A 72,089-nucleotide genomic window follows, 5' to 3' on the forward strand; every position below is an offset into this window, starting at 1 on the left:
CGGGATAAAGGCCTGATGTGTCACAAGCTTTATGTTTTCCCTTTCTTTCCATAGTCCCTTTGTTATTAGAATATGCTAAAAAGAAAAAACAGAAAAGGAGAATCCCAACAAAATTATCTGTATATAAAGGGAAAAGCCTCTTCATGTAGGAAACTGTTCTTGCAACAGTTAATTAAAGGCAATACAGATCAGTAGAACATAAGAAAACCCTATTACTGGTTGGTATACGAACCAGTGAATGGAGGTATGCCCCATGTTTCTTAGTATTAGGGTAAAGTAAATTATTAAATGGAGACTGATCCTGTTTCAGACTCCCTGTTCTGGTAGAAAATTGATCACGGCAAGCACCCTCGCCTCTCAAAGCTGTCCCTCGATAACCATGTGACAACATAGCTGCCTCCCAGCCAATTGCTACTCCAGGACAGGAGGAAGTGATCTTCTCTCACCTGAGCCCCTTCCTTCCTCCCATGTCTTCCAAAGTTCTCACGCCACATTTAGGATGCAGCTACCCACCGCACATTGCTTCCCACACTGGCACTTGTCAGCTCACATTTTTTTAATTGGGTGCAACAAGTAATACAGAATGGTTCAACCCCAGAAGCAGAGTTTTGGTTGCTACAACTCAGCAATGGCCTTTCCATAGCACCCACTAATCCCCCGGGCACACACCACCAACCTCACCCCATGAAATTAATCCCAGAAAAACCTAGATCTAGATACCTCCCCTACCCTATATACACTTGGGGAGATTCACCATCCCCCATCCAAAACGATATCACTTAATGGGGCTGTTTATTTATTGTGCTTCGGAAAATGTTGTTGCTTTATAAATATGTTATTAATAATAATAATACCCAAGGGTCTCCCATCACACCTACCTCAAGGAAACACTATACTGGCAGTAAATAATTCTAATCTTTAAAAATGATTTCCTTTTTCTCTGTATTAATAAAAAAGTAGCTTGTACTTGATGGTAACTGAGCTGCATGAATCCATATTGGTGGCAAAACAATCTTATTGGGTTTATTTCATGTTTAAATGCTTTTTAGCAGACTAAAGGTATGGTGATCCAAATTAAAGAAAGATCCCTGATCCAGAAATCTCCATCCTGAGCATTCTGAATACTAGATCCTATACCTGTATATATATTAGGGTCAAAGTCTGTCTACATGACATTTATAATAATTTTGATTAAACAGATTATTCTCCATGCATCGTGCATCTTCTTATGGCACATAAGTTATATCCTGCTGACATGTGAAGGGGACGTCATCTATTGTATTTTAGCAGGGGGTGAAAATGCCCGGAACTGTAAAACTAAGCAGGAACCAGGAATGTGAAAGTTTTGAAGATAAAATGGAATAATTCTTTGGGGAGTTTATTGTTAAATATGTTTATTTTAAAGTTGGCAGTGAAAGGAAGAAAGAGATGGTGTGTCTCCCTGAGCAATAGGAAGGAAAGGCAGCGTACAGTAAATATTGAAACACTGTCTGAGCAGGAGTACAATATAATGTTGTAGAAGTGCAATTGTGCACACACGCATTCCCCTCTATCCTTTCTATTGCCAGTGTGAGAACTAGAAACATTCATTTAACTAATAAAATACACTGGCACACATATCAGTATAAAATGCTACACAGTCTCCATAAAAATACTATCCATCCATGTTTTATTTCTTTCCCATGGATGCATATTTGGCCCACTTGTTGCTCTCATAGCTCCCACTTCCCATAAATAAGTGACCAAATGAAATAGACATATAGTGTAAATCTAAAGGGTGTCCTGAGTTCAATCCCAGCCACGGCACTAGCTGCAAAGAGTCTGTATGAACATTCTGTATGGCCAATTGTTAATGAGTTCAGTGTCATGCCACAGGAGTGTTTTTAAAAAGAAGTGGTACACAAGAACCAGAGGCAATCCCTTCTAACTGAACAGGTGGGACATGCGGGTATAATGTTAGGCTGATCACTTTGGTTGCAACTGTATCAGGTGACAAATAGTAGTGGTCAAAATACCCCAGTCTCAGGCTTGAAGGTTTCCCATGGATATTTATGGGACGTAGTACCAAACCAATAGGGGCATTTTGATCACGGCTGTGTTGCACCTGATGGCAGTAGTTAAAACACCCCTATGCTGTTTTCTTTAATTTGGCTAAACTCTGTGTGTATCTATGTGTAGGGACCCATAGGGTTAAGTTCCCTATGGTGTTATCCCCTACCTTTATGTTATCTGTGTTGTAATAGGGCAGAGCCCTCTACACTCAGATTACAGTATTAGGCTGCCCCCTATAGGTTTAGCCCAGGTTGACCACTCCCCTTGGCAGACTATATAGTGTCTGGCACAAGGAAGTGGCTTCCTCTTTGGCTGCTGTTGTCCTAAGGCTTTATGTCACTGAGCCTGAGGCATTCGGCCCCAGTAAAGAGAACTGCTGATTTGTAAGTCGGGGACAGGGCCCCGTGAATGAGAACAAGCCAGCACAGTCAGTATATGTAATAGCGCCCTCTAGGAGTGGTGAGCATAGATAGCTTATTTAGTAAGGGCAGCACTCGCCCCACCAAAGGAGACTGTAAGGGTTTAGTCTAACCCAGGCTCTGTATGCCTTGCTGTAGGGACCACAGTTAAGACGCAGGATTCGGGCAGTTCCTTACCCTGAACCATAGTTGGCTGGAGGGGATCCGTTCCAGTAAAGGGCATCCATTCCTGGCATACAGCTAATACTCTGCATAACCTCCAAGTGGGCTATACTGTTACCTTGAGTGTCACTTCTGCTGTGTTCTCTGTGACCAAGTTCTATACTGCTGTGACTGTGAGTATATACCCTGATGCACTATTCTATATGTGCCTTGTCCGAATAAAGTATCATTCAGTTAACTGCAAGAGCTCCTGGCGTCCAATCACTTATTATATTGCACAACATCAGTGTGAGTTGTAGTTCAACTACCTCATCTAGCCCTGACATAGCTCCCATATAGCGGAGGCCCATTCCTGGGAAAGGGGGTTGAATGTAACCCATGCTCTAAGTGCCCAACTAGCCTGGTAATATACCCCTATTAAGCCAAACAAGTGTTACATATGTAATGTGAATATCTTTTGTTTGTCAATCATGCCAGTTTAAAAAATGTTATCACCAGCGCTGTCTAACATGGTGCATCAGCAGATACTGTATTTATATATATAGGCATCCATGGGCACGTGCCTAGGGCAGCCGCTTCAGGGGGGCAGCTCTTTTAGATATTAAGAAAATGAAAGTGTAGCCCCTGGACACTTAGAGCTGAATCTGCAGGCAGATGTCAGAATACAAACTGTACTGCACATGAGCCAATTGCCAAAGGTTCAGGCAGGTTACCAGAGGTTCAGTATTTAGGATGGCACCAAAGCTCCGTCTTAAGCTGGCCATACACGCACCGATACTATCGTACGAAACCTCGTTTCGTACGATATTCGGTGCGTGTATGGCATGTCGGTGAGTCGAAGCTGCAGGAAGCTGCTGATATCGGACGACTCGCCGATCGGCCAGGTTAGAAAATTTTGATCGGGCGCCATAGAAGGCGCCTGACCAAAATCTGCCGTCAGGGCTGAATCGGCAGAAGGAGGTAGAAATCCTATTGTTTCTTTTTTTTTTAAAAGGTTTTTATTTTGCATTTTTAAACAAACAAAAATAAACAAAGGAAAAACAGATAAAGTAAAATAAAATACTTGGCACTTACATCATCTTTGTCACTAATATATCATTTACATTATATACTTGGTGACAGTTAGAACTCCATGTGGTATCAACTTGTCAAGGTACACCAGGGGTTATGTGCGTATTAATCATCCGGTAGCGATATACTGGGGTTGGCATCTAGCCAGGGTTCCCATATTTTCTCAAATTTCTCAGGTACACCCCGGGCATTGTATGTCAGTCTGATCAGTGGAAGTGTCCCATTTATTAGTTCTATCCATTGTTGAATTGTGGGAGGAATGGGGCTCATCCACTTCATTATTACTACCTTCTTTGCGTAGAACACAAGGGAGCGTAGTAGTGTTCTTGATTTTTGAAGAGGTATTAATTCGTCAATTATTCCTAACAAGCATACTTCGGGGGAGAAATCCTATTGTTTCTACCTCCTTATCTGCTGTTTCTGCCCTGACGGTGTGTGGCGGATCTGACGATGTTTCCTGCGACCGATGGTCGCACGAAACATCATCAGATCGCCACGTGTATGGCCAGCTTTAGTCATATAAGATATATGTTGGTGTAAGGTGAGGGCCGAATAGAATGGTTGGGTTGCTTTGGTAATAATGAGCCTGATCGCCTTATTCTGCTGACACATTCCTAGGTTGCCCTTATGTCTGGAAAATACTGCCTTTATTATGCTTTTCTGCAACACTTTCCCCAGCTTAAATGACCTTTGGAATTTTATTCAGTGGGCTAAAAAAATACATGCGAATGCTTAACATACCAAGAAAAATATGTATCGGCCATACAGCTCTGCACAATGAACTCTACAAAATATTCTTTCATATAGAAAGAGCTTGTATTTTACCTGCATATTCCCTGCAGACAGTGGGGCCCCATCTCAGCGACATTCCATCACCATCTCTTCTTACTAACAGACTTCAGCACTTCCATGAGTTCTAACCAAACTTAGGAACTCGCTGACAGGGTGGCTGGCTTTCCTAGGGTGCAACTATATAATATATATATGTGTGTGAATAGATATATATATATATGTATAACTTTATTTATAAAGCGCCACAAGGGTACGCAGCACTAAACAGTCTTACAGAATACAAAATTACACACATTACACACACACACACATATATATATATATATAGCAACAACAAGTCCAGAATACAGTCTGGGATTCCTATACATCTCAGCACTTTAAGCAACATACATATTCAACAGACTCTTAGCTTAAGCATAATCAAATTCCTTCATGCCATGTGACTTTAAAGGTTAATGCAAAAACTATGCCTGCCTGGTGCCCCCAACCTCTGCTGCCTACCCATATTTCCGGCCCTGCCGGCACTAGTGATGAGAAACATTTTTTATGCGACATGGATTTGCAGGGAAATTACACTTTTCCAGTTGCCAATTTTTTTTTAGCAAAACTGATGGAAAATTTTGACATATAAAAATGCAGACTGACTCCAATGCATTTCTGGAGCAAGAAAAGAACACCCATTGACCCATGCATTTCACAGATTTTTGGGACAGATTCACTCATTACTGTTCTCTGCACTCTGTACTCTGACGCCTGGAACAGTGTAGCAAAAGCCAGCTGATTAACAGGCATGGAAGGGAACAGACTTCTGCTAGATTGTTCCAAAAGTCAGAACCAGGGGCTGAGTCCAGAGAACAGAAAACATACATATAAATGTATTATGAATGTATATTGGAAAGATGCTTAGAACTGTATTTGGTTTCATTGTAAAGTTTATGCCAACATGTTATTTACATTCCGTGGTTCTATACAGAGATATACATCAGTCCCTTTAGCCCCTGCCCCAGTGGAGCTTACAGTCTAAGGTCTCTATCACATTCACACACACTAGAGCCAGTTTTATCAGGAGCCCATTAACCTGCCTGTATGTGTGTGGGAAATGCATGCAAGCACAGAAAGAACATACTCACTCACTCACAGAAGGTGCCACTGGGCTGCAGAATAGTTGGGCAGAAATCATTGAAACTGCTGATTTGTTTTCTTTTTTTTATGTTGGGATAGGGATGTACTGGCTAAATAATAAAAAGAAAAGAAGAAAGCCTGTGAATATATTGCAGTGCAGCTCCCATTGGACAGCACTAACACCAGCTTGTACAGTCTTTGGAAGAAGAGATGCACAGCCCACCCACTGAGTCATTGGTTATTGAACTTCATACAAAGGCAATTTGGCATATTTTTTACTCTATATAATACTGTTTTTGTGGTTTAGTAAAAGGAGCCCTGCCCTGTATGTTTGCTTTCTCCATTCATTATTTCAGGTGCAATAGGGAACAAAATCCAGCAGTGAAAGATAAGGATATATTTACAAAGGGGAGTGGAAATTTCTCATAATCGAGCCCTAGTAGTAAATCATGATGAGTCCATTTGTATCTGACTACTCCAGCAGTTTTGTATCTGATTGGTGGAGGATGGGTCCACATTGCATGGCTGTATGTATGTCCTGTATGTACTGTATGACGACTCTGCCAGGCCAAGTAGTATTACCTTGGGGGCCAATATTACTTAGCCCGGCTCTGCTATTCATTAAAGGTACTTGTGGCCAAACATGCCCCTTGCACTTTTTATTAATTAAAAGAACCCTGGAACTGCCACCACCTTGGATGTAATTGCATTATATGAGTTCAATGGGCACTAATGCCACTTTTAACCTATGTGCTGGAAGTGACGCAATCCCTATTCTGAAAATGCTAGCCGCAACTTGCGCCCGATTTACAGAAATGTGCGTGGGCAATCGCTACTCTGTCTGCAGCCACAACAATGCTGGGATTCTGAAGAAAAGGCATTGCATTGTGGGAAAATAAACAAGGAGATTTGCAATCAAAAAATGCTCTCCTCCATCTCCATCCTGTGTAAGGATGTAACTATAGAGGAGGCAGATCTCTTGGTTGTGTGGGGCCCCCAGGGTCTCCTTCCTCTATAGCATAGAAATCCCCCCTCCCCAGCTGCTCTTCTACCTGAGAGCGGGCAGGGAGCTGGGGATGCGAGTGGGCAGATGAGTGATGGGGGCAGGGAAGTAGTCCGGGCGGGGGGGGGGGTGCCATGCGGTTACACCACTGTATACATATATATATCTCTGGGGAGTTCAGACACTGCGCCCCATACCATTCACCTGGGTTTACAGAATTGGAAGAGTCTGTAGCAGGCAGCCAGACTCAACCCCTAGAGTTGGGGGGCCCCAATAATGAAACCCTACATGGGAGAAGGGGGCACTTCAAAGTGTCTGTGCATAGGTCCTCTTAGACCTTGGGGGAAATGTCCCCCAGTGAGAAATCGGCGCTTATTAAAGAAAGTGACAGCATGATTTAGCAGTCTCTAGCCAGCTAGTTTATTACACAAGCCATTGATGTTCCCAAGTGGATCAGATATTGATTTATATCCATGATGGCTTATGAAAAATTTGGGCAAATAAATTTGTGTTTCAATAGCTTGCACACACAGCCCAAAGGATCAATAAACTGAGCGGCTATGGCCGGGCACAAGGAGCCATTGTTCTCAGAGGTAAATTAAAAGCTAAAGTTGCACATTTAATGGGATTCCTGTCAGGGGGATTAGGTTCCCACTCCAAGTAGGAGAAATGAACAGAGCAGCGGATACAGGAGGGAATTTTTTCAGCTGTTTGTAAAGACCCAGGGAGTGGCAGCCATCCAAGTGCTGGGTGTGAATTCTGTCTGCAACACCGTCCTGTCACTTCCCCAGCAATGCCACCTTTCTAAGGCACTGCCTGTATCTGCCAGCTGCTATACCAACAGTCTGCTATAGCCGGGCACTGGCCAGCCGACCAGCAGCTGAGCGGCAACACAGGGGACGGGAGCAAACAGCGCACATGGTCATCTATGGATTTACTGTATAAATTCAGTGATTCTAATCTCCACTGCTGCTCCTCTGCTTTAGGGTATTGTATTATTCTAACAGATTATATAAAAGTGTGTGTGTGTAAAAATCATACATAAAGCTATATCCTGTATACTCTACCCACATATGTAATAAAAGGCACAAAGTTTGCCCAGGAGCAGTAAGCCATAGCATCCAATAAGAGTTTTGCTATTAAACAGGTAAATGCTACCTGCTGATTGGTTGCTATGAGTTACTGCTCCTGAGCAAACTCAGTGCCATTTATTACGTAACCCCATACATACTTTTCCCAAGTAACAGACATAAAATGAACTAAATATGGCAGATTTTCACAGATTTTGCAGATTTTCATAGGTTTTAACATTAGATTTTTGTCAAAATGTTGCATTGTGGGCAACATAATACTAGCTGCATTCTAGAAGTGAGAAAGCAGGACCTTTAGTATGTACTAAGCAAACTCCTCTTGATGAGAATGGAGAAGGCAAATAGCCTATAGGAGGCAAATACGCTTCCCTGGAGGAGGGGTAAGTGCCTTCTTGGCCCAAATATGGGAAATTCTGTAATTTCAGTGACAGCTTGCTTTATTTAAAGCATGATTTCCCAAACTGTGGGGTTCCCCCCGCCAAAGGGGCCCTGAAGCACTAGTTAAGGGGTTCAGCTGAAAAGCAAATTAGGGTGAAAGCTTGTTGCAGTTCAGGATATTCCTGGGACATTAGTAAGAAATGCAGTGTTCCCATATAGCTGTATGGCAATGGGGTCGAAGGAGCCGTAACCAAATGTTGAACCTGAAAGATGAGCTAGAAACCCCAAAAGTGTAAGAGAACTTCAATTATTAAAGGAATACTACAATGTGAATTATATATTGTTCAAATTACTCTAGATTTAAAAATAAAATGGATTGAATTTAGCAGTGAAAAGTGATATTTTTGTGCTTGTGTAGGTACGGTATTACGGGGATATGTAATAAAAGGCACTAGGTGCAGTAACCCATAGCAACCAATCAGCAGGTAGAATTTTCTGGTCACATGATTAAAAGCAAACATCTTACTGGTTGCTATGGGTTACTGTTACAGGGCAAACTTAGTACCTTATATTACAAATGGGGATATTTTACTTTGTACTCTTGGACCCTGTAAGGGACAACTAACCCCCATTTCTTGAAATCACACTCCCTGCGACCCTTCGTCAACAGCTACTCCTAAAAGGTGCCCTCGTCCCCATGTACTTGTGCGCCAAGTGCAATAGGCTTAGTGGCTGCCATGTTTGGCTGCAATACTGTCTGCGCTCCACAGCGGCAACCCCTCCCCTGAAGCCTGCGCACTTACAGCCACGACTACTAGAAGTTATAAGCGGCTCTTAGATGGAAACCTCTGTAAAATTTAACAGGTGAGAATAAATGCAAATGGGCAAATGGAAAAAGACAACATTTTTCAGTTTTCTGTCCTTCCTATTAAACATTCTCTAAATTGTATTATTCATCATATTATGATGAGGACAATGATGATAATATTAAATAAAATGCCTGTGTGTAAGAGCCCAAAGGGGGTACAGTTCTGATTGGCTGAGTAAAATTCAGCCGGATCTGTGAATCTGAGCTAAAGCCTTGCAGAATTCTTTCTTTTCAGAACAAACGCATGGAAAGTCTCTTCCCTGTGACATGAGAGGGCGGGACAAGCAGGGGTACAAGGCGGAATGCAGTCCGACGTCTTTGCTTGTTGTTTAGACAAGGAAGCAAAATATATTTTCAGTGTAAACTGTATTTTACCCATAATGTTGGTGAAATCCCTTTTCAGTGTGCATGTTATTGGCTTGGTGTTCCCTTACATGTTTGTATGCGGCTCTCACGGAATCTCACCGGGCACACAGGTATCATGTGAAAGACTAATGCAAAGCCAATATTCTGTCTCTATTCAGAGTGCCAGGCTGCGTGAGTTGGACCTTACGGGCAGCGCCCAGGGCCAGGCATTCGGCTCCTCAAACTATATGTATATTGCTTAACCCAATTCTGTCTTGTGTCACTCGCATTCTCCCAAGGATGTGGAATAAAACACTAAGTCACACTGGGCCTCCAGGCCCCACTCTCACAACATTTATATGGACACAATGCTAAATATTATAGAGATTATAAATAGGAAGATATAACTATGCACAACAATCCAAGATTTGTCCCGACTTTATGTGGGATTCAGGGTTGGCCAAACTCTTGAACTGAAATCGAATAATTCACCGTCAGCTTTACTTTTACCCCGATATGTTATAAAAGGTTCTAAGTTTGCCCAGGAGCAGTAACCCATAGCAACCAATAAAATGTTTGCTTTTAAACAGATGATCAGTAACTGCTACTTGCTGATTTGTTGCTATAGGTTACTGCATTTGGCAAACTTACTGCCTTCTTCTACTGACTCTTTCCAAATTTCAAATGAGGGTCACTGATCCCATCAGCCAAATCCTATTGCTTTGTGAGGCTACAATTGTATTGTTATTGTTACTTTGTATTACTTATCTTTCTATTTAGGCCCTCCTCTATTCATATTTATGTCTCTCTTTCAAGCTGCTGCCAGGTTGCTAGGTTAAATTGGACCCTAGAAACCAGATAGCTGCTGAAATTCCAAACTGGAGAGTTGCTGAACATAAAGCTAAATCGTTAAAAATCCACACCTGATAAAAAATGAAGACCAATTGCATATCTCAGAACAGCACTTTCTACATTATGCTAAAAGATCATTTAAAGGTAAACTACCCCTTTAGCTGTACCCCCATAACACCCCCCATATTCAGAGCTGTATAGCGGTATTGGCAGCCATTAGGCAATTACTTCTCAGCTTCTGTTAAGAAGAATTTGGAAATAAATATCTGCAAAAAAAGACAATATTAAGGGTTTACAGAGCTTCCTTTGTTATGGCTATGCTGCATCCTAGTTTAGCAAGGCCGGGCTTGTTACTGCCCTGTGATTACACAGACTGGGCACAATAACTTGCACTTGCTTTTCCTTTAATGCAGGCCTACTAAACAATCATTTGCACCTTGACATAGGTTATCTATTTAAAGCCTTGAGAAAAAGAGCATCAGAGTAAATACTAATGACTAATGCAGTTTATGTCGCTGCAGAGCATGGATATTCCAGCAGCTACAACTAACTGTCGGTTTATGGCTGAGTAAAGTTAAAGAGGGAGAGAGAAGGCAATGTGTGAGCCAGGGAGGCATGCTAAACCTATGCTATATGGCCAAAAGCATCTGGAAACCCCCCTCTAATAACTTGAATTGGCTGTTAACCCAGACCTATAATTGCTGACACCCTCACTACATCATACAATGAGACTTTGCAGCAAAAGTGAGGTCCGTCAGATTTCAGAGATGAAAATAAAAGTAATGGCCTACACAGAACTCTGACCTTAAAGGAACAGTAACACCAAAAAATTAAAAGGTTTTAAAGTAATTAAAAAATAAAGTACTGTTGCCCTGCGCTGGTAAAAGTTGTGTGTTTGGAATCTACACAACTTATGTTATCTGCTATGTAACCTGTGCCTTTTCTCCTTTTTTCCAATTGAAATGCCTGCCTCCGTGGCTACACAGCCACTATATTTATATAAACCAAGGATCCCCAACCACTTATATTTGTGAGCCACACAAGCATGAAAGGAGCTCTTTGGAGATTTCAAATAAGGACTGTGATTGGCTAGTTGGTAGCCCCATGTGACTGCTGGCCCACAGGAATCTCTGCTTGGAGCAATACCGTGTCTCTGTGCTTCCAAAACTTGGGGATCCCTGATACTACTATAGATTATGTTTCTGAAGCAAACACCCAGCTTATACCAATGCAGGGCTTTCATACATATTATTTTGATACACTTTCATTTTTTGGTGTTGCTGTTCTTTTAACCCAACTGTGGAATGAATTGGAAAGCTGAGATGAAACAGGGCTAATCCCCAACATTAGTGCCCAGTCTGTTCCAGCATCTAGAGAAAAGCCTTCCCAGAAGAATAGAGGATGAAGGCTGTTTTAGCAGCAGAAAGGGGGCTGACTTCATATTAATACCCTTGGATTAAGAATGCACTGTTGGATAGACAGGTGTCTGTATACTTCTGGTCACTTAGCAATAGTTCCCAAATTGTAGGGCTGCCTATTCAAGGGGAGGGGGCATACTGAGGGCTACTTTAGGGGAGGTAAGGTGAGAATTCTTATTTGTTCTTATAGATATTCATAGAACTATGACTGCCTGATACACCACCAATGATTTTTCCTATATGCGTAACATTGATATAAAGGGGAGGCTGAACAGGAAGATGTCTGGCAACCACTGCCCTATATGTCTGTGCAGTTATAGGATCAAAAACCAGTTGAGGGAAACCCTATATTAGATGTCACTAAGGGGCATATGTAGCCAAATGTAGGTAACAGAGCCTACATTCTTGCATGAAACCCCCACAATAATCCACATTAGGCAACTAATCTACAGATGCCATACACACTACAACCTGGCACAGAGCCCACTTCCCAGCATGGAGCAGAAGCGCAAAGGGACAGGATTCCTGTGATGCCACTGCATTGATTCTTGCTGGGAGGTGGGACAGTGCCTGATGCTTAAGACACAGGGCTATATTGGCACACAGGAATAAAATAGTGAGGGAGAGGTTATTGCATTTTTTTTTTTTTAAAGAGTATGTTAAATCCCCTCATAAAATAATTGTATATACATGAAACAGCGATTGCATTTTTATGCAGCTTTATCATGGAAGGTCCAGTGAGGGCTCATCAGAGTCTGAATGAAGTGACTACTAACTCCGCTGCCTGGCATGCACATACAGGGACAAGTGGCTGAATATTTCACATATGAGAAATGGAAAATATGCACATACCAGAGGGGACATCACCCCCTAAAGCTTACGCATTACCTTCCATACTGAGAACATTCTGCTATCCACAAACTCTTAAAGAAGAAATGTAACACCTTGGAGGGCATCAAAAAGAATGCTTTGTATGCAGAGACTGGACATTTTTCTGCTTGTGGATGAGTGGTCTGGAAGGACATGAAAGCAACTTAAATAAAGCTTTAGAGATTACTATCTGAAGTACCGATTCTCAGTAGTTTCATCCCATCGAGGATTTCTTATGATATGGAAGTGATGTAGGGGAACGTGACTGTAAGCGCCACTGTACTAGAGACTGGCAAGAATGATCAACATTCTCTGTCCAGCTCTGTGCATTATGGGTCACTGTATAACAAGGATAATGCAAAGTACTAAAGTTGGACTTCTGCTACAATTGCAAATGGCGGAACTCCATGTATGAGGCATCATTTCAGATCCCAGCTCAGCTGGCTAACACTAAGCTTGGTTACTAAGGCTAATGTCTGCAGTGCTTTCTCTGCCAGTATAAATGCAGCACTGGGAAAAGACAAACATTATCTTCATAGGTAAAGGCTAAAGCTGGCAATATACACTCAGATTTTATAGTCTTCTTCCGGATATCGATCATACGTTTAAATCCAACAATCTAAAACGAACATTCAGAATGAAATTGTTGGATAAAGCAATTATACATCAGTGTTTGTACAGCTTGTTTTCAGTTCAAGCTCCCCAGTTGGTCAGGTTACCCCTTAGCCCATAACAATGGTAAGGCTGATGCCACACGCGGCGTAGGGCTGATTTTTTCAGCAAGCGGAAAACCGCTTGCCGAAAAATCAGCCCTACGCCTGCTACTTGTGCCTGCACCCGAATGAATGAGATATGCTCGGGTGTAGGCACATGTAGCCGATATACGCATGAAAATGCGAGAGAATGCAAAGTCTCGCGTTTTCATGCGTATATCGGCTACATGTGCCTGCACCCGAGCGTATCCCATTCATTCGGGTGCAGGCACAAGTAGGAGGCGTAGGGCTGAATTTTCGGCAAGCGTTTATCCGCTTGCCGAAAATTTCAGCCCTACGCCTCGTGTGGCATTAGCCTAAGATCTAGAAACTCTACACTACTGTGAGTCATTGAGCCATAATTCGAAGAACTTCACTTCCTGTTGACCTTTCAGCCTGGCTTTCAGGTGTATCTAGGAAAGCAAATCTGTATTTCCTCAAATCTCATTCTGACTGGCCTTAATGCTGAGCCCACCACCCACACTGCTCCAAAGCACTGCTTTAAATACAATGTGAAAACTAAATTGAAATGTAGTGTATAGGGCCACACAATCTACTCTAACCCTACTAGCTGCTGCATGTTCTTGTGGAGAGCAGGGGGAAGCCAGGCCCAGTAATGGGGCCCATATATATTATTACTATTGTTATGAATGTCTGTGTCAAACCAACTCAACCATCTCAGGGCAATGGGGAAGGGGATTCCTCCAGGTTCTAAAAAACACAGCACAGTTCCAAAGTAGCTTCATTCTCACACAGCCCGATAGTGCCCACTACATATTTTCAGGCTCAAACCGACACAAGAGCTTTTCAGACCCTCATGGGGGTTTCTTCAGTAGTGTTTTTGGGCTACTAACAATCTACTACACTTAAAAGTGCCCAAAGTTGCCACCCATGCCATTGTCGGTCTCTCACTGCTGCCTCCACTGGTCCACAAATAACAAGAGCTCAGTAACCTACTAGAGACTTGTAGTTTGTTGGAGCCCTAGGGGAGCCCACCCTGCCCTCCTCACATGTCGGACATTTTTTACCCATAACCACAACCCTACCTGCTGTATTTTACCTGCACCTGGATTTAAAATCTGCTCTGCATCAGTAAATATGGGGGTAACATCAGAAGCAGAGGGAAAGTGGGGTGCTGGAGTTACAATTCCCACAATACCCTGCACATATCTGTGATTGCCTTGTGTATTTTGTATTGTGGGAATGGCAGAAGATTCCAGAGAGCCGACACTGGTTACATTATTTCAAAAGGTACATGGAGTCAGAACCAGCAGTTAGAATAGCAAGGGACACATACAACTTTCAATTTTTATATCAGTGTTTACTGCCCCTTTAACCCTTATTGTGCTAGAGATTGTAGATTTTATGGTACTGACAATTCAAAACCGGTGCCATAGAATCCGTTTCTTTGTTCTTTGGGGATCCACCAGGAGACGGGCAGTATAAAGATCTGAATGGGGCTTATTTAACAATCCTGAAACATGCCTTCGCTTTATAACTGTATAATCACCAGAATAAACTACATTTCAGTGAACATTTTATTTATTAAACATTTTACATGATCAAGACATTGTGCCTCTGGGAGGGATGTAATGGTCAAATAAAAACAATAATTTAAAAACTTTGTTCGTATCTACTCACCCCACCCCGAAATATAAACATTACCAATGAAAAAGGAGATTTATGAGACCTGAAAAAGTTGACAGCTCAAAAAAATATTTTTTTTTTTTTGAGCTTAAGTACTGCATTTGGTTCAAACCTCAGCGCCAGAATAGTTAAGGCACCGCAAGACATTGACAAAAGAACAGCATTAAGAAAGAAAAAAAAAATGTATGATACAAGTAAAATACAGAACTTCTATTCAGTGTTTGCAAGTAGCATCTCAAATACATTCCCCATAGAGAAGCTCAGATGGCCAGCATGATATTGGATGATTCCAGAGCGCTGTAGAGAATGACGTCTGTCTACAAATGAAATAAGGCACATTGTAAAATAGTTTTTCTCTGTTTAAATGGCTATATCTGACAAAGGCAGGGTTGTTGGTAATTGCAGGAATGTTGGAAGTATTTGGTCTTATAATAAGGTATTTTACTGAAATCCCATCAGAGTGGTAGAATTCCAGCAGACATGATGAGAACAGGATTGGGCAGCAAGCAGGACTCCTGAAAGAGAAGTCAAGCAGCAGAAACATGTCTCCTAATGAAAAGAGGAAAGCTTAGGAAGTAGCCCTTCAGACAGTGGCGGGGCATAGCAATGTGTATATGTTATCACTAGAAGCTGCTACACAAAGGAAGACCTTGGCTGCTAATTCAGCCATTAATGGCAGATTGTCAGCTCACGTGGGACCAAAACAATTGCATTTTGATAGTAAAGTTCTACAAATCACTTAGATAACAGTAGGTCTGTGCCTGACTGCACTACACAGGCAGACTCCCCCCCACACCAGGTTTTCCAGTTGTTGGCCCAGTGGTTGCACACTTACATGAGCAGACTTTGGCCAATGAACATTTAGAAACTTGCTCATTTAGCTTCCTGGCCAAATAAGCAAATCTTTACATGCATGGGCAGCTTCAGGATGCAGGTCTCCACTTGGCTGACAATGGCGAACTAACAAGGGACACTCTTCATATTATATTATAGCCAAGTCAGTTTCCCTGCCCCTGTGATTGTTTGGTTGAACAGTGCAAGAAGAGAATCATTAACAACCTTGCATTAACTTAATGCCAGGGGGTGGCAATACATATCTGTATATAAGTATGTGGCTACTATATGAAGGACTCCTACCTAGGCAAATCCTTCTGTAAACAATCGAAACATTGTATATTCCTAAATCGAGAGGCTACTCTTCAATTTGCTTACTTTACAGGCAGATCCTGCAATGTACCACAGCTTGATCACAATTATACAAACACAATAATAAAATAAAGCCTTGGAAATTCCTTGTACATAATGGTTATGCACAAGAAATGCTTAAATAACCAAAAAAACCATGACTTATATAAATTACAATACTAATAACCATATCTGATAAGGAAAACATGAATAAAGCACACTCAGACAAAAGTTGGCTAAAGGGCCAGTGCTTGCTCACTTTTTGTCAAATATAAAATCTACGCCAGTTGAATGCAGGTTACCCTGGGACATGACCAGCAATATCTGTTAATGGGAAACATTCTGTTACTGGCATACTAATAGTAATGAAAAACATGGAAGGGTAGAATCCTGTTATTTGACTTCATGTGCTGACACAAGGGATTTCAGAGTGTCTAAGGCTGTGTAAAAATAAAAACTACGACAGTATTTAGGGGGAGGCGGGGTCTATATTTATAAAAGTAAGGTTTACTAGTTTGAGGGCTGAAATGTAGCAAATATATATATGTTCCTGTAGGTACAATGCAAGGCCTCGACAAAGGTGTATAAGAGACTGGCCTGACCATGATGGCAAATAAATGCAGCAATGAAAACATGGAATGCAATTTAAAAAAGATAAACATAAAAGATTTGTTCATGAGACTTCAAGTTGTCATATTGCAACGGCTGAAAGGCAAATACTGATCACGTTTTTTTTTTTGTTTTTTTTTTCTTTAGAAAGGCATGATTTCTATCAAACACTACAGTCTTGACTATTAAAATAATTTTGAAAAAATAAATTAGATTATGAAACAGTTCAAAGGTCCCCCAGCAGTGCTGGATTATTAGGCTGTCCTCACAGATTCATTTGTGTGAGTGGTTCTGCCAAACATTGGGTCATTCTTCTCAAGCCATAACTCAGCCAGGCGCTGAGTTGACCCATATGTAGAGGCTTTGGAACCCAAACACATTTTGTACTGTTTAGGATCGAGATTTGGGTCACAGAACACCGGATGGTGGATGTGAACGACTCCAACCTCCTGACTCCTAAAGGTCTTTAAACCTACTTGTACCACTTTGTTGAAAAGGTCAACATCCTCTAGTCCCCATCCTTGAATGGAAACATCAAAGCCACCAGCACGTAAAAGATCTCCCTTATAAACACAGGTGATGCCAAAGCCATAGTTTCTCCAAAATCCAGTCTTCTGAGTAAAAGCATAATGGTTATCACTGGGGACTTTTCCAGCATAAACAATCTTGGGGTCATATTGGCTAAATATAATTGGAAAGTATATTTGCTGCCCTAAAATGGTGTTTGCCCTGCATCGTTGTATAAACTCAGTGGAGAAAACTAAATCCACATCACAAAAGAAGAGCAGAGAGTCATTTCGAAACTGCGAGGATCCAACTTCTAAAGCCAAAGCCCTGGAGAACTCTCCAGACACTGGTAAGATCTGCATATCTGCTTTGGGATATTTAACACGGTAATCTCTCATGAGTTCAACTTGCCTGGTTTTGTCAGGATTGGAGTCAGAATTGAAAAGTAGAATGACTAACTTCACATTTTGATTTGGGATGAGGCAGGTTTTCTCAAAGTTGGCCATAAACCTGGCAAACATATCAAATCGGCCAGAGAGGGGAACCAGGATGTTCACCTTGGTTTCTTTGGGCTCTTTATGTTCAGTCTTCGATGCAGTGAGATGAAAGGGAACAAACATCTTAAGAGAATTTGACAAAAAGTAGAAGGAACCAGATTCCTGATTTATTTTATTCGCCAGCGCTTTAGCATCAATCTCCTCATGTTCCATGAACTGAATTTTGCTGAATGTCTGTTGGAGGTAGGCATGTCTCCTGACAGGAACAGTCATTTTCTTACCCTTGTGCTTTTTGTAGAGAAGAAGCAGATCCAAGACATATTCTGCACCATACATTGGATTAACTCTACGGTATCCGTACTGGATTTCTTTAAAGTCAATAATACGACCTCGAACCTTGGCATTGGCATTTATCATCTCCATAACTTGCATTACAATGTCATCAAGAGCCTCCTTTTGGGAAGAATCCATTCCTCGTCTAGGAGGTTGTCCATCAGCAGTTGAATACAGATACTTGCCAGTGAGAAATTCCCACTCCAGAATCTCCTCTCTTTGGCGTGGTTGGAACCGCATGAAAGATGGAGCAATCCCCAGTTGCATATCATCTTTATGGATTTCTGCATTACTGTACTTGCTCATAAGAACAATCTCCCGGTGCAGCTGGATCGTACGATACCGGAGCTCTGCTATTTTGCGACTCAGCATGTAGCTGTGCAAGCGGTACTGGTAGGGAGGGTTTTTATTGGGATGTAAAGTGATGGCTCTGTGAATTTTGCTGTTATGAAGATCTCGGATGTAGCCCTTCTTGTTCTGTTCATAATTCTCATAGAACAACTGCTGCATCTGTAGAAGCAGAATGAGAAATTATGTTAATATTGGTTAAAAATAAACAAATCATATTATATTAAGAAGTCAGCATCTGAAAACCCCTAGCCCTGATTTTACTCAAGGTGTGAGTAAGGAAAAGTAGTAATAAGATACCTTGTAGCTTTATGTTATAGTATATAGCTTAAAAAAAAAAATGAAGACTTGCTCTGGTCATTGAAGGGTGTACTAAATTATGGTTCAGTAATGGCTGGAGTGGCACTCACTGCAGGCCCCAATTGAGGCTAATGTAGACGGTTTAACAAAACTACTGAAGAAACACTGAGTTGAATTCATTTTTTAAAGGAGGCCATACCCTGATATATAGTGATCTCACCAAACAAGTGGATCTTTTCCTGATAAGCCCACCTTTGTGTTGGGTATTATTGATTTAATCCACAAGTTTGGGCAGAGGGCAAAACAATCTAATCACAGTGATGGAATGTAGGATGTCAGGGTGAGGATGGCATCAATGAGCCGATGTACTTCTCGCCTCAATGCATTTTTAAATCTGCCGATTCTCAGCCAGATATAGGCTCTAAATCAGGTAGTCCTATGGCAGCTTTTATCGGCCCGTTTATGGCCACCTTTACAGTCTGATAGCAGGCTATTTGTGCAGCATGCAATAGATCAAGAAGTCTACATGAAGCACCGAGAAGGAAAATGTCATGCTTCTGAAAAATTTCTGCTGTCCCTGCAGGGAATTCTGTGCAAATACAAATGAAGTCTGGTTTGTTTTTTTGCCGTATATATTTATCCAAGAACAGAGCATGCCTTAAAGGCTTGACACGTTGTCCAGCCGTTAGAGGGTTAAGGTTTGTGGTACAGCTGTTATGGGTCACACTGGCTGCTTTCCAGAAGCCCAACTGAAAGAGTGTGTGTTGTGTTTTTGAGTTTTAATGAAGACAAACTCCTGCCAGAGAGAGTAGTGTGCACTGGACAAAACGGACTTAAAAATAAGGCCTGGTTTATAGAGAAGTTGGCTCGATGCCTGCAGAGCGTCCCAGGGGGATTCATCACAGTCTGAAATTGTGCTGCACAGTTACAGACTTCAGCTCAACATATTTTCTGAACAAGGCTTCATGGTTAGCCCTCGATCAATGAATAAGTGCAAGCAACGTGAGCAGTTTTATTAAAAAAAAAATGATCAGTTTATACTCATCCCTGCCTGAAACTCGTTTCACATTTAACTTTTTAAACTTGATTTCATTCCACCTTTAATAAGGGCTTACAGATACATTATTTAATTGCCTAGAAATCAAATGCCATAAGAAGGCCTATATTTCAGTTTTTTTTTATTACAGGTCGTACAGAAAACTCAAGGGCATGTACAGAAATAAATCTATATAACTCAGCAGCTTAATATTCACAGTCCTTATTAAATAAATCTATACACAAATGAATAATCTTGTTTTGTTGGGTTTTTTTTAGCGCAACAATGAAGGAGCTAGCATCTCTGAATAATTCCACAAGTGGCAACATTGCCAGTGATAGCGGAGACTGTCTTCCTTGGGTGCTAGATCATTCACCTTCAAGATAGGCGGGCTATAGGAAATCTTGTGAACACACTACCAGGAAACAATAGAGCGTTAAACAATCTTGAAGCTGCAAGATGAGTTGAACCCCTGTATAACATACTAAAGAAAACAAAGGATAAAGGAAAGAACCACTAAAATTGATTGGTGGACTGCAGATAGCAACCCACGACCCACAAAGAGTATCCAGGAAGCAACTGGTAGGCAAATGGAAGGTGTAAGTGATAAGAACTAAACCTTAAACAATAAATTCATAAAATAAATTCTCATCACTAGTTACCCCCTTTAGTACCTGGGAAAGTGAACACAGAATAAACCCCATCGAGCTGTAGAAGCACATCTGGGCCAACCCTATGGCGTGGCACAATTCTACGCAATAACTTGCACTATAAAGGCATTATACCACTTAATCTTGGCAAGATATAGGGCAAGATTTTTCTTTCTAAACCCAGCAATGAGAGAATATCTTATTTTGATTAAGGAGGGAGACTTAAAAAGGCTCCTGAAAAAAAGGTGGGCATTTTAATGCAGCAGGCCGACCACAAGGCTTTGCCTACAAGTTGAAAGTAGAACATACTTGTGGCTAGGCTGGCCCAGGACAGATAAATGACAGTGTGTTGATGTTATTTCTGGAAGTCTACGTGGCAAAAAAACAAGAGAAGTTTCAAATAGCACAAAAAAGTTCTTATTACAGATGTCAAGCCCTGGACTCTTCAGCTGTTGTAAGATCTACCCAGAATCATCTACTAGCAGTATAAGGGGGGGGGGGGGGTAGTAGTTTCACACAACATAACTCAAGTCTTTTGCAAAAGAGAAAGTATAACATTAGGCCTGATTAATATAAAGAGGTAAGTCTTACGGGCACCATTGTATAGCAGTAATTGCATATTACCTCTACACAAGCCCATTCAAATCTGTGCCCAGGAAGGACACGAAAAATGAACTGGAAAAACAGAGAGTGCCACTGTTATAAACTGAAGCGGAGGGTACACAAGGTGCCACTGGGTTGCAAGTTTAGCGCTTGCTCAAAGTAATATAACAGCATGTCATTAGCCTGGGCCAGCACTGTGCGCCTATTTGCCTGTTGCATTAGTCTGATCTACCGCGTGCAGCTAATTACAGACAGATGACGGGCAGAGCCTTTAAAAACACCTCCGATGGTCTATTTGTATTTTAACAAGCAATAACACATGTATGTATTTCAGCGTGATTTATATGCCAAAACATATCTGCTCGGGGCAGTCAGCAGCTGCTGATCAATAAATCAGCCCAAAGAAAGTGTCATTTGGAACCGAATTACCCAACAGAAAGCCCATGAGTGTGATGTGGCCCTCAAGGGCCATGCAGATATGTGGCATGAGTAGGATTTGCCCACTACATATAAAAAGTTGCATATCACTGATTTCACATATTGGGCCAGAATCAATTCAGTGAGAAAAAGGTTTATCACGTGAAAACTTATGGAAGAGATTTAATTTGAGAAGCACTTAAGGAAATATGCCCCATGCTATTAGTCGGCGAGCTTCCCAACATTTTTAATGTAAATGCCAGCAATAGCAGAAATACTTCAAAAAGGCCATTCCTCTCACAACCCGGATGATACTGGAAAGAATGTATTTCTTCATTCGGCCAACATGGGAGGCCCTTTTGTATTCATTAGGAGGCTGTACCCTACAGCTGGATATATAAAAAAGGAAAAGTAACACCACAGTAGCCTGTCGAGCCCCTGGCCATTAGTAACTATAAGACTTCCCAGTGGCAGAGCTGCTTCTGCTATAACAAAAAAGATGGGTGAAAAAAAACCCAATATGACAAATGTTAAAGTCGTTTCCAAGGACTGACAAAGCACGGGTCCTTTTCCTAGGAGCTATGCACAAGGGTCAAGAGGAGAACATCTGTGCTTTGGTCCTTCACATCAAGTGTTAAGTGCTCAAGAGCTGGCCAGGCTCATTATACAGCATATATTGCAACATCCTTCCCTATACATCACTTTATCAGCCAGAGGGAGCCTTTGTGTATTCCCTGGAAGACTGGCTGCAGTTCTGACACAGACTAAAAAGCAAAGAGGGCATAACAATCCAAAAAGTAAGTTATTTATATCCATGACTGAAGTGAGGTTAAAGAGCTGAACAGAGATTCCCATGGGAATATACAAACGGAAGATTTTACAAATAGATCCTTCATTTTTCCATGGTTATCAGTCAGTTGGCCAGACACAGTTTTCTGGATGGCTCCTGCTGTTGTACAATGAGCCGTTTATTCCATAACTAAAGCTAATGGTGGAGAATCACCCGATACCCCAAGTGCCTTGTCAACTTCAGCTTAATGGCTGGACTGGTCCCCTTGTCAATTATCATCCCTATTCGTTACACTATTTATTGTCAACTAAGATTATCATGCAGATCATATGGAGACACCATGTAGACCAAATCTGGTTGCTAAGCAATACAATCACTAGCAACAGTCAGTGGTTTAGAAACCAGAAAGAGAGAGAAGAGAAGGGCTTAGAGGCTTGCACAAAAACACAGAACTGCAACCTCACAAATAATCTGCCTCCCTAATGATATTATATATACATACACATACGCGGTATAGCAGAAAGACAGGTATGATCATTGGTCCTTATCTAGATTACTACCGACTTTGTAGCCTGCAAAACAAGGCAAAGGGGGAAAAAGAAAAACTCACTTTTCTTATTTTTCCGAATTTTTTTTTTTTATATATTGTATTTATTTTAAGTTTTGCTAGACTCATTGCTGCATCCCTTAGTTATGCCAAACCATCTGCTTCTGGCAAATCAAGGTTCAGCTGCCGACTAGCCAAGCAAAAAAGAAGGGAAAAAAAAAAAAAAAAAAGTTAAAACAGAGTCGTGAGCAGATGATTTGAGGTTTCCTGGACTGAAAACCATACAAGATTCTGCCAGTCTGCTTCTGTCTGTATTGTGGCAGGACAATCACCAGACCAGCAATTTAACTGTTCCTCCATGGTCCTAGAATTAACATTCCATTCTGCTGGGCATTTACCACCCAAAACTAAGGAGAGAGAGTGTGAGTGAGTGAGTGAGTGAGTGAGTGTGTGTATGTGTGTCTCATCCATTATTCAGGAAAAGGTGATGTACCGTGTTAGCCAGTCAAAAATGTTTACAGGGTAACCCTTTTGAAATAAAAAATAACAAAAGTGGTATAAAGGTGATACCTTTATTGGCTAACTAAGATAATCATAGCAAGCTTTCAGAACATTTTAGTTCCATTTTCAAGCTGATTAGGAACTAAAATGTTCTGAAAGCTTGCTATGATTATCTTAGTTAGCCAATAAAGGTATCACCTTTATACCACTTTTGTTATTTTTTATTTCAAAAGGGTTACCCTGTAAACATCCATTATTCAGAAACCCATTACCAGAAAGTTCCGAAACATGGGATGGCAGTCTCCACTATAAGCAAAAATGATTTTCTTTTCTCTGTTATAATAAAACAGCAACTTGTACCTGATCCCAGCTAAGATATAATTAATCCTTATTGGGGGCAAAACAATCCTACTGGGTTTAATTAAATGTTTACACTTAAATTATGGAGATCCAAATTACAGGAAACCCCTCAGGTCCCATACCAGTAGAATATGTATTATATTCTAGATATGTGTATATTATATTAAATATAAATATATTTAAAATATGTAAAAATGAGCAGCAACCAAGGTACAAAATACATACATTAGAAAAAGGTCCCAAAGAGGGTCTTAAACATGGATTGTACACATATTTTCACTTAATACAAATTTTTATTTAAATAAGTCCCTTGGTTCCTGGTAATTCTATATCTATATATTATACACACACACACACATTATTATGCACATATCTAGAATTACACACACACACATTATATATATATATATATATATATATATATATATATATATATATATATATATATATATATATATATATATAGTGTGTGTGTGTGTGTGTGTGTGTGTGTGTGTGTGTGTGTGTGTGTGTGTGTGTGTGTGTGTGTGTGTGTGTGTGTGTGTGTGTGTGTGTGTGTGTGTGTGTGTGTGTGTGTGTGTGTGTGTGTGTGTGTGTGTGTGTGTGTGTGTACACAACTCAGCATTCACAGGAATAATAAAAAAAAAAATTATTTGTGCGAAATCAACGTTTTGAAACGATCCTATATTGTGTTTCCCATTCAAATACCCGGCACCCAGGCGGAGGATGACTGCGTGTGTCCTCCTTCTACTATGGTATATATTATATGAATTGGCTTGCCCCGACATGGGGAGAGAGAGTAAAAAAAAAAGTGAAAATTGCAATTATAATAACCAAGCCACACCTAAAGTGTCTTCTGCTGTCGAGAAATATATATGAGGTGATTTCATGAGACCTGTAAGTTTTTCCTGGCTGTGGCCATTTGGTTTAATGTATGTCCTATGCCAGAGAGGAAATAAATGGGTAGATGAGACAAACAGTCTGTGGGCAGAAAAGGCAACAGATCAGGTCCAAAAAATATGAAGAGTCACATAACACCGGCCCTCTCTGCTACAGCTACAGCGGTAATGGCCCATTTTAAGTGTCGGTACTGGCAGAATAGTTCTTAATATCAGTTAAACAGCTGCTGAATAGAACCATGTCCTTTTAAAAGTACTTTGTATGAACTCCAACTAAAGTTCTATACTTGCACTCATTTAATATGAAATAGTGCAGTTTATAGTGTTCCCGACAAAGGAAACGTAACACCAAAAAATAATGAAAGTTTCAAAGTAATTCAAGTATAATGTACTGTAGCCCTGCACTGGTAAATATGGCTTTTGCTTCAGAAAGGCTACTATAGTTTATATAAACAAAGCTCCTGTAACCTATGTAACCTGTGCCTTTTCCACTAGGAGAATGTGGGCATATGGGTGCTGCACAGAGGGGCTTCACTCATTTGCTTTTTGTGCCTGAGGGCAGCGCCTCCTGAGCACCAAATGTCAAGTTGCAATAGCTACAGACACTTTGGTACTGCAGCTACTGATGTAACAACTGCTATACAGAAGCAACACTGTGGGTTTCCAGTTCTGGTTCCCATATCGCCAACAAGAGCTACCACTATATTCCTTTGCACATTCATTGGAAGGGATTCTCTCAGTGCATATACAGCTGCAAAGACAGATTAGGAAGGGCAAAGAATTTGCAGCACATAGAAGAAATCACAAGTGAATGCCACAGCTGTACATTCCTATGTAGCTGAACTTTTAGAAATAAAAAATGGGGCAGAGGGATCACAGGGTGAAAGGACAATTTTTCACAAAATAAAGGTGAACCACCCCTTTAAATCACATGAAAATGTTGCCCTGCCTTCTTCATTTTTAAGTTAACTTTTAATGTAATTGAATATCCTACCCCTACCAACTTTGCAACTGGTCTTAATTATTTGTTATTACTGCTATTTGTTTACGATTTTATTATTTATTCCTTATTTTTCTATTCAGGCCCCCTTATATTCATAATCCATTCTCTTTCAACCCACTGCCTGGTTGCTATGTTAAACAAGACCCTAGCAACCAGATAGTTGGAGAGCTGCTGAACAAAAAAGCTAAATAACTGAAAAACCAAAAAAATGTAAATAAATCAAGAACATTTCAACTTGTCTTAGAATATCAGTGTATGGAAGGGAAGAAGCACCTTATACTGTGGCAGGAGTGCCGATTTGGCTCCTTCAGAGTCTGCAGCTTATCTGCTTGCGACACCAAAGGAGCAGATCTTTATATAGCTGTATATCCAGCTTTATTGTTAAGGGTGACTGATGGCCCATGGAGAGATTAGTCGCCCTGGGATAAATCTCTGCTACCGTGGAAAACTAATCTCCCCAAAATGTCTTTTTACTGGCAATAAAGTGGATTGCCTGTGGGAAGGCATATGTGTTGCTTCGTTTTCTGAAGTCGTTTCCTGTGCTATTTCCCTAAACTGATGCACAGTCAGTTTAAGTGAATAGAACACCTCAATTTCCTCTAGTTCCCATTTAAACACTTTGTGTTGGGTGTTTGCTATAAATGCTACAAGCAGCAGCACCAATTGAAATCGCTCCTTAGAGCCCTGTTAATGTGCCAAACACAGTGGGATCATCTTGAGGATGGTAACTATATCCCATAATGACATTTCATCGCTTGGTTGGACTCTGGCAGGTCAGCCACAATAAGCGCATAGATGAAACCACAGAGAAGAGGTGTTCATATTTTTCCATTTAGGGGATGGTTATCTGTTATATGCTCATGTCCCTGTCTGGAACCTATTAAAATGTCATACAGAGAAAGAGTCAGTGGAGCTCACTGACAGATTGGAAACAAAGGGCTCCACCAGGACCAAAGCCAAGGCCAGAAAATAAGCGAAGGTATATTTTAGCCCCAACCATGTACTAAAACAGAAACTAGAAGCTGTAGGCTATTAATATACTTCTGTCTGCTTGATGTGGTTCAGGAACAACCTCCTCTAGTTCTTAAAAAAAATGATACAGCAAACCAAGCTTCATGCATTTAAAGGGGATATTTGCCTATCATCAGCTTTTTTCACTGGTTATCATTCTTTAATTTTGCTGTTCTTTTTAAGCAGTAGTATTCCAAATACGAAAATAAAAATGCTATCTGGTTGTCAGGGTCACAGACCTCAGCAACAACAACAAAAAATGTAGTTCTTTTATTCGTTTATCTTTCTTTTCAGTTCCTCTCCAACTGCTCTTCTACTCTGACTTCCAAATTTCTGCCTAATGAAGCCCTTCTAAACAGATAGACCTGGAATGTCAAATACTGAGAGTTCCACTTGCATTTGGGGCAGACTTCCAGACCACTGGGGTGGTCTGTGGGTACCTTAAATCTCAAAATTGCCCCCATTGCCGTGTACCAGGTAAGCAGGTGAAATCCAGGTGAAATCAAGTATTAGGTGCCTATTGCTTAAAAAAGGCTTAGTATGCCATAAGCCTAACTAGCCATGCAACATGCACCTCTAGCCACAGAGCACTGGGAACTTTATGTCTGGCGAGTACTGATAGAATGTGATGGCAATGCTACCTGCATTAAGCTGCTTTCCAAAACACCAAGCAGACCATATATTCTATGCCAGATGAGGGCACAAATGTCAAAGATGTAGTAAATCACTGGTGCCCTGCTACATGCATTTTTTGTTTTAGCTGTGTCCCCACATGACTGAAGATAACATGAACTTTTGTGGAAAACCTATATTAAAATAATTGAACATAATGGATGTAACCTCACTTTGATAATTTGCTTATCTGTGGAAATCCCACATCTTTCCATTGTGTCCCAGAGGGAGAGTCAAATCTACATTAAAAATTGATGAACAGCTAGTTTCAAATGCAAAGGAGGGCCTATTCCCTTAACAAAGAACAGGGTTTTTGAAATAAATATTTTTTCTAAAGAAAACACAAACTATTTCTTCTATAAAATGAAGAGTGTGATTGACCAATGAAATTATAAACACTAGCAACTTTGGGGTCAGGGAAAGGCATTTCCCTTAGATTAAATTGGCAGCCTTCTTGCTAGGCTGGGGGTTGTTTGCTTTCCTTTTAACCAGCACAGGCTGTTCAGCCAGGGTTCAGTTGAGAGTATAAGAGCGACAAAGAGAGGAAAGCAAGACATTTAGTTTACCCCAAGGGAGAATGCCTAGAATATCTCAACATCGATGTCAATCAGATTTCCCAACTTTGAAAAATACAGAATGATCAGCGTAAACGGCAATATGGATCTTTATCTAAGGAAGAAATGTATCATAACTATACTCTAGGTCAGGGGTCCCTAACCATTTAAATGCAAGTGTAGTTAAAGTATAAAAAGATCCCTAGGGGGTGACTAATAAGGGCTGCGATTGGTTATTTGGTAGCCCAATGTAGTCCGACACACATTACAGAAGGCTTGGTTTGGCAGTAAGCACAGACTTTGTACCTCCAAAACTTACCTTCAAGTCAGACATTCAAAAATAAACACCTGCCAAGGTGGGAAGCAACCTCCAAGTGGGGGGCGAGAAACATGTTGCTTGAGAGCTACTGGTAGGGAATAACGGATCTAGATTAGCGCTATCCAACTTGTTACATGTAGTGAGCCAGTTATTGTTCATATATCATGTTCGGGGGCTGGATTTAATAAAATAATGATGTCACACAGTGAAGTCTATAGAGCCTTTAAGCAGACTGGGGGCCATAAATATCCCTTGGAGGGCCACATCTGGCCCGCGGGTCTCCAGTTGGACAGCTCCAATCTAGATGATGCAGAGGAAACAAAAAAAAAAAAAAAAAAAAAAGTCCAATTTGCTTAGATAGGGGGAAAAATCCTTCACGTAGATAAACATAGTACTAAGTGTGCCAATATCAGTAGCCTTCTAGTCCCTCTTACTTAAGGGCTCTGGCACACGAAGAGATTTGTCGCCGGCGATTTTTAAAAGAGCGATTTGGCGACAAGACGAGCAACAAGATGGAAATCAATGGAAATCACCAGCGTCAAAACATACAAGGCTACTTCAAATAGCCTGCTGTTTCAAATCGCACACAGACCCTTTTCTGAGCGACTTGAGTAAACATGAGGGGGGGGGGTTAACTGTTGAGTGGTACCATGGGTAGCAGATCGCCTGGAGCTCAACTCGCATGAAATCTCTTCGTGGGTATTGTCGTGGCGACTTGTCGCCAAAGCGCCAGGGGGAAAAAACGCAGGCGACAAATCTCCTCGTGTGCCAGAGCCCTAAGGCTAATGCCGGACAGGGCTGATCCTCGGCCCCTACACTGGCATCAGCCTTTACCTGTGCATTGCTTTGAGCCCAAGAGCCCTGAGTTTCTTAAAAAGCCTCAAACTCTCTATAAGCACTAGTCTCTTTTAACCTCATTGGATGCCCACATCTCTTCAGATAAAAAGGTAGTAGAATCTGTATACTTTACACAGTGATCAATATAACCCCTCTAGCACTTCTTTAGCAGTACTCTGTGTGTGGCAGAAATCTATAAGAGCCACTACTTGTTATTTTGCTATGATTAAGGGAAATATTCTGCCTTTGATAAAATGGGTCTCTGGATTACTGGAAGAGATATGAGCGGAAAGAGTTGACACGTTTTGTCAAAACAATTACACAAGACGTGAAAGACACAAACAGGGATCACAAGACTTGCCCACGCATTTCACTACGCCTATTAGCAGGGCTACAGTTAGACTTGTCAGAGCTTGCCCCCAGGCTGTGCATTAAAGGGGATGTGAACCCAAAGTAACATTTTGCCTTTTAAAAGAAAAAATAGGTTATTCTAAGCAACTTTTAAATAGACATAAACAACAAACATTTTAAAGTTATTTAGATATATAACTGCAACTGAAAGTATCCATCTGTCCCCTTTCTATTCTCTGCCCTGCCAGCTCGGACTTTTTCATAACAATGAAGCAGGATTAACAGACCTGTTTAGAAGCGTTCAAGGCCAACTTATGCTACATTGTGCACTGCAGGTTCTGTCTCTTCAAGCAACGGGAGTAAAAAAAAAAAAAAAAAATGCAACTACATTTATATTTACAAATAACTTGAAGCACCCCCCCATGTATTTATTCTCTTTCTTTTCAGTTAAATCTGGAGCCTTTGCAACTGGTTAAATCTTTGCCAAATGCCAGGCTTGCAGAAAAATGTTGTGCACCGGATTCTGACACAATGCTATCAGTTACCTGCTACTAAAACTGCCAAAGATACGGAACATGAATTGGCTCTTTGTGAAAGAGATCACAGACAGTGCAACATTTGCACAGCTAAGAAGATTACACTGGGATCTCAGTTGGAGTGAATGTTTTATACCACAGTATATCACAGTTAGGGCCCCGGTACACTAGATTTGTTGCTAGCAGTACATCAGCACTACCGTGGGCGACAAATCTCCAAAAAACGCCTTCCCACTGCCTAATATTTGGATCAGCACCAAGTCAATCTGGCTTAATCACAGTGAAAATGTGAAACAAAGTAATTTCCTGCAATTAAGCTGGAAAGCAGAGTAGTATTTTTTTTTCAGACAAAACCAAACCCTAGTCAAAAAAAAAAAAAAAGTACAGTTATCAATACAAATTGAATCAACAGTGAACTAATGGAAACAGGTCTAACCCTATTATTTGGTACAATTACTTCAAACGAAGTCCCTGTTGGACAGATTGGGCCGGCACAGAGTTTGGCCTTCTAGGTCACTCAAGTTTAAAAAGAGTGCTCTAGTTTTTTTTGTCACAGGGGTTGCAGTTTGGTTGACATGGCTCATATCTGAATTGTACATAAGTTATGGATTTGGTGCAAAACAAATACACCTCTGCACTATTAGTGCTTTCTATAGAACTGTCAGCACCTTGGCATACAACCATACACAGAAACCATTTCAACATGAGACTTTGGCTTTCTGCACAGACATGAAAGGGGTTCAGATGTATTCTGAAAGCTTTACAAAACACACACACAGAGTGAAGCCACAATTGGAAAGAAACCGGAAATAGCTAATACTTTGCTTTGAGTCAACAGCTGTGAGGATTGTAGCACCTCTGTACAACTTCCTCTCCTTTGTACACAACTTTCAAGGGGGTGGAATACAATTAGCTGCAATCACCACTGAAAAAGACACTTTTCTAGTTGTCTCTGAAACACTTCATTCCTGAAACACAAAGAGCAATAACGCAAGAGTTCAAAGCTGAACTGTAACAAATATGTCCACGTAACAAAGCCTGAAGAACTTCTGTGCATAGTGTAGAATTGATATTGTTTATTGACTAAGTAAAGATTCCAAGCTTTCAAGAAAATAGTATTAAATCTCTTCTTCAGGCTTAAAGATGTACATACCTACACTGTGCACAGAATGTAACATCAGACAAAGGTGGATTAGATAGGGTAGGGTTTAACATTAACTTCTAGTATATTGTACAACGCAGTAATAATTGGTTTTTATTAGGTTTTTTTTTTTTATTTGGTTTATCTTTTTTTCCTTGCAGCTGTCAGGTCTAGAATTTAAACATATACGGTTGCTAGGGGTTAATTACCCTAGAAACCGGGAATTGGTTTGCAAATCAAACATTTACTTTGAATAAGCAATTAAAAAAAAAAAAATAGCAATAGCACAGCAGCCATAAAGCTGGAAAAGGTTACAAGACCATCTCTAAAGGGTTTAGACTCCACCAATCAACAGTGAGACAAACTGTGTACACATGGAGGAAACTAAAGACAATTATCCTACCCAGAAGCGGGCGACTATCAAAGACAGACATCTTGCAGTTGGAGTTAATAGTGCGAGTGGTTACAAAGGAACCCAGGGTAACTTCTAAGCAACTGAAGACCTGTCTCACATTGGTGAATGCTGATGTTCATGAGGTCACCATCGGGGGAACACTGAACAGCAATGGGTGTATGGCAGGGTAGCAAGGAGAAAGCCACTGCTCTTCCCCAAATACTTCCCCAATACTGCTGAGCGTCTACAGTTTGCCAACAATCATATGGACAGACCAGAAGCATACCGAAAGAATGTTTGTGGACAGATTAAGCCAAAATAGTACTGCCCTTAATTCAATAGGATGTTGGTGGGTTTCCACAACATTTCAAGAGCCTAAGCTGTTCAGGAAGAGGCTAAAATTCATCCGAGTCAATGTGCAGGACTGACCAACAGTTACTGCAAACATTTAGTTACTGTTATTGCTGCACAATGGGTCACACCAATACTGAGAGCACCATTTACTTACCTTTGCAGCCCCCCCTCCTGTTATGTTATCTGATCTTTTTCTTTCAATAAATACATGACAAAATATAATCATTTTTGTTATTTGTTTAACTAGGTTTTCAAGGGATTACAAAACTTTCAAGCAGCACTGTAAGTTACTATAATAGGAGTAAACAAAATAAAAAAAAAAAAGTTAATTTTGCTGCGTTATGTTGGTGACAGCGCGAACTTGCCTTTGATTTGCATGCAGCCAGTGATAGTAACGCACAAAGAGTTCCTATTACAGCATAACCTGAAGATACAGGAAATATCACACCACAGACTGTTTGCAGATTAATGAAAATGGGGAAATTGCCTCAGAATAAATGCAAAGTCCTATAAACAAGTCATATTGACTCAGATGTCACATTATATAAAGCGGGGTTGGTTTACAGCAGGGACATATCTGACAGAAAAGGGAGGAAAAAGTGATTGCGGCTTCAGTGCAGCCCCCCAAGGCATTTTACTAGGCCACAGAGGTCTATATACACACAGCAGTGCATGTATTTGCACAGAAGTGCAAAGGGTTCCTCTATCAATCTGTACAAGATGCCAGAGTATTCAGACCATTGGGTCTTTCTCTAGGACAGTGATCCCCAACCAGTGGCCCATGAGCAACATGTTGCTCCCCAACCCCTTGGATGTTGCTCCCAGTGGCCTCAAAGCAGGTGCTTATTTTTGAATTTCTGGCTTGGAGGCAAAGTATAATGCAAAGCAGAGCTTTCTGTAAGTCGCCAGTCCACATGGGGACTACCTAGTAGCCAATTATAGCTCTTATTTGCACCCCCAGGAACTTTTTTCATGCTTGTGTTGCTCCCCAACACTTTTTCCATGTATATGTGGCTCACAGATATAAAGAGTTGGGGATCCCTGCTCTCGGATATGGCTTTTATAAAGCACTTAAACCCTAGATCAATGTATTTAATGTGGCAAATTTAAAAGGGCTTAAAAATTGAAACAAGCTGTTTGCATTGGTATTCAAACCCCACCATTATCATGCAGCCCATTTGTATCACTGTATAACTTTGTTGCCTTGTACCCAGGCATTTGGTACTCCTGGTCTGTTATACATTTCATGGAATTAACAGATTTCTTCCCTTCCCTGTAGCTAGCAGCTCACTTTTCCATCCCTGATTATGTACTTAAGTATCCGCTATAAAACCTCATTCTTGGTTTGTGTTTGCTAGGAGGGAAAAGGGACTGTCCTTAAATAAACAGTGAGTGCTAACTAACTTCCTTTGATCAGTACACATGCCTTGAAGAGAAGCAGACACAGAGGAGGAAATGAGCGGATTAAAAAGGGGGGCCTATCTGCAAGTCGTTCTGCCAGTACGGGAAAAGTGGGAGGTGATTATCATTATTATTACCCTTTATTTATACAGCGCTGACAAATTCCACAGGGCTTTACAGAGATTATACACAATTCCCATCAGTCCCAGCCACAGTGAAGCTTACAAACTAAACGTCCTTATCATATTCACACATACAATGGTCAGTTTTATCAGGAGCCAAGGAACCTGCCTGTGTGTATCTGGCGTGTGGGAGGAAGCCTGTGGTACCCGGAGGAAATACATACTAGATAGAGAAAGCTGCCCACACAGCACCGACTGAGTACTTACCCTTCTGGCTGCTAAATCTGTGCATAGTGACTGGGTTCTACAGTCTAACATTTACCCTATTATATGCATCACTGTACACAGACTTAAGCACAACACATTCCTGTCCCATCAAAACACACAGAAGCGCAGGTGTCCACCAAAAACTGGACTGGTGAACGTTTCAGATAAAAAAGGGGCTTCAATTTCCATAGGGTACCCACAGGAGCAAATAGGAGCCACTGGAAGCTGCCATGGGTTTGTTTTTTTCCTTGCAAGAGGTAAATGCTGTAAGTGACATTCAGGTGGCCACATATCTATTTACATGTATATAAAATATTTTTTGTTTTGTGTTTTTATTGATGGGAAAAAAGTGGCTTTTAATTGCTAAAGGTTTTAGCCACTGATTTGGCTCCTTCAGTCGGAGTGGGCAGCTTATCTGCCTGTGTATGGGGCACTCTGACAAGCCTACACAACCAATATCAGCTAGAAAATATGATCTGATATTGCCCACTTCAAGATGGGCATATTGGGGGAAGATGTGCCGTTGCCGACCTAACCAAATAAGTGGCTATTTCAATCTTAAATCACATTATATGATAAAAGAAACAGTATAGCAGTTCCAACATCAATTTCAAATAAAAAAGGTAAAAAGAAAAAAATATTCAGACATTTTAGAGTTAAGGCCCATGTTCTTACTGTAGACCAGGACAAGAGGTAGACACAAGGGTTGAGACCACATTGGGGTCCTAGCAAATAAGTGGACCCCATGGGCACAATATAATTTAAGCATTTCCAACGGAGTGAAAGAAAAACAACTGGTCTGAAGGCCCCAGCATACACCAGCACATACAGGTTTATAAAGGTTGAGAGACAGACATTTCACACCAGGCCCTATAAGCCTCTAGCTCTGCCTCTATGCAGATTTGTGAGCTATAAACATCCTGCCAGAGCTATGTGTGGAACACTTAATAAAAATTCAGGAAACGTTCATATTTACTTAAAACGAACACTCAGCTGCAGAATAAACTGCCCAAAACAGAATTTCTCTTTTGCATTTTTCCCCCACAAAAGAACGTTGCGTAATGAATAAGGGTTAAAAAGAAGCGGAAGGTCTTCCTCAATTCTGACTGGACCATTGTGGAGGAAAATGCTTCTGTAACATATCACTTATCACAAGATAACTTGAATTCAATATGCACAGCTAGCAAGAACCCAGGAGCAAGATCTGGCCAAGGGGCTGCAATAGGGCTAAACAATAAGTTCTTTGTAAGCTCCTATGGATAAGGATTTTCCCCCCTTCTCTTAAACCATATCCTGACTGATATCCATTTACAGCTGAAGGAAACACCAGGGCCGTATGCATCATTAAATAAGATTGATTTAACTGCTTCAAACAAGAGCAATGGTAGACTTGTAGGGATGGTTACAATGAACCTTGGGAATGTGGAGCTCAAACCCTACACTGCTATCAGCCTGATAAGTTGGGCAGCAAAATATAAACTGTTTACTAGGCAGCTGCTCTGAGGCAGGTACAGAAGAACAGAAAGATTTCTACAAGAGACTGTAGGGACAGAGAAGAGCAGGATTGCATCAAGGCTCAGATCTACATGGCAGTGAAGCAGAGAGAATTAATTATGTTATTCATAGTCTACCTTGTTCAACACTTGTGTGCAAGACTTGAGTCAGCAAGAGGTAAATCAAACTGAGACATTCCAACACTATGGTCAGAGAGCCTCTTGCCCAGGCTGCTTTTTACTCTTTGCTTTCATGTATAAATGAGACTTGCACTGACACACAGACTGGACAGCATGCTCTACAAATGTATATGGCAATGATACAATTTATAAAGTACAAGGATAAATAAAACTCATAAGTGGCCCAGTGCCAATGTCCCATAGCATACTAAGCATTTACGCAACGCTTTTTGCCACAAAGTTGCAGGGATTTCACCCAGATGCTTCCTACTGGCCGGCATTTATCTTGGCTCTGCCTCCAACGCGGAGCAGGTAAATCTCTCCGTACCGAAGATTTGCAGATGTGCCCTACTTTGCAGTTGAGTTTTCCTTTTAACGATAATGGCCAGGTCATCGGGCTGACTTAGCTATTTTTGTTCTCTAATGCTAAGTTAACTAGGAAAAAACTCATAAAACACAACTAGTGACTGCATTATGGCCATTTTCTTGTCAAGTTTTCGGTTTCTGCCTACAAAATTACTTCAGCTCTTTACTTCACCTTTTAAATTATCCAACACAAAGGTAAAGACGTAGAGAGAAGTGTCTGGCCACTATTAACAGCACTGGAACACTGAACACCCTGTAGTTTCCCAGATTTGGTTTAAAGTGGCTTATTTTACCAAGCACTCCAGTAAATCTACAGCAACCAATTACTATTAAGCTTTTACTGGTTTCCTACAGTTAAGGTAATGAAAGCAAATATCTCACTAATGTTTACAGATACAGCAGAGAGAAATCTATAGAGTCCTTGCTGGCCAATTACTCAAACTTGAGAAAATTTTATGTGACCATACTTTGGTGGCATTAAGGCTACTGCCACACGGGGGAGATTCTCAGCCTGCAGATAAGAGAATTTTTTTTAAAAAAAATTATCAAACACTATGTCGGCACTGGCTTTAAATGTAGGGTCTGGGCCTTAACTGTTAGGCTGATCTTCCCCCAGAAGTTATCTATAAGAATGCTTAACCCAAGGGCAAACTCACAGGAGTTTATAAAACTAGCAGGGTCTGTTTACAAAGTCAAAGCCATTAAGTTTATTGGACTATGGGGTACACTAAAGTTATCCAGGGTTTGGCAGCACAAGAGTATTCATAGAATCATCAGGAACTGGGATCGGGCAAACACAACAACAGCACGCAAGCTGCCAGCCAATCTAAGCTTCATGCATCAGTATTTTGTAGATTAAGAGAATAGATTATACAACCACACGCAATTATATAAATTGCCTTTTATACAGTCTACTTCATAAACTGCAGTATCAGTACTATCAGTAGTTCTGTGTCTTGTCGCAAACACATCTAGGCTGAAAGTCCATTAGGAAAACCCAATGGTGGTCCAATATCTGAACATGACTCAGATAGCAGAGCACCATTATAAATGGCCATGTAATGGATGATCTCAACATATAGGAAGGCTAAAACACATTTGCATTGTGGGTGAGTTAGAGTGTGATATCAAATAAACTTAGCAGACTCTAGAGGCAAAATGTATCATGAAAAAGATTATGTTAAGACATGTCAGTTCCCAGAAAAATCTGTAAATCCAAATATTTACTGAAATGGAGAAGGGGGTCAAACAAAACTATGAGTTGCTTTTTCCCTCTGACATCTGCTATTGCAGAATATGGGGAGGGGGGGGGAACCCCTGTAAGACATGCCTTTGCACACAAACATATGGTGCCTCGTTGGCATAAACTCCTTTAGGCAAATCATGCTGGCATGAAACCTTTATATTAAGATCAATAAAATGTGGTTTCCAGCTGGCTGACAGCGCAGGAGTCATTGCAGTAAGGCTGCACTCTGTCCTTGTAATAGAGGTATGACCGATTATAATAATTACACCAATTACATACTATTTTATAAATCATTAGTGCACAAAGTGGGTGGTGACTGCCATGATCTCTGCAATGCCATAATATAATGCCAGCCAAAAAGGAAGCTGTAGCTCCTAGCCAAACTGGAATAGGTTACAGCTCCCCTAAAGGAAGACTGGGAGTAGTCACAGACATTTTGGGAGAGTAAAGCTGGCCATACATGTTAAGATCTTTCAATGACGTTTTCATTATCATAGGACCAAGCTTATCCTGAAAAGATAGTTTAAAAGTATGATTTGCCCATCAACAAAAATGACCATTTCAAGCCATATTGTCTAGTTAAAGTTAAGAAAACTACATGCTTGGTCCTGCAAACAATTGAACAATGGGCAAATTCTATAAATGACAAGTTTTTAATCCTGGCCAATCAATTTTCTGACCAATGAAAAATTGCTAGATGTCTAATCGTCTGGTGCCCACTAACCTTATTATAAATTTGACGGATTTGTCAGACTGCACTAAAATTGGTTGTTAGAGAGAGAATGGCAACCCTTAGGGCTTATTGAGAGGTTTTTTGTTTTTTTTTTTACAGCCCCCCTGCCTAGCAAAAGACTCCAAGAGTGCTGTAGTATGTATTTGATATAATCAGACTCAGAAATATGTAGTGTGTCAGCTAACTTGGCAACTGTTTGGGAAACATTACACAGCACTACCATACATTGATTATCCAGTACAGAACCAGGAAGCCTAAAGCTGCAGATACACATTCATATTTTAGTCTTCTTCTGTCGAACATTCGGATATTGGTCGTACATTTAAATGCAACGATCTAAAACTACCATTCAGACTGAAATTGTAGGATAAAGCCCTGAAAATACAAATCGGAGAATGTTCTGAAAATAAAATAGTTGGCAGGCACCACATCGTAGAAAGGTGACTTCCATTGCAGGTTCCACAAGGATATCACCAGATACACAATACATGCCCAGATTTTATTGTTATGTGGCTGAAATTTTCTAACCTGTAAAATCAACTAAAGGATTGATAACCATGGTGAGGCAACAATGGGGCAAAGAAAAGCACCAATTTACCAAGAACACATAGAAAAGTTTGCTTGGCTCTTCAATGCCATAAACTAAGCATATAACAAACATGCGAGTTCTTCTTACTCATCATGCACATATAGCTTTAGAAAATTCATGCTTTTTGTAGGTGGCCCATTTGGTCATTGCTTGGTACACTTTGTGGACAAAAAGGGACATATAAAAGAAACCACATCCATACAAATAAATAAATAAAGTAAAAATAGGCCCAGTATACATGTATAATAATGCAAGAGCTCTTAAAATGAACTTTTAACAGTCACACTCACATGATCTTGAAGGAAGTATTTGCAATAAAAAAAAAAAAAATTGGCTAATCTGATTTCTGTTAAAGGAACTCTAAAAGCTTTCTAAAAAGCTCTCTTCTGCTCTTTCAAAATAGAATCTTTAATGGCCACAAGCATTATTAAGTAATCTTGTATGTAGGAGTAACATTTTTGGCATTACTGGCCTTTTAAATAAGGTACAGCCAATACCAATTTTGGAAAAATTTTAAAAATAAGAAAAGCAACTGAGTCACTCTTTTGTGGAGAACCATTTTAAAATATTAGTTTTGTGAAGGTGTCCTGCTCCTTTAAGTGTGTAAATCACTGTATATGGTACAGGAAACATTACAGTTTCCGGTCAGTTGGGGGGTTTATGGACAATCATGTTTCATTCTAGAAATATTTAGCATGCCTATATAGATATGGAATTATACAGAATACTTGGGATCTGATGTTTTCTGGATAAGGCACATGGGGTCTATGATCCATTTTTCCCAGCCTGCGTTTTGGGCTAGAAAAGCGGATCCACTCCCATCCACAGCTCAGCAGCACTGATTTTTGGACCAAGAAATGCATTTCTGGGGGGCAGTTCCCTTAGTGTAGTTGTGCACAGGTTAACCCAGTGCCTGTCTGCAGCTACACAAACCTGTGCATAGGAGCAGGTAGGTTTCTCTCAGCCTGCATTTTGGGCGCAGGCCAACCTACCTGCTCCTATCCACAGCTCCAAAGCAAATCATACACCATGTGTACCCCTACCTTTAAAGGCTGAAAAAACACAGACAGCACTGAAATATTTAATGATCTGAAAGATAGTGTACAGGTATCAGACCCCTTATTAGGAAACCCATTATCCAGAAAGTTCTGAATTATGGAAAGGCCATCTCCCATAGACTCCATTTTAATCAAATAATTCACATTTTTAAAAATGTTCAAAATTTCCTTTTTCTCTGTAATAATAAAACAGTACCTAGTACTTGATCCCAACTAAGATATAATGAATCCTTATTGGTAGCAAATCAATCCTACTGGGTTTATTAATGTTTAAATGATTTTTTTTTTAGTAGACAGGCAGGAGATCCAAATTATGGAAAAATCCCTTATCCGGAAAACCCCAGGTCCCAAGCATTCTGGATAATGGGTCCCATGCATATACTTTTGAAAGGAGAAACCTTCTGTCCTATTCACTGCACTCATTGAAACAATGAAGCAAAGACTCCCAGATTCCCACAATTTCTCCTTTTTACAGGTTCTTAATCACAGAATATGCAAGACATTGTAGAAATTAGATTCTTGGCTGGATGGAAGCGGATTACTGAAAACCAAACAACATTGTTTCCGTTATATGAACAGCAAAAGACAGACAGATCCTGCTAACAGCAATTACACATTTAGAATTATTTTATGGTTAACTTTTAACATATAAAATTATATATATCTTGGGTTTTAAACCGCTTTAAAGCAGTAATTCACAAAGGATAGATGCCAAAGAGAAAATGGTTTTTCCCCTAGTGGTACAATAACATCTGGCAGAGAAAGTGTTAATAAAGCATGTGCCTAAAACTTCTCAGGAGGTTAAGGATGTATGTCTTCAACAGTTTTTTTTATTACCAACCAACAGCTTTAACATGACCCCGTCGCTGAAGCAAAACATCTGTGCATTGGTAACTGCAGAGTAGTGATCCAGGGAATTAACACAGATTAGTTCTATAATTCATGGCAGTTTAATTAACTGTGGATTAAACCCAGAGTCAAGTTTTGAGAAGTCCTGGGCCAGAAGGACAAATGCTGGAATCTTGCTGCAAACACATTCTATATGTTGCAGAGGGCTTTCTAACTTTTAAACCAATTACTGGAATGATTTAAATAAAAACATACTACGGTGTCTTCAGTGACAAGTTGGTATAACAAACCGCAACTGTGTTAAGCTTGCCATACATTTAATAGTTTTTCTCTCCTTAATGACCAATTTCAGCGAAATCTGACAAATCCATCAAATTATCATAACGTTACTGGGCACCAAACAATCGTCAGAAAAGCGATCAGGCAGGTTTGAAATATTTGTTTGCAGAACCAATCAGGCAGTTACCCACAGTTTTCCCAGCTTTAACTAGACAATATCACTTGAAATGGTCAGTGTCATTGATGGACAAATCATACTTGTAAACAATCGTTTCACGGTAAGCTTGTTGTACAATAACAAATAAAATCTCCCCACACTTCATTAACAGTCAAAACTATCTTCAGTCTCACGGTTATTAAAGGAATACAAGAAAACAGGTTTTTTTTTTCAAAACACATCAGTTAATAGAGCTTTTCCTGCAGAATCCTGCATTGAAATCTGTTTTTAAAATAAAAAAATAATGATTTTTTTTTTACATTTAGTTTTGAAATTTTATATGGGGCTAGCCATATTCTTCATTTCCCAGGGCGCCATGTGACCTGTGCTCTGATAAACTTCAGTCACACTTTACTGCTGAGCTGCAAGATGGAGTGATATCATATCACCCCCCTCCCAGCAGCCAATCAGCAGAACAATGGGAAGGGAGCAAGATAGCAGCTCCCAGTAGGTACCAGAATAGCACTCAATAGTAAGAAAACAAAGTCTGGCTTGGGACTCCTCCGTTACATAGGAGTGGGAGAAACAATAGGTTACCTAAAAGCAGTTCTAATGTGTAGCGCTGGCTCCTTCTGAAAGCTCAGACTCAGGCACAATGCACTGAGATGGCGCCTACACAACAATATTACACGTAATACATTTGTTGGTTCAAGAATAACATTTTAAATAGTAGAGTGAATTATTTGCTATGTAAACAGTGTCATTTAGAAATAAAAAATACCCCATAAAAATCATGACAGTATCCCTTTAAAGAAATCTGTGTTTAACAACGTAACGCATACAAATAACCAATGCATTCAGTTTAATGCTGCAATGGCCACACAGAGACTGCCTTTAATGGCATAGCAAGGATTAAATGTATAAAGGAAACTTGCTTTTAATTATATTTTAAAAACTGTGTTTTTGGGTTTACAACCCAATATATATATATATTACATATATATTATATATATATGCAGCAGGTCGACAGCGGTCAACTAAAAAAAAAAATCAGCTTCAGCATATAGGAAATTTCTAAAATGCTAAAACACACAAAAAAAAAGTGGCTTGATGTATCGGATGTTTAAGGCTACACTACTAAAGTGACATGGTTGTGATAATGTGATAAAATGAAAAAAGAAAAAAAAATGGGGGGGGTTAGATGGTATGACAATAATACACTAGGAGCAAATGTTCTGAAATTGCACAAAAACCAGTTTGTGTATGCATGGGGAGGGTGGAGATTGGTTAAGTGGCCTTATCGGAGGCTGCATGCCAGCTTAATGCCTCAGTGTGGAGTGCTGTTCACTATCTGATCTTTCCCACTGCTCCCTGCCATAACTGCTCCACTAGTTTAGGGTGAGCATGCAGAGAAAAAGCCCCCAATGCTAATTATAGCGCAGCATGCTGGAGCCTAGGTGCAGAGTTGTTACAAACAGCCCTTGTGCCCAGGCAAAGACCTAACAAGGCTTGGTCTGTAAGAGATATGCCCTCTCTAGTCCAGCAAAGCAAACAGGCTTCTTTCTTGGTTGGGTTGGAATTCGCCTTTTGCTTTTCCTACCTATTCAAAGCGCTAGACTGAAGCGCATGAAACCCTGGCCTTGGTTACGTTCCTAGTATTACGCCTTCACTGGAGTAAATTAAATGTTTTCTAAATCGCATGAATAGCACAAATCAAGTGAAATGGGTCATAACATGCCCACCCCAGAGAGAACCTTGAAAGAAATCAGATTGCAAAAATCTCACCTTAATAAAGTTAGAGTATTTGAATATCCATTGCTTAAAATTTAAAAACCATAGACTATGCCTCCACTGTAATCTCCCTTTTCCTGTCAAATAGATTTTTTTTCTAAAGATCCTTCTCAGGTTGTGAGATGGGTGAGTGTGGACAGGTCCCTATGCGACGGAGTGATTCAGATAAGCCTCAGGAAGTAAGTACATACAAGCAGCTTCCCAGAATAATGTGCCAGGCTAGAATAGTCAGCCCTGCTTTGCTTTGTAAACTTGTGACCTTCAAGGTGACACTAACCTAAAAGCAAGCAGGAAAAGAGTCCCTAATATAACGGGCGGGACATGACATCCATGTAAACATATGGAGGGGGGGGGGGGGGTGGAATGTAAGTTTAATCTCCATTTAAGCTCTCCACTATTATAATCTTTGAGGCTCATTAACCAAAACAACTAATTAACGGCATTGGTGAAGACCCTATCAATATCCCATTACTGTTAAGCTACTAGGGACTAACATATTGTGCCACCAGAAACAACAGCATAGCCCTCTCTATGGCATTTTCTATTCAATAAAGGTTAAAAAGTGGCCAGTGAATGATGTATAACCTCCCAGAACAGCAGCTCTATAACAAAAGTTAGGCCCTTTCATACCACTCCTGTGTCCTGTCACTGATGTGCCACTACAGGGGGCCGAGACCAGTAGAAGCAGTTATGTGTGGGACAGGTGCCAAGACCCATTCAAAGCAATGGGCAGTGAAATATAATTATTTTATTACACTGCTGGCTTTTTGACTGCGGGTTCCTGCACTCAGGAATACTGAAAGAAGAAATAATAAAATGTGAAAAATTAATGACCTACTGAAATAAAAGGGAAGGACTCTAGCCTAATCTACTGAGTTCAGGGAAAACATGGAAAATGTTTTACACTTTTATTACTCTGTCCCTTTGTTACCATTACTTCTGGCACTAGCTCTGTTAATATTTGAAGTAACGCTGGTTAGTTGCAGGCTGAAGTAACCCTATACAAAATGCTCTCTCAGGCTACCAGATAGCCCTAGCCATCATCAATCACTGCTTCAGGTACTCTTATTCCTGTAAAAGAGCATCAGTAAAGATGAAACAGAAAAGTTTACATGATCAAATAGCTCATGCAAACATGGAAGTGTGTGTACAGCATATTTATTATTGTTCATTTTTTTATGCATCGATCAATCTGAGATCTCAGACATTCCAAGTTTTAGCGGTGTTGCTGACTTGATTATGTTACTGAACACCTTATTATAAAATATCTGCACACCTGGAACAACGCTCTGCATTCCAAACCCTAGAAGGGGCCTTCATTAATAATAAATGTAAGGGCATCTCTTTAAACGAAGTAGGGAAAGATTAGCCTTTGCTGACCCAAACCAAAAATGACGTTTAATCCGGTTTGCTTCTTATCCCTTGGATGAACATGCAGCAAGTTGAAAGACAGACAGGAGGTTTACTGAGCACTTCAGCATAAGGAAAGTTACCAACTGGGAACAGCATTAGACAGAGAAGAACTGATGACTAAGCATCATACTTTAGACTTAAAAACACAAAATGAAGTTAACGTGCATTCCATGATAGTAAGGAGAGGGGCCCCTGATCTGTATGGATGTAGCCGGTAGAGTGCAGGGAATTTCAAAGCCTTTACAATTTGAACTATCCATTCTCTATGCTTACACCCATTTATCTGTAGCCTAGCACAGAAGAAAAAACAGTCTTTGTACCAAATCAAGCAGAAGGAATACTGGGAACGAAACCCGGTCTTACTTTTACAACTTCCATTGCCCAAGTTAAAGAATCCAATTTGGGAAACAGACCTTAACCATCAGTTTCAAAATACTGACTTCCAATTTCCTAACTGTTGACCCTTTGGCCACAACCATAAATCTAATTAACTGCACTTTTTTCCCCCCTGCATGGAGGCCAGAAACATTTTTGAATAGGGTATTTAACACAGGTCATTCTATTAAGGATCTTTAAGCTGCTAACTAATGGGACTGAACATCTTAACAGATCAACGACAATGGGAAAAAAAGCTTTCAACGCAGATGACTACATTTGCTTGCAGATAAATGAATAGGCCACCCTGAGGGCAACTGGCATCTACACAGCTTGATATGGGCTTTTCAGTAGTTAATACGCAAGTGCTGAAAGCAATTTAAGTGATGGAATTATAATCAAAATGTATTTTTCTTAAAAATAAGAGCACAGCATTCTAATTAGGGAATATAGCAGCTAGTCTCTTTATCCTTATGAGAGGATTTGTAAATCCTAAGTGGAAAGGATGATCCATCTTCATATCTTATTCATTTGTTCCTGCCAGGACTGGAATATACTGTCACAAGATATCAGTGTTTATGGGCAGATTGATTAACCTGAAAAAGAACTGAAGGCAGACAACCCCACTTCTTGATACTGTTTTGCGTTTGTCCCAAAGTACAGAAAGATAGCAAAATCCTTCAGGGCACTAGCAGGCACAAAGAAAGGCGATTAGATTGAATCTCTCAATAAAACATGGGTGTAGGTAAGCTCGTTACCCTGTTACCTAACTTTACAGGTTATAGTAATCTGGCAGGAGTTTTCAGGCAGGCCATTTTCCTATTCTGTTTATTTTTGTTGTATTTTTTTTTACCTAAGCTTTGCAGTCAGAAAAATGTCAGGAGCACATACGCATTTGCCAAATAACACTAATTTCTCACAGAGCACTCAACCGCTGACCTGTAAAAAAAATATTACTATGGCATGTGTGTAGGGATCATGCTTCTAGGCCAGAAAGTATATTCAAATGCTAGATGCACAATTTCTTTAAGAAGCCAGGCTTTTCAATCAAAGTTTGACAAGCTAAACAGAATTTACCTCATAGGACCAGACACACTGCACTCCGGCAAATCTTCTGACACATCTGCCAATCTCCACATCCTCATGGGTGGTAAACATCTGCCTTAGACACTCGCCAATGTGGGGCACCACCCTACGAAGGACTTCTCTGCTCATGATCACACCAGGGCCACCCATACAGAAATTCTCTCCGGGCTCCAGTGCCAATTTGCCCATTTCCTCTGTGGTGCCAAGGCCAGTCTGGCCAAGGAACAGTGGTTCGCTGCTGTTGAGGCTCCTCAAAAAGTTCTCCAAGCGATCCCCTTTGATGTAAACATCATCATCTGCTCGCATAAACCACTCATATTGATCCAAGTAGTGATCATGCATGTACTTGAGCATCATGAAGGACTTCTTCTGTGGTGGATAGGAGTCATCCACACCTTGCAGTGGCACAATTGGAATCGGTATAGATGTATCTGAGCCTTCACTGGAGAAAAATTCAACTTTACCAGGAATGGAGTTTGCCCAAGTCCTAGATAAAAATAAGTAAAATCACTATTAGACTCAGTGACAAACTTGTATTATAATAGTGGCCTTTATGACTAAGGCAACAGATCAGCACGGAAATATTACAATAATTTAAAGATATCATCTATAGCCTAACCTTGGTTTTAAACTAACTCAATCCTACACATTTTTGTAACCTTAGGGTCCAGAGGCAGCAAACAGAAGCTCCAAATATGTCCTCAAGAAATGTAGATGGGACCAGAGCTTCTGGCTACCCTTGCACTAATATAGTCACATACATTGCTGGGAATGGTTCATTTATCCCCAACAACTGCCAGGAAGCCCGAGTCAACATCTGGAGCAGTCAAATTACACAAGACCTTGCTATTTTCCTAGTGCATTAGTCACTTATCACACATGTAAAGATTCTTTACAGTTTAGAAAATTCCAGTTAGTCACTGTCTGTTAAAGTAAATACAAAGGCAGACCTTTGCCATTTTAGAATAGGTTACAGGTTACTAATTCAAAATTATTTTTTCTTCTTGTGCACATTTTATAGGTTTTCTATCTACACTGACAACCTGAAGCTGGCCATACACATTAAAGGGATACGGCATGATTTTTATGGTATATTTTTTTTATTTCTAAATTACACTGTATACATAGCAAATAATTCACTCTATTATTTACAGTTTTATCCTTAAACCAACAAATCTGTTTTTTTTTAATTTAAAACGTATCAGTTATTAGAGCTTCTCCAGGTACCTAGAGGTCCGTTGGGGGTGCCCATACACAGACAGACAAGCTGCCGAATGGTCTGAAGGACCCGATACAGCAGCTGAAATCTGCCCATGTATGGCTACCTTCAGTCTGAAGGGGATGAATCAGAAAATCAAATCTGCCTTTGAATGGTCACCTTTACTTCTCAGATCCGATTTATAAAGGCAGTAAAAAAATATCCTACTGTTCAACCTCTGGTCGATTGGTCTGATAACAGTAAGGTCAGGTCAGCCATTGTTTGGCAACCTTTATTTCTGGCTTGTAACAAACCGTATTTGTAAAACCACAAATCCGTACCCATGATTTGTCTATGAGCCAGATTTTTAATAATTTAAGTTGGCTATATATGCAATGATATAATTGTACAAAACGTGGGTTGGAAAATTAAGGATAACAATAATATATCGGTGCATGTATTGCGATATCCTTGAGTGATCTACAATGTATTGCTGGGGTGTCAGAATTGTGGTCTGCCAATTATTTTATGTTCAGAACATTCTCAGTTTTTTTTTGTTTTTTTTTAGAATTTATCCTACAATTTCAATCTGAATGTTAGTTTTAGATCATTGCATTAAAACATACGATCAATACCAGAGCCTTCAGCTGAACAAGACTATCTGTGTATGGCCAATTTTAATGATGGCAATATCATTAACCAGCAAGCACCCCATGTGCTGGTCTATAGAAATCTGTCACACTTGTCCTACTCATATTTAAGCTGTGTTATAGTTTAATTACATCTTCTGAACACCATTTGCAAGAATCAATTGTAACTCAAACATTACTTAACCATACATTTAAAAACAAATTGTACAAGAATTAATAGAGTCGAAGTAAACTTTTAACCGGTTCCCTTTTTTCAGCATGGGTTTTATTTCACTTCATTAGGGTATTGGGGATTTTTTAAAGGAGGAGAACTAAAGCTTCACTAAAGACATAGGGCAGAAATATTGTACAGCCCAAGGCAACTCTAGCAGGGAAGATCTGTGCCCCAAAATATACCCCCCATCTTCTTTTCTGATGATTCCCTGCACACGCTCTATGCTGTTGTCTATATATACTGTATATATAGAACATAAATGTCACAATATAAGCAGTGCCGGATTTCAACTTTGAGGGGGCCAGAGACACCCACCCCCCCCCCCGCGCGCGCGCGCGTGTGTGAGCAAACAAACTTTCAAACTCCCTTACGGAGCTGCGGGGACAGAATTTAATAATCAGCCCTGTAGCATCAGCTTGTTTGACAGGCCAAGCGCATTTTCTTCTTGATAATTTGCAAGGACCTCTCAGCTTCGCAATAGCTGCGAAGAGTGCACTGAGCATGTGGGGGGGGGAGGGTTACTGACAAGATGTTGAAAAAATCATTGATACTATAGAAATGCTAAACTTTTAGGTTTAGTATAGAAGACATGGCATTTTAGCCATATTCATTTTTAGGGTTTAGTTTTACTTTCAGTTTTTCAGCTGCACACTTTAGGATTAAGATTTATTTATATTTGCACGTACAAGGTTTGGCACGTAGAAAATACTGAGCGATAAATTAGAATTTTAAATGGGTTTACCTGAAAATCCAAGCACCAGCCAGTAATCTGTGTACTACTGCTCTCTAACAAAAATGCTCAGATCTCAATGTGACTTTTTTCAAAAGTCACAGCTGAAGTTGAGCAAGGATTCTACTTTTTTTTTTTTTTATTAATAACGGTATTAAAAGCAACCAGTATAAATGTTCCCACACATATTACACATAACTATGGCCATACAAGTACAGAATTTTCTCATGCATCTTAAACTTGGAAAGAAAAATGTCCAAGTCTGAAACGGCTGGATAAGGCCAAAGGGATAAGGCAAGTACTGATAACTTACTCAAGAAGTATGGGATAATTAGTGCCTTCCTTGGCCTGTATTGTGGCCAGCTTAAAGCTATGCAGAATATCCTGTATATAAAGCAAACTCACGGTTGCACAAGGCTGAACAGAGACTTCAGAATTACATATGGAGAACAACCAACACAGTGACTTAGTGCAATCAGAATTGTAAAAGGTAGGTGAAAGAAGCTACGGCAAATACAATTAGTGAAAAGAAGAGTCTAAATTACTCCAAGGATACCAAGTCTTGTGAAACTGATATGGTTCCCCTGGCCTTTGTGGTTAGTTTTATCAAGGGAATAGCTTTGTTGACCAACTGAAGCAAAGAATGCTCTCACCACTCTGCCTATATTCTTGACTTTTAATTTATAAAATTCCCACAAATTGTGATCAAATAGGTAATCACTGCACCCTTGCAGTTTTAGGGTTGAGTGAGAACCATGTACTAAGTGTATGATCACAAAATATATGCACGTTTCCTCCAAACGCTCAAGTTTCCAACCACATGCCAAGACACTGTAGTATAAGGCCGCTTTCACATAACAGCCGTAATAATTAATGGTAATGTAACACTTAAAATTAGAAACTGGGCAGGGAAGTCCAGCACAATTGGTCAAGAAGCTCAATTAGATGGCTTTAATGGTGGCCCTGGATACTCTTGGACCTATAGCAGAGGGAATTATGCAACCATGAGTTTTAAAGGTGAAGACACACAGAGATACTGTAGCCGTGACATATAGCTGCTACTAGTAGCTCCGTTTGTCTTCACGCCAAGAGGGACTAATCAAATCCATAATAGCAGCAGAGCCATAAATTTTAGTATCTCTTGACATGAACACAGGTGCTGTACAGGATCAGATAAGCCATAACACACCACACACTATGAGAAAATACCATTTCCCAACATATACAGTGACCATACACAGCCAGGTTTGGCATTTATCCAGGAAGGCAAACAAGTGTATCTGTGGACTATTTGGATACCCATTGGGAGCAAATCAGATTGCTCAAAAAGTTCAGTCACTGAGCAGATCAATAGGCAGAGGGGTCAGCTATGGGCCAACAGTACAGTGTGGTCTCCAGCCATTAGGCATTTCCACAAAACTTGAATAATAACTAAAGAAGCACCTATCACTATCAGTTTGGATTTGAAAAGGAGATGCTTTTGGTGTCAGACAATTGTAGCCAACATTTGCCTGAATTTTCTAACAGAATTAACTCTTACAAGCCACATGGAAAGTGCTTCCCATTCATGTCAGTGGGATTCCATATATGGGGAGCCACAACTGTATTGGACTGCCAACTAAAGCAATCCCTGGGCCACATGTAGCTCCATCAACGCTAACCTGGGGAAGCTGGATTAGACTTCCCACTAAGCAATCATCCGACTGCAATTAGATATTAACATGCATAAGTAGCACTTTAGAGAAAAAAAAAAAAAAGATATACATACATACGGCCTAAGGCTGCAAGTGATATGGTTAATAAGATGTAATAACATGGACTGCATTGTCATTTACAATCAAGGTAATACAAAATATAATATTTGCCAGACTGTGCTGTGGCCAGGGCAGAGAATAAATACAAAACTTGTAAAAAGTGTAGATTAATGTAGGCACCTTTCATGAACGTATTTCTATGTGTGAATGTAACATAAAAAGAAATGTGACCGCAGAGACAATTTTGCACTGTTTTCTATGCCAGTGAAGTATGAGGGCATAGCACACACACACGCACGCTATGCATTCTTAAGGCACAAATGTCAAAAGGACAGCCCCAGAGATTCCTAGAAAGGACCAGGCATACTACATGGCAGCTCCCACACATGACTTAATGAAGTCAGATATATTTCAGAGAAATATTTAGTGCATAGAGTAAGCTATGAAGCAATGCATTATTTAAGCAAAAGGAAATGGATGAATATCAACCCTACTTACAACTATGGCTATGAGATCATACTACCCAAAGCTATGCCAGCCCCCGTGATGCCTAGCTATATAAAGTAAATTTAAGAAATACCGTACAAGACACTGTATGTAATCCAGACATCTCTGACCTTCAGGGAACCAATGGTTGACTTACAACGCTGTGTACATAAGTAGCACTTTATAAATAAAGATATACATACAAATATCACCATAAAGACAGGGTAGTAAGTAAAATTGCATTCTATTGTTAAAGTTCTATGCCTTGTCATTCATGTTTTGCCTTTATAATGAGTGACAGCATCTTCATCTTGTCAGTAACTTAACCCCAGAAAAAGATTTCACTGCAAGATTTTGTACAGAAGGAACTTCTCAGCATGACACCAACTATGCCAACAGCAAATACTTCATTATTCTACTCCACTGGAACAGTTTTATTTCCTACTGGGCATAAGGATATTTTTGTTCTGGAAAATAGCAATCTGATAAACTAATTAAAACAGCTAAATAATTCATGTATTATAGTGAGTTAAGGATTTTAAGAACAGTGATATAAATGTCAGCCATATAAAACCTGTAGTTCAACACTCTCCCCTACAGAAATATCATAAAGTTCTTTTTGCAATGTATTACACAAAAAAAGCAGTGCCCATTGCAGCCCAATGCCCAAGTAGTAACGGATAGGTGTCCCACTGGTTGCCATAGAAATGGAGTTTAATAGTTCTGTACTGCTAAGGAAGATAAATGAAACAGAAACAAAGACATGTGCAGCATGCAATGCAGTTAGCAGACATACACTACCAATACCCATTTAGTTACAGTAAGAAGCACACACTACTGAGAAGGAACTGCAGCATCCCACAAACTCCAGCCATTCATAGTCTCACTGATAAAGTGCCAGTAGCTACAGATGATGGGAGCTGCAGCGCAACAATGGCTGGAGGGCACAGCATGGCAGTTAGGAACCTGGCTGCCAAATGAGCAGTTTCCCTCAGTCACTCTCTAATGTTCTGTTGCTGAACTACATCCCCCAGCAGCCCCTGAGACTAGAGCTGGTGGGAGTGGGGAATGAGCAGGGAGCTGCACTCACCCATAAGCGGCCACTGCTCTGGTTTCCAGGTACTTCTGAGCTGTCATGACCCCAACAAAAAGGAAGTTCTTGTCCGTGGGGATGTCTTCCTCGCTGGCCGGGCTCAGAGCCCCGGTGTCCGTGTGTAGCCGCTGTTGCCAGCCCAGCACCCCGCTGTAATCGTTCCTTAAGGCAGATTGTCGGCCACAGCTCCCAGCCTGCCCCCCTGATACCCCCCCACCGCCCGCTCTCCTACGGCTGGCTCTCTGCAGCTCGGCCGCTCTGGGCAAGATAAACCTGGAGGCGAGGAGGAAGCCCAGGACCAGCCCCAGCAGGACACTGAGCAACGAGTGGCGACTTCTGGCAGCCATCCCTCGGGGTGCGATCTCCTGCTGCGACTGTGTCAGGCTGAAATCAGCATCCAAAGCAGCCTCCGAGCCCTCTCAGCATCTACCGGGGCCCGCTACCCTGCAGCCTCCGAGCCCTCTCAGCATCTACCGGGGCCCGCTACCCTGCAGCCTCCGAGCCCTCTCAGCATCTACCGGGGCCCGCTACCCTGCAGCCTCCGAGCCCTCTCAGCATCTACCGGGGCCCGCTACCCTGCAGCCTCCGAGCCCTCTCAGCATCTACCGGGGCCCGCTACCCTGCAGCCTCCCCCCCGCACAATAGCAGCACCGTGCGAGCCCTAGCAGCACATGAGAGGCCGCCGCTGTGTCCGGGTGTCAGTCTCTCTCAGCCCATAGAGTCAGTGCCCATGGAAGTCCCTACACGAGTAGCGGCATTGTGTGCTCCCTGCCGGCTGTATCAGCTGCCCCGGCACATAGTCCGCACTCAGGCTCTGCCGCCGGCCCCCCTCACAGCGTGCAGCCCCCACATAACTCCAGCCCGGCAGCCCAACTCGCTTCTCCCCGCTCTCAGCCCCTCACTCCTGCAAATCTGGCCTTACACCCCCTCCTCTCACCCCAACCCCCTTTCCCATCTGAGCTTGGGCCTGGTGAGGGGTCTCCGTGTCACGGCTCGGCCCCCGGCACTTCCCCGTCCCTCCAGCGTTTCCTTTTCTTTCTCCCAATGAGTTGCGGCTCCAAGCCCCACGGCTGCCGCCCGGCCCGGTCTCTCTCCGGCAAACACACCAGCACCTTCTCACGTCACTCTAGCGGCGGCTCTTTAAGAGCCAACAAACCCCAGGAACAGGAGATTGAACCCGCCCGGCTCCCGTCCCCAGCCTGCCATTGGCTGCAGAGTCAGTGAGGGTCCGTGTAACGTGGCTACGAAATGGAGGGGGCGGGGAGAAAACAAACTTTCCTTCTGCACAGGAGATGCGGCTAAAGTCTCATTGCACACGAGGGACTAGACTTGTCCTGCCGTGGAAATGCCTTGTAACGCCCTCCTCAGCCACCGTATTCGGTTATCCATATAGGACGCAGCCTCCCATATAGCATTGGTCATTTATTTGGCATTGTTAACTACACCATTGCTTGCCCAATAAAGCATTTCCTTCTGTGGAAAAAAATACAGCCCCCCCCCCCCCAGTTAATAACATTAGTACAAAGCATCATTTTTACAAGGCTGGGAAAGTGCCAACCCTATCCCCTTTACTATTATATATTATATTTGTAAAATACATGTATATATAAAACGCAAACATATTCCACAGCGTTGTTCAATTAATGGATGTGTGCGCACAACAATAGGTACAAAAGAGCTTACATATTCACACATTACACTCTGGTGTCAACTCCATCATTAACCAGAGAGCCCACCTGTATGATTTTGGGGTTTTCTGCAAGGATGGACTGAGAGTCAAAATAGACTGGCATTTCAAGTACACAGACGGGGCCAGATTTGTAGAGAGGCCACAAAGGCCTGGGCCTAGGGTGGCAGAAATTTAGGGGTGGCATGTCGCCAAGCGGCACCAGAATATTCTGCCCACATACGGAGCAATGGGGAGAGGACGTGCCGAAACTTTAGCGCATCCTCTCCCCACTGCAGAAATCCAGCCCTGTACACAGAGCCCCAAACAGTCCCCCCACCAGCCCAATAAATAGTGACAGTCTATGGCATCTTATAGCAGCCCCTCTGGCATTTGCGAGAACCCACAGATTGCCAGTCTGGGCCTGGTGTTGTGGAGGAAACCCAGGCGAAGATGGAGAAATCACAGGCAGTTAGTTCCCTGCAGGGGTCAAACTACAGAGGGAGCATACCCTGAAACTGCAGAGATCCAAGAAGGAATGAGGGGACAGTGGCACACGGACTAATAAGCAGTTTAGTTTTATTTTTTTCAAAGTTTATGGAAGCCCTTAAATGACTTTGCTGAGATCCCAGTAACTTCTGTTTACATAACTTGGCTTGCTTCTTTGAAGTGGGTGGGTCCCCCTGACCCATGGGTGTCTGCTGTATGGTAGTTGTACCACTTGTTACACTGCACAGGTTTTCTGAAAGCAAATCCAAGACCAGAATCTGTGAAGTTCTCTGATTTTACTAAAAAGGCCAGCCAACAGTGTATTCATTCCAAATATGATTGTGCGCTGGTTTGTTCTACCTGTGCAGACTCGTGGAGCACAACCTGGAAGTGGGTGTAGGACCTGTATCCTTATTTACAGCTGTAACACACAACTACTTTACTACACTGCATATAGTCACACCCCTTGCTTACTGCCAAGTAACTGTATTGGTAAAACATCTCGTAGTTATATAGTGCCCCTGATCTCACAATAATTTCATGAATACAGAATAAGGAATATTTGAGCAACTGGATCCCAATTTAATTTACAGATTAGAACAGGCATGTCTACAGAAACAGACTACCAATCTGTAGATTCTGGCAAATGCCGGAGGGGCTGCTGTAAGGTGCCATAGACAGTCACTAATTATTGGGCTGGGGGGGGCTGTTAGGGCCTCTGTGTACTTGAAATGCCAGGGACTATTTTGTATCTCAGTCTGGACCTGCATGCCAATGTTTTAGGTGACGCATTCAGCCTACTTTTCTACTTTGCAACCTTTAGTCCCTTAGTGGTAGGAAGACTCAAAAGAGAAAAAATACCCTAATCTTATGGTGGACTTCCCCTTTAAATTGCATGTAAATGTCACCTTCATTATAATGTCACCTTAATTATAATGCCATCCTCTTTTTAATGTCAGTTCTGCTTAATGTTCCAGGTTGGTGATTCTGTAAGCTATAGTTAGGAATTCAGCATCAATGAGTGATGAATATTATTGTGATAAAGGTGAGACACCATAGTATAACTGAGTGCCACTTTCCAGTAATACTCCCCGCTAAGTGGAGAGCAAGTATTTTGCAGAGTACAGCTGTGTGGAACAATTTGGCTCATTTGGTAGATTTCAGGTATTTTGCTTCCTGCAATTTTTAGATAGAACAAGCTACTTGAAATTGCCCACTCCCACCAGCTCTCGCTGCCTGCAAGCTTTCATGTAGTAGAGTGGCTGTTGAGGGGGGATCTGCACAACTATAGAGGAAACAGACCCCATTGTCTGGTCCCCCCTGTCCCCTGGTCCCTTCTGTGATGGTGGGGTCTGCTTCCTCTATAGTTATTCCAGTGATTTCATGTTTATACCTGTTTGTCTGGATAATTCGGACCCACCACCTGCCCAAACCTACATGACCCCAGAGATTCAGGGATTTTAAATTTAGGTATTCAACTGCACAGCCTTACTGCTCCTAGGTTCGATGCATTGATTCCCAATTGCTCCCGTTTGCCTTTTAGCACATTGTAAACGAATAGGAGAGCATCATCATGGAGATTCACTGGTTTGATTTGAGTCTGTAATAAAACTTGTGCAGTGGTCTGAAATAAAGGTCTTCTCAAAGCTGTGAATCTCCATGATGATGCTCTCCTCCTCGTTTACAATATTCAGGGATTCTTGTTGAACTGCCCACCAATAACTGACTAATACTTTCAATAGCAATTACATTAAAAGGCAAGAATGAAAGTTCTCTAGGGACTTGGTGACTTGGCCTGGAGGCTTCCAAGATGGTGGTGAGAAATTTAGCCATATCTGTCATTGTATTTGCATGAATTCTTTTATGTGGGAGCCTCAATAGTATAGGATATATTTTTCCTTTACTTTAAATCATTTATTTAACTTAGCCTTAGCTGTTAAAATCTCCTTCATGCCAACATGTCTTATGTAGGACACCATAAATATTTCAGTCTACTTTCCATTACATCTATTTCCCAACTAGCTCTCCATTGCTAAGCATATCCGCTATATACTCCATGGTATTTTGTAACACTCATAAATATTTATTCAAAGGTTTTCATGCTTCTGCAGAAATTAAGATATTTGAAACCAGTTGCTGTTTTTTTAGTTGGCCTACTTCTTTCAAAATATAGTAAGGGCCTCTCTACCTTGGTTCTTATTTCTTTTCACAGTTTGCCTCATATAAATAATGAGACTTGAATGTATATTTAATTTATATTTGCATTACTTAACCTAAGTTGCAGCCTTGCCTGGGCAGCTATTGTCTTACTGGCAGACTGACCACTGGCTCCTTCCTAATGTGTCTATAATTGCAAGTAAGTAGCCAAACCTTTTTAGAAATAGCCTTCTCTACGTTTTCTCCTTAGCAGACACAACTCTGATTTGTCTCATAGCCTATACATAGACATATAATGCCAGCATATAAATGTAGAGGCCCTTTCAGCTCTATGAGCTGACAACATTAACAGATTGTAAATGCTGATGAATATTCTTAACATGGTTACTCTACCTGCTGAGCTTCCTTACCAAGTGTATTACCCCTCCTGATAAAGGCATCACCTCATCCTGCCATACCTGTTATCCCACAGTCCCTTCCCAGAGGCTATTATCCCACTGCTACTACAGGCACCATCTCTCCCTACTATACCTGCTATCCCACAACCACAGTCCCTTCCCAGAGGCTATTATCCCCACTGCTAATGTAGGCACCATCTCTCCCTACTATACTTGCTGTCCCACAGTCACAGTCCCTTCCCAAAGGCTATTATCTCCACTACTACTATAGGCACCATCTCTCCCTACTATACCTGCTATCCCAGAGCCACAGTCCCTTCCCAGAGGCTATTATCCCACTGCTACTACAGGCACCATCTCTCCCTACTATACCTGCTATCCCACAGTCACAGTCCCTTCCCAAAGGCTATTATCTCCACTACTACTATAGGCGCCATCTCTCCCTACTATACCTGCTATCCCACAGCCACAGTCCCTTCCCAGAGGCTATTATCCCCCCACTGATACTATAGGCACCACCTCTCCCTACTATACCTGCTATCCCACAGCCACAGTCCCTACCCAGAGGCTATTATCCCCCCCCTGCTACTATAGGCACCATCTCTCCCTACTATACCTGCTATCCCACAGCCACAGTCCCTTCCCAGAGGCTATTATCCCCCCACTGCTACTATAGGCACCATCTCTCCCTACTATACCTACTATCCCACAGCCACAGTCCCTTCCCAGAGGCTATTATCCCCACTGCTACTATAGGCACCATCTCTCCCTACTATACCTGCTATCCCACAGCCACAGTCCCTTCCCAGAGGCTATTATCCTGCTTCTACTATAGGCACCATCTCTCCCTACTATACCTGCTATCCCACAGCCCCAGTCCCTTCCCAGAGGCTATTATCCTGCTGCTACTATAGGCACCATTTCTCCTAACTATACCACACACTATATAGTCCATTACAGCACTATAGTCCATTACATTTTCCCACGGTGTCTCCAAAAGCAGCAAAAGCAAGACCAGTGGTCTTGGTACTACACTTACAAATCAATGTAGATAAATAACTCTAGAGCCTATGCAGCCCTGTGTAATTGCTTATAAAATCCAAGAGACTTGCTTAGTGTGTGTGGGAAGAGTTGTCTATACTTATCTTAAGGTGATGGCACACACATTTGTCGCCTGCACTTAAACCTTTGCTACTGCGGGTAACAAATCTCCAGAAACAATCTTTCTATAGGATAACATTAAGATCACCGCAAGTAAAACCTATTATTAGTGTTGAAAAAATGCAAAGGAAGGCATCTTCTCGCGGTTAAGACAGATTGCTGCTAGTAATAAGTTTTACCTATCCTTCCCTATCCTATAGACAGGCCAGACTGGCAATCTGTGGATTCTGGCAAATGCCAGAGGGGCTGCTGTTAGATGCCATAGACAGTCACTATTAATTGGGCTGGTGGGGGCTGTTTGAACCTCTGTGTACTCAGGCCCGGATTTGTGGAGAGGCCACAAAGGCCCGGGCCTAGGGCGGCAGAAGTTTAGGGGCGGCATGCCGCCCCGCTGCAACAAAATTTTCAAATTTGGCTCCCCATACGTAGCAGTCGGGACCTCTCCCCACTGCTCCTTATGGGAGTTTAAAGGAGCACATGCGCACTCGTGGCTGGCGCGGGGGGGGGGGTGTCGCGTTCATGCATGCTCATGGGTGGAGGGAGGGGGGGGCGACCAACAGGGGCGGCCTCAGGGCGCCCAGAAGACAAATCCGGCCCTGTGTGTACTTGAAATGCCAGGGCCTATTTAGATTTCCAGTCGAGGCCTGGCCATGGAAAGTCTTTTTTCGGAGATTTGTGGCACACAGTAACAAACAATGGCAACAAATCTCTTGATGTGCCATCGCCCTTATAGTATAAAGAGATCTATTTACAGCAGATATTTGCATCGGACAATTAGCTGGCCCTACACTTTCAGATTTTAGTCTTCTTCCGAGGAACGTTAGGATATCGGTCGTATGTTTAAATACAACAATCTAAAACTAACATTCAGACTGAAATTGTAGGATAAATCCCTTAAAACATGAACATGAAACATACACAATTTGTACGAAAGTGACTTCATTGTAGATCCCCCAAGGATATCGTCTGATACGCAATACATGTACAGATTTTATCATTACGCAACCTACATTTTCTAACCTGTCGGATCGACTAAACGTCATGGTCAAAAATTATCGGGGCGATAATTCTGAGCCCACATACAGTACAAAATTCATATGATTTTATTGATACATGTATGGCCAGCTTAAGTTTCAGGTTCCAAGAACTCACAATTACATGTGTTCAGAAAAAGGGCTGCGGAATAAAAGCTGTCATAAAACCATATAAAGCTGTCATAAAAAGACATCTTTTCCTTTATCAGCAAGTAGAGTTTATTTAGAATGTGACAGGCTGATGGAAACATGGTGGAAATAAACTTACTTAACAAGTGGGTTTTAGTGGCAGATTTACTAAGCAATTTTGAGATAAAGTCTGGTTTTTTTTTTTTCATCAGAACTCTTTTTTCATTATTGTTCCCTGAAAAATCGAGTTTTTCAAAAATAACTCCCAAAATTCATAATTTATTAATGTTTAGTTAACTTTTTTTTGTAAAAAAGAAACTGGGCAGGTTTGATCTGTTGAGTACCATTGAGTCCTATGGAGGCTTAGAATATTAGAGGAATAGAATAGTCAGTGATAGTCAGTTGATCCCCCCATTGTTTTCAGTTTCACCCAGCTTCAAGGGGAAGTTAATTCCCCCATTGTTTTCTATTTCACATGTTTTTAACAGGAAGTTAATCCCATCATTGTTTTCTATTTCACCCAGTTTCAAGTGAAACTTAAACACATTATTGTTTTCCAAGAGGATTCATTGAAACGAACGTCTGTTTAAACTTGAATTTCTTGAGTTTTAACAATTTTCAATTAAAGAACGTAGAAAGGTATGGTGTCCACAGCGACTAATCTCCCCGCAATGCCATCTCACTGGCTTGAATGTAAATCACCGGTGGGATGGCATACGCATCACTGCGATGTCCCGCAGTCGCCCAAAGTTTCCTCTGAAGACAACTTTGGGCGACTGCGGGACATCGCAGCGACATTCAAGCCAGTGGGATGGCATTGTGGGGAGATCTCACCATGTACCCCTGCCCTAATGTTTATATGGGAATCCCCGTTGTAGGCACAAGACGTGGCAGTAGTTGAATGGATAGCAGCAGACAACAAATGCTTATTGGTTGCTCATTTTGCATGTGAGCAATATCTAAAGTTAGGAGGGCATTCCCATAAAAAAAATGTTTTTTTTATACTCTATATTAAAAACATTTACATGTATTATAATAGGGGCAAAGTTTGTGCCATTTTCCTTAGGTCAGTTATGACCAAAACAAAACATAATACGACTTCTAAAATAACCCAATGCACACCATTATATGTGTTAAAAAGTGTATCCAGCACTATATCTACATTGCAAACAGTAGCATTTACATAGCACCAGTGTCACAGTACAAAGTAGTAAATATGTTAAAGCAGACACGTTTTGCAAAAAGGTGAGAGACCCCAACGTTTGGGAAAAATTTTCTTAATGGGATTTCACTGGTCTCATTCTGCATGTTCCAGGGGTGAACAATAAAGTATATAGATTGTAAGCTCTATGGGGGAGGGACCTCCATCCTCTTGTGTCTTTGACTCTTAACTTGTTGCAACTGTATCTTGTATTTATCTGTATTTATTGTTATACTTTGTATTTATCTATTATCTTAATAACCCCCTGTTTGTATTAATGTATTCTACTGTACAGCGCTGCGTACATAAGTAGCGCTTTATAAATAAAGATATACATACATATATATAGAGTATAGAAGTCCCAGTCTTGGTTCCAATTCATACATAGCCTCAGGATATATATACAAAACTGATCACACTGTGTGAACAAGGAACACTAAAAAAGGATTCTGCTATTGACTAGTATTCTCATGGACCGACAAGAACGGTTCCAAAAAGTATGGACCCCATGGATACAATATTCTACCTCCCCAAGTTAAATCATGCCTTCACTTTCCATATAAGACAAAAGGAAATATGAATGACGGGAAAAGTTTACTGAAAAGTCCCAAGGGACATATGGATGAGGTAGAACTGACACAAAAAAGGAAAACTCACAGGTAGAACCCGGATCTCGGAGAGAAGAAAACAGAGGTATTCCAACAAGGTTTGTTTGATTTAATGATTAGTTACAGCATAATTTTTCCCCCTTTCGTTCCAATTTTTGGTCTCTTATTTCTCATTCCCTAGCAAGCCGGGACTCTGAAAAAGCAAGATCCTGACTTGCTCACCCCCCCTAACCCCCCTTCCCACATTTCCCTCCCTCCTTCACCTTTTCCTCCCTACCCCCCCTTCCCCTTCCCTTAAAGAATGAAACATAACAAATATATATGGTTGACAAAGGAACAGTTTATTGATGTTACCAAATGCAACTTTATATACCATTGATTTAGCTTTTTGTTCAGCTGCTCTCTAGTTTGGAATTTTAGCAGCTGTCTGGCTGCTAGGGCATTGTTTAGCTTAGCCACCAGGCAGTGGTTTAAATGAGAGACTGGAATACAAATAGGACTGGACCTAAATAGAAAGATGAGAAATAAAAAGTAGCAATAACAATAAAATTGTAACGTCGCAATAAAATTTGTAGCTGCCAGGGTCAGTGATCCCCATATGAATGCTGTAATGATGTAGAAGAGGAAGGCAAATAAATAAAAATAATAAATAAGGAAGACCAATTGCACAGTTACTAGGGATAGGGCATTCTATAACATATTACAAGTTAACCACCCCTTTAAAATCCCCCTTTCTCTCACTTTATAGGAATATTTGGCAATTAGGAAGCAGGCAAGCAAAGACAGTCCAGTACAATCTCAGGTTGGAGCAGAAGTCACATTTGAACTGATAAAATAACCGTGTCATTTAGCCGCAATCTCTGTTGTTAGTATACAAATAAACACTGATGCAGAACGGTTTCTAGGCAGTACCTATGTAAACTAACAAGATATCAGCCCCAGTGCTTGGCTGTAGCAGAGCCGTGCAGTACAATGGTAGGACAGTTTATTATCTGGTGTCCTGGCCAGCTCCCCAGTGGTTATACAGTAAGGTGGTTATTAACCAAGGGTTATTGCAAATCTGGGTTAATGCTCAACTGCAGCAGCAGCACTGTTTCCAGCAATTCAAATCTTGTTAATTAGGAGAGATTAGTATTGATTGATTCACATAGCAGAAATCTTGTTAATAACAAACAGGCCCTTAGCACCTTAGCAAGGTGATGGACTGGCCCTTAGCAAGGTCAGGGATTGGACCTCCGCCCACACCCCCACCTTAAAGATACTGTTATCTAATCCTTATGGTGACTTTCTCCTAGGAACAAGAATTTAAGAACCATTGCTAGTTGCTATCAGTAGCAGAGTGGGACTTTGGTCATGTAACTACATCACAATCAAGGTCTCTGATGAAGTGCGTAGACATGAAACACGTCAGACCTTTTAGCAGATGAAGCAATAAAGATTAATCATTTTAAATACTAATCATTGTGGTCCTTGAAGCTTCTCAGTGTGAGCCGCAGCAATTGGAAATTTGCGTGTAACTTTATAAACATCAACATGGAAAGGCCTACACATTGCTTCAGCTTTCCAAAGTTGCCAGTGGAAAGGCATTTCAGAGCAGTTAGTCGCCAACAGTAGCAGAGATCTATTGTGGGGCAACTCACTCCATGGGCCATCAGCCTTATAACGTAGTAAATGGCTGCAAAGTCTAGCTTTGTGCATTGTGCTCATTGCAAGCTGATAGGAAGATAACTATCATTTTACCCAAAATGTAATGTATGCCAGTTTACAGCCTGTCATGCCTGCAAGAGGATTACACTGTTCCTATGATACACTCCTGCCTTCAGCCTCCTGTGTAAGGATTAATACACACCAATAAATGCACCTCTGTATTTTGCAGCAGAATTAAACCCATTGCATTGGACTGGCAATCTGTGGATTCTAGCCAATGCCAAAGGGGCTGTTGTAAGTAAATAATGTAACTTTTTGATTTCTTTATAGTTTTGTGACCTGGGCCTGGAAATCCTTAGTAGCTATGCAATCCTCCTAACATACCATCTAATAACATTACTCATTGTCACTCTCCCCTTGACATTATAAGTGTTAGTCACACTGTCGTGTATTTACCTTTGAGGTCCCGGAAACAAAAGCAGACTTGAAAGACAACATACTACCAAACCTGCTGCTCCAGCAGGACCATCAAAACCACATTCTTTCTACTGAGAATTTACTCATTCATAACCTGTTTGTTCTTCTAGCTGTTTAACCCTGTCTTTGATTAACACTTTAAAGTAGAGTTTCTTGAACTATAAAAATCCTTTACTTGTGCAGAAAATAATGTGAACTGAGTTTATTCTTTGCGAAGCAGGGGAGTGCTGTATCCGGCATTCATGTGACTGCATTACGGTAATAATGTCACAATGGTGTCCCTATGGAACAATGCAGGTAAATGCACATTCCATTAGAAATGTAGCTGAAGGTTCTTTCATTAGTAGCTGTCCTAATAAGCCCCGTGCCTGTTGCCTGGGTTCAGGCCTCAAAGACACTCTGTGAACTTTACTTACATATGTGAGAAGGGGAGGGCTGGCAGCTTTTTGCCTGAGGGGCAAAGTGAACACAGTGACCCTTGAGCAGCAGCCCTGGCTCAGACCTTGCCCTTCCAGTTAACTTGGTTTTTCATATCTGCTTTGGTCTGTGTTAATATGGAACATATACACACAACCTTGCACCTTCATTAAATATTTAAAGGGATTCTGTTGTTGATTTATTTCTAAATTACACTGTTTACATAGCAAATAATTCACTCTACCATTTAAAATGTTATTCTTGAACCAACAAATGTATTTCTTTTTTAGTAATATGGTGTGTAGGCGCCATCTCAGTGCATTGTGCCTAGAGCCAGTGCTACACATTAGAACTGCTTTCAGGTGAACTATTGTTTCTCCCACTCCCATGTAACTGGAGTCCCAAGTCGGACTTGGATTTCTTACTATTGAGTGCTATGCTGATACCTACTGGGAGCTGATATCTTGCTCCCTTCCCATTGGGTGATATCACTCCAAATTGCAGCGCAGCAGCAAAGTGTGACTGAAGTTTATCAGAAGGCAGGTCACATGGTTGTGGCACCCTGGGAAATGAAGAATATAGCCATGTGAAATTAAAAAGAAACCTGTTTGCACTTTTAAAAATGCAGGATTCTGCTGGAGAAGCTCTATTAACTGATGCGTTTTGAAAAAAACATGTTTTCCTATGACAGTATTCCTTTAATGACACACACCATTCAACTGACAGCATTGCCAGAAGCCAACTGTGCTCCCTGCCAGTATTGTAAAAGAATAGGTCCATATCACCATGATCAAATGTAGGATTTCTTCTAGGCATTTTAGGGCAATGAAATAAAGACCACAAACCAAAGGCAAAGTTAGTCTTTCTTGCACTAGTTTGTAACTGAGCCAGCAAATAAATTAATGGTCTGTCTGTAATTTTGTAACCCAAGGCACCCTGTCATAAAACAAGACTCTGGGACAAGGTTTGCTCAGAATTGCTGAGTTATTTATTAAGCAGACAAAATCTTGTGGAAACAGTCTCGGTATCACATACGAATGGAAGCAGCAAGTTGTGATACGAGAGGCTTCAAAATAACGCAAATATGGCCTTGTGTTTTTATAGACAACATATTTGTGACAGTTTCAGCAAAAAGCACACAGATTTCCACAAAAGGCAAAAACAGAAATATCTGTCTCCAGAATACAGTCGTGTAGGGGGCAATCTACTAGGCATTGCACAGCCTTATCTCTTCCAGCTATGTATGTAACATGACCTTCTGACATTTCTCTAAAGTGTTTAGCAATCCTTTACTGCATTACCAGACATTCCTCTTGCCCTGCCTTAGGATACAAATTGGGATTATTGATCTAACATTGGGGTAGTGTCCCACAACAGATAAACCGTGGATCTTTGGACAACGGTTTCCTAAATATTTACCAACAGGTCCCATTATATTGGTCATATTCATAGAGGTGCTGCATAACGAAATAGCAGGTCCTAGCCTTCATGCCACAAAATGAAAATGACAAAAATGGACGGCAGTTTATTCAAACGATCAGACTTGGCATAGAATAGGCCCAGCACGTTTCTATCCCACATGGTGTAATCATTCTCCCTGATCCTCCCCACAATACTGCTAAGAAGATGTTATTCAGTAGAAGTCAGAAAAGTAGCACAGTCAGTGAGAGAGAGTTACACTGTCCCTCTGGGCAGAGGAGCTTGCACTCCTGTGAGAGTTGTAGTACAGTGAGGACAGGGCATGGTGGAGTTGTGAATTGAAACACAGAGAAGTGTGGGAGAAGCAGATGTCCATTAGTGGTTGATCTCTCAAGGCTTTTGGCCTGAACAGCCAAACAGGTGTCACTGCAACAGATTAGTCACTGAGTAGTTCTTGTCCTCCTACTTTTTTGTGTGCAACTGCAAGCATAGGATCTAGTATCCAGAAACCTACTATCCAGAAAGCTCCAAACTATGGAAATGCCATTTAAGCAAGTTATTAAACTGCATAAATCCATAGTAGCAACACAACCTTTCATGTTTTTAGTGGCTTTATGCAATTGTGCTCAAAATTATAGCAAAACCCCTTTCCAGGCAATCCAAGGTCCCCAACATTCTGAATAAAGGATCCCGTAGCTGTACTTTAACTATTGCCAGCATTCTGACTTGGTCTCTGCGTGTTTGCAGAATGCATGAAAAACAGCACTTGACTGTGCAAACTCTTCAGCAGTGAGAGTCTCCCTGGGTGTTGCACTTCTCACTTTCCCCTTCTGTACCTTAAATATTGAAAGAGAAACTGAAGTGTGGGTTTTATTTGCTTCTTTTATTTGCTTGGCTGTGTTGGGAGCAAGGGTTTCTCCTATGATTGCTCCTTCAGATTTTCCTCTCCCTGCGTTATTGCGACTCATCTTACAAATTGTGACACAGGGTGAGCAAATCAGCATTTGTCTCTCTAATACACGCTGCATTGAGAGAGGAAGGAGGGAGAGGACATTCAGTTGTTGCTCACAGAACAAATGAGCAAATAAGAAGTAGCAGGAGTGCAGGAACCCATGAATAGGGGGAGAAAACCCCAACCTTGTAGTACCAATAGTATAGGATCCATGACTCTGGCAAATGCCAGAGGGGCTGCAGTAACATGCCATAGACGGTCACTATTTATTGGGCTGTTGGGGGCTGTGTCGGCCTCTGTGTACTATCATTCTGTGCTGAAAAAGGCTCAGGACTCTTGTAATATAACAGCTTGTGAGAACTAATCCAATCCAAGGGAACTGTATTTTGGCTAAAATAACTGATAGCTTAATCGGAAAAACTAGAGAACCTCTTAATGTGCAAATTTTGAGTAATGAGTCTCCCTAGTGGTGAAATGCTGGGATTGCAGGGGTGCGAAGTTTGCTGTGCACAAAGGACAGGTCATAATCGTTTGCATTCTGATTATATACATCATTCCCATCTGCCCTTGCCCCATGTTAAACACCCCAGAACTTCAAGTGACTGTATACAAACTGGAACATACAAATATATACCAGTTAGACTTTGTAGTGACAGATGTTTATACACTGTCTGCTGTATTCTATGCCTAACAGCTGCTCACCTCCCAAACACCCAGAGATCATGAGCAAAATATCCAAGTACCTTGTACATACTGGTTTTACCGACATGGTTTCATCATGTTTATTATATTTTAACCATTATGGACTCACTCACTATATTGCAGACATCCCCTTTTCCTGGGCCAGCTCCCATTGCAGGCAATAACCACACATGTAATGTGATAAATGCCTATTTAACCTGTAAAAATAATAAAAACTGGTATAAGTTCAACAGCTAAGTTAAGCTTAAATAACAGAATTCTTGCAAAATTTCTCTCATTACTTTTCTCTATCCTTTCTTTACTGTACATGTTAATAACGATTCGAGTTACGTAGTCATTATATCGTAGTCATCACCAACCCTGTAACAGGTTACATTATGGTACCCAAAAAGTGCCCAGTTAAATATTACCTCTGGCCAAGCTTGTGTTAGAACCCCCTTATCAAAATTGTTTGTTGGGCATAGCCTCAGTAATGCAGTTGGCAGGTAAGCAATGCTGAGTTTCAGTCAGCCTATTATTGGCTGGATATTTTCAGTGTACGCTCCAATACAGTGATAGGTAAGGGGCAGCATTTATTTTTATTTACCTGCTCCTTACCTATGGAATGCCATACATTTCTGTGTCTCTTCCTCTTCAAAATGGAACTCAAATCTTGCCTCTTGGGGCAGTAGCAGAGAATCTGATCCAAGCTTGGCACTTATGTGCCAGTGCCCTAAGAACTGTGAATTGCAGCACTTTGTAACCCCGTATTTGTCATGTAAGTCACCAACATACTTTGTTTTTTAAGCTCTGTGTCTCTAACATAACATTATATAATATTTACTTAATGCAGTGTCTGGCCACCCTGTTTGCATTATGACTGTAATGTAAAAATGTACACTACTATGTATACAAGTATTGCTGTACAGATATATAAAGCAAATACAATTGAATTCAATGGATTTTGCATTTATATTAAGATGTATTCTATTCCCATGTCAGTCACTGAGTTCCCTCACAGGTCAGGGTGCAGCTGGATAATCCAGTGCTATCACTGGGGAGAGGCAACATCTGGCAATCCAGCTGTTGTACACTTAGGGGTATATTTATTAACACTGGAGACATGTGATGTTGCCCATAACAACCAAACAGATCTTTGCTTTTATTCTCTAACTTGTAGGTGATTGTTCAAATCTAATTGCTGATTGGTTGCTATGGGCAACATCACTAGTGATGTTTGTCTCCAGTGTTAATAAATACACCCCTTATTTACAGAGCCCTACCTTCCCTTAGATTGTAGCATCTTGAAATCAACAACAGCTGGAGATCCATAGTTTGCCGAGCTCTGGTTTGGGTGCATGTTCTACTTAAGATTTGTCTAATTTACCACACTCTGGAGCCTGTAAAATTCTTAATAATGTGTTAAGCCAAGATATAACAAATGAGAATTTTGCTATTATTATTATTATACAGTACTTATATAGTGCTGACACATTCCACAGAACTCTACATAAATAAAATATAAAATATTTTTTCTGCTATATGTGAGAGCATTGAATGGCATCTGACCCCTCTTTAAGTAATAAACCATTGCATTCTAAACAGATTATATTATTTGTTTTTGCACAGTGGGCCCCACAGTGCCACTTGGCTGTGCCACTTGGCTGTGCCGCTGCTGATAATAAGCTCATTTACTGTATATCAGTGGTTCTAGAGCGTGAGATACAAATGCACTATTTATACAGAACAAGGTAAACTTGCATTATATTTAAATGTATATAAGGCCCATAACGTAACTAATTTTAGTCTTTGAAAATGATTTCCTTTTTCTCTGTAATAATAATAATAACTGTAGCTTGTACTTGATGGTAACTGAGCTGCATGAATCCATATTGGAGGCAAAACAATCCTATTGGGTTTATTAAAAGAAGAAGGAACGTTACATAAAAAATGTTATACCAAAATATTAGGCTCCCCCAGAGATTGTAATCACTTACCTGAAATCCCCAGCCCGTGCTCCCTGTAAGGGGTGGGTGCACCAGGAGGGTGTCTGCGAGTGAACCAACACAAACGCTGCCTTTTTGCTCAACTGCACATGCAGGAAGAAAATGGCTCACCTGTATTTATCCCCGGGCCAGTGCAGCTTTCTCCAGCACCGGCCGGTGTTGCAGGTAATCAATTTTCAAAGACTAAAATTAGTTACGTTATGGGCTTTATATACATTTAAATATAATGCAAGTTTACCTTGTTCTGTATAAATAGTGCATTTGTATCTCACGCTCTAGAACCACTGATATAAATGAGCTTATTATCAGCAGCGGCACAGCCAAGTGGCACTGTGGGGCCCACTGTGCAAAATCACTGGGGGTGCCTAGTAATTTAACCTTTCCTTCTCGCTTTGGCAATGTCGCCAAGCGAGCGGATCTTCTCCCGATATCCCCCACCTACGGGTGGGTGGGGCCAAACGATCAAATTATAACGACGGGTATAGGCAAAGTCGGTCCGACTAGATGTTTTAACCTGCCCGAACGATATCTGGGCGATTTCAGGCCAGATATTGGTCGGGCAGGCCCGTCGGTAGTGCCCATACACAGGACGATTAGCTGCCGAATCAGTCTAAGGGACAGATATCGGCCCGTGTATGGGGACCTTAACTTGTGACTTGTGTTCTGATAAACTTCAGTCACACTTTACTGCTAAGCTGCAAGTTGGAGTGATATCAACCCCCTCCCAGCAGCCGATCAGCAGATCAATGGGAAGGGAGCAAGATAGCAGCTCCCAGAAGGTATCAGAATAGCACTCAATAGTAAGAAATCCAAGTCCGGCTTGGGACTCCTCCAGTTACATGGGAGTAAGAGAAACAATAGGTTACCTGAAAGCAGTTCTAATGTGTAGTGCTGGCTCCTTCTGAAAGCTCAGACTCAGGCACAATGCACCAAAACATTTGTTGGTTCAAGAATAAAATTTAAACGGTAGAGTGAATTATTTGCTATGTAAACAGTGTAATATAGTTATAAAAGATACCATAAAAATCATGACAGAATCCATTTCAGTGGAACTGCTGGAGATTTTGTTTTGCATTTATTTTGCTGTTTTTATATTTGTATGAATTATTGTAAAAGTGCTGCACATACAAGTAGTTCGGCACATACTCACACTCACCCTTTGTGTGTAAACTCACTTTCAATAGGAGCCGGTGCTCCTTGTAGCCATGGGTCTGGGTTCACCTTATCTTATGCAAAGTCTAAATAAGATAAGGCAAAAATAGGGCAACACTGCATAGGTAGTGCAAAGACTCACACAGCCACCACTACATATACAACTAGCACTATATTAAGATACACTTATACATATATAATATATTTCTAGACATATATAGTGAATAAAATACCGTTGTAAAATAAAAGGATATTATAAGTCACCATGGAGATCCATGACCATATAAAGGTACAAGGCCGAAGGTCAAGTGTTTTTTTTACAGGTCATTGAACTCTGAGATATTATACTTACAGTATATACACACTTAGTGCTAGCTCCTTCCCTATGCTTGTTTCCCCATTATTACACCCCGCCCCACCTAAGGGATATGGCCCACAGGGAGATTAGTCACCACAGTTAATCTCAACTAATCTCCCCAAAATGCCTTTCTGCTGGCAATAAAGTGAATTACCGGTGGAAAGGTACAAACGCCACTTCATTTTCTGAAGGCACTTCTACTGTCGAGCCCATTTTACAGCCCTGGAATGAAGGATTGTCACACAACTATATCCAAGCCAAAAGTACAATTCTGCATACATGCCACAGTAATAAAGGGATTGTGGAGGTGCAGGTGTACTGCCTGCAGCCAGTGATAGCGACAAACAGGCTTAAAGGTTATCTAACCTGTTTTACTGAACAAACGAAAGAAAGATTTTATCTCATGTGGGTTTGGGTGATAACACATTTATCTGCCAGATTACACAAGGGTGTACAGTCTAAAGGTGGCCATACACGTGGCGATCCGACGATGTTTCGTACGACCATCGGTCGCACGAAACATCGTAAGATCCGCCACACACCATTCAGGGCTGAATCGGCAGGTAAGGAGGTAGAAACAATAGGATTTCTACCTCCTTCTGCCGATTCAGCTCTGAAGGGAGAATTTTGGTCAGGCGCCTTCTATGGCGCCCGATCAAAATTTTCAAACTTGTCCGATCGGCGAGTCGTCCGATATCGGCAGCTTCCTGCGATATCGGTCGACTCGCCGACATGCCATACACGCACCGATTATCGTACGAAACGAGGTTTCGTACGATAATATCGGTGCGTGTATGGCCACCTTTACGTAGTAAGTATTAATCCTATGGCCAAACACACATCGAATGTGTTCTTCCCTAACCATCACTGAGTGGAAGACTGACCTACAGCTAGTGTGGCCCCCCTTTCCTCAGCCCACTCTGGTGTTTGCATTAACTGGCATTGCAATGGCTCCGTGTATCTGCACACAGGCTGACACAGTGTCTGTTTATGGCAAAACCAAGAAACAGCCCCATGTAGCACTACCCTGCCAGGGTACCAGGGGATCTCCCGATTTCCATCATATAACAATGGTTCATAGATTTTCTGGTAAGCCCTAAGAGACCCTGACCTACGATAAATGACTAATGTAAGAAATTAGAACCATTCCTACACAACCTGAATCTCTGCCCTTCTGTTTAGGAACCATACAGTTGTTCCACCAATTAGACTGTGGGCCAAAAAGCTGGAAATTATAAGAATTTATGCACACAGATAATACTGTCACGGTACTGTCACATTTTTGTTTTAGCCAGTAGCCTGAATGAGCTGATCTAACCTCAAAGTTAGAGCAGTAGATAAGATTTTCTACCTGGGATCTGATAAAACTACCCCCTAGGTGCCATTCATTTCCAGACATTTTGGGATTATGGTCAAAATCATCATCTTTTCACCACACAGTAAAATCCGCTCGTTTGGCGAGGTCGCCCAATATCCCCACCTACAGGTAGGCGCACGTGCCTCTTCTGCCCTACCCATAGTAGTGGCCCTGCTAGCAGCCAATGAATAGATGGCACTGCTCTGCTCTAGCTGTGCACTCTGCTGAAGAAACATGTTTTTTTTTCTTCTAACCTCCTCTTTTTATCAAAGTAAATTGTGCCTGTGTAAGCCTGCATCTTCATTAAATGAACTTTGCAGCATACATGCTGTTTGTAGATAAAAATGTAACTGATGTTGTAGGAGGGAAAATGGCTGCCGGGTGAAAGCTGCTCCAAATGCTTCATTTTAAAGAATTCATAAATTCATAACATACATTTCAGCAAGTCAAGCCCTTCTCTGACCTGAATCAGCTTAGATTCTCTCAGATATCCTTTTTGTATATCTTTATTGTATATTTTTATTTATAAAGTGCTACTTATGTACGCAGCGCTGTACAGTAGAATACATTAATACAGGGGGTTATTAAGATAATAATAGATAAATACAAAGTATAACAATTAATACAAATAAATATAAGGTACAGTTGCAATAAGTTAGGAGTCAAAGACACAAGAGGATGGAGGTCCCTGCCCCGTAGAGCTTACAATCTATATGGGAGGGAAACTTACAGACACAAATAGGCAAATATAAGTGCTGTAGGTGACAGTGGGTGACACTACAATATAAGTGCCAGTTCCCAGATCAGGTGCTGGGTGAGTGCTCCAAAAGGTATTTTTTAAGTTTAGTTTTAAAAAGACTGAGGGAGGATTCTCTCCGGAGGAAATCGGGGAGGGCATTCCAAATGTAAGGGGCAGCAAGGCAGAAAGGTTTAAGGCGGGAAACAGCAGTGGTAGTGGGGGGCGCAACCAAACGATTGCTCTGCGAGGAACGAAGGAGTCGGCCAAGAAATAAAGTATAAAATAATTTTCAGTTGGTACTTTACCCCTTCTATACCCCTTGAAAACTTCATTGGTGAAAATCAGGGGTAATTCTACAGCAGAAATGTGCATGTTTCTCTGAAGAAGAGAGTGCTGAGCCTCAGGCATTGCTGCTTCAAAGTGGTTACATTCCTGAAAATTCCTTTGCTCTCAGTCAAAGCTTTCAAGCCAGGGTGAAATCAAAGTCACAGCTGCTATAAAAGTAATTGTTATGACTTATGAGTTATGATTTGTAGGGGCAAAGGATGACATGGGAATATCCCTGGGTGAGGAATTTCTAGACAGACGTTCCAACACATTATCAGTGGGAACTGAATTAGTACCCTGCAAATACCCTCCTACACTGTACATGCAAACAGTGAGGACAGACATAGTATGGCACACACAGGCAGCATAGGGCAGGCAGAGAATGGCACACATGCAGCATGGGGCAGGCAGAGTATGGCACACACAGGAAGCATAGGGCAGGCAGAGTATGGCACACACAGGCAGCATAGGGCAGGCAGAGAATGGCACACACAGGCAGCATAGGGCAGGCAGATAATGTCACACACAGGCAGAGTATGGCACACACAGGCAGCATAGGACAGGCAGAGTATGGCACAAACAGGCAGC

At 41.1% G+C, this 72,089-nt stretch overlaps 1 protein-coding gene across 2 annotated transcripts; it reads right to left on the minus strand.

Moving 5' to 3' along the window:
* Positions 1-14,719: 14,719 nt before the first annotated feature.
* On the minus strand, positions 14,720-52,031 carry chsy1 (chondroitin sulfate synthase 1). 2 transcript variants are annotated; one of them, XM_031897498.1, is made up of 4 exons: positions 51,578-52,031; positions 51,124-51,533; positions 44,993-45,488; positions 14,720-18,483 (listed from the first exon to the last, which is right to left on the minus strand). In XM_031897498.1, exons 2-4 carry the CDS (start codon positions 51,471-51,473, stop codon positions 16,891-16,893), a joined length of 2,439 nt encoding a protein of 812 aa, XP_031753358.1. In that variant the 5' UTR covers positions 51,474-51,533; positions 51,578-52,031; the 3' UTR covers positions 14,720-16,890.
* Between the last annotated feature and the right edge of the window lie 20,058 nt (positions 52,032-72,089).

Source organism: Xenopus tropicalis, chromosome 3 (genome assembly GCF_000004195.4).
Source record: "Xenopus tropicalis strain Nigerian chromosome 3, UCB_Xtro_10.0, whole genome shotgun sequence".
In the NCBI taxonomy this organism is placed as follows: domain Eukaryota; kingdom Metazoa; phylum Chordata; class Amphibia; order Anura; family Pipidae; genus Xenopus; species Xenopus tropicalis.

Coding starts and splice junctions, on each gene's coding strand:
- chsy1 (XM_031897498.1), bottom strand. CDS start 51,473: ATGGCTGCCAGAAGTCGCCACTCGTTGCTCAGTGTCCTGCTGGGGCTG. Junction 45,489..51,123: donor AGAGCAGTGGCCGCTTATGG/GTGAGTGCAGCT, acceptor ATTTTTATCTAG/GACTTGGGCAAACTCCATTC. Junction 18,484..44,992: donor AGTGTGTCTGGTCCTATGAG/GTAAATTCTGTT, acceptor CTGCTTCTACAG/ATGCAGCAGTTGTTCTATGA.